The following is a 72,089-nucleotide window of genomic DNA, read 5'->3' on the forward strand; positions in this document are numbered from 1 at the left end:
GCACAAAGCGCAGTCCCAGCCGAATCTGTGCCTCTAAGGGCTGCCTGAGCGCCGAGCCTGAGCAGCTTGGACCAGGGAAGTGCACAAAGCCTAGAGCCAGCCCCAGACAGTTCCCGGCTGAGCATCGTAGAGCCGGAGTGGTTTGTGCGCCACGAGAAGGGACAGGTCAAGCGGGGCTGAAACACTGTGTGCACATGACAGTGCTATTTGTTTGCAGCACCCCCCTCCCCACAGCGCTACTGAACTAGTGAGCCTAAAAAACCAGCAAACAGAAGAAGTTAAACAGAGGGAACCACCTTGGAAGTGATTCCACACAGCCCACAACATCAGAGAAGGGCCAGATATTTTTACTATTTTTAAAATCATTCCTTTTTTGTTTTGTTTTGTTTTTTTGTTTTTTGTTTTTTTTTCTTTTTTTCAAACTTTTTTTAAATTGTTAAGTCTTCTATTTCTCCTCTAATTTTTATTTCTATAACCTACTATTACTGTTTAAAAAGAAAAAAAAAGACTTTTTTTTTTTTTAAGGCAAACACCATATATAGGCTTTGGATGGTTGTTGGTGGTTTTTTGTTTGTTTGTTTGTTTGTTTTGTTGTTGTTTTTTTAATAATTCTTGTTTTTTTTTCTTTCTTCCTTTTTCCTTCTGCTTCTTTTCTTTAATATTGTATTTCTGAAAATCCAACCTCTACTCTAGATTTTTAATCTTTGCTCTTAGGTTTTTGTTGTCAATTTTGTACATTTAAAAACCCAAACTTCACTACCCAAGTTTACCTGAGAGCGAGATTACTGGCTTGACCACTCTCTCCTCCTTTGGACTCTCCTTTTTCTCCACCAGGTGGCCTCTGTCTCTTTTCTCCCCCATCTCTTCTCTATCCAACTCTGTGAATCTCTGTGTGTTCCAGATGGTGGAGAACACCTAAGGAACTGGTTACTGGCAGGATTTGTCTCTCTCCTACTCATTCCTCTCTCTTATCCTCCTGGTCACCTCTGTCTACTTCCTCCCTCTCCTCTTCCCTGTATAACTCCGTAAATACCTCTGAGCGGTCCAGACTATAGAGCGCACATAAGGAAGTGACTACTGGCTAGCTTGCTCTCTCCTCTTTTGATCTCACCGCATCTCATTCCAGTTACCTCTAACTACCCCCTCCATCTTCTCTTCTCCTTGTAACTCAGTGAACCTCTCTGAGTGTCCCTCAATGTGGAGAAACTTTTCATCTTTAACCTAGATGTTTTATCATCGGTGCTGTATAGATGGAGAAGTCTAGAGGCTACTGTAAAAATAAAACTGAAAACCAGAAGAAGGAGGCTTAAATCCAAAGCCTGAAAACATTAGAGAACTCTTGAATTCAGGGAACATTAAGCAATAGGAGCTCATCAAATGCCTTCATACCTACACCAAAACCAAGCTCCACCCAAGGGCCAACAAGTTCCAAAACAAGACATACCATGCAAATTCTCCAGCAACACAGGAACACTCCCCTGAGCTTCAATATACAGGCAGCTCAAAATTATCCCAAAACCTTTGATGTCTCATAACCCATTACTGGTCACTCCATTGCACTCCAGAGAGAAGAAACCCAGCTCCACCCACCAGAACTCCAACACAAGCCTCCCTAACCAGGAAACCTTGACAAGCCACTGATAGAACCCCACCCACAGTGAAGAGGCTCCATAATAAAGAGAACTCCACAAATTACCAGAATATAAAAAGGCCACCCCAAACACAGCAATATAACCAAGATGAAGAGACAGAGGAATACTCAGCAGGTAAAGGAACAGGAGAGTTGCCCACCAAACCAAACAAAAGAGGAAGAAGTAGGGAATCTACCGGAGAAGGAATTCCGAATATTGATAGTGAAAATGATCCAAAATCTTGAAATCAAAATGGAATCACAGATAAATAGCCTAGAGACAAGGACTGAGAAGATGCAATAAAGGTTTAACAAGGACCTAGAAGAAATAATAAAGAGTCAAAATATAATGAATAACGCAATAAATGAGATCAGAAACACTCTGGAGGCAACAAATAGTAGAATAATGGAGGCAGAAGATAGGATTAGTGAAATAGAAGATAGAATGGTAGAAATAAATGAATCAGAGAGGAAACAAGAAAAACGAATTAAAAGAAACGAGGACAATCTCAGAGACCTCCAGGACAATATGAAACGCTCCAACATTCGAATTATAGGAGTCCCAGAATAAGAAGACAGAAAGAAAGACCATGAGAAAATCCTTGAGGAGATAATAGTTGAAAACTTCCCTAAAATGGGGAAGGAAATAATCACCCAAGTCCAAGAAACACAGAGAGTTCCAAATTGGATTAACCCAAGGCGAAACACCCCAAGACACATATTAATCAAATTAACAAAGATCAAACACAAAGAACAAATATTAAAAGCAGCAAGGGAAAAACAACAAATAACACACAAGGGGATTCCCATAAGGATAACAGCTGATCTTTCAATAGAAACTCTTCAGGCCAGGAGGGAATGGCAAGACATACTTAAAGTGATGAAAGACAATAACCTACAGCCCAGATTACTGTACCCAGCAAGGATCTCATTCAAATACGAAGGAGAAATCAAAAGCTTTACAGACAAGCAAAAGCTGAGAGAATTCAGCACCACCAAACCAGCTCTCCAACAAATTCTAAAGAATATTCTCTAGACAGGAAACACGAAAAGGGTGTATAAACCCGAACCCAAAACAATAAAGTAAATGGTAACGGGATCATACTTATAAATAATTACCTTAAACGTAAATGGGTTGAACGCCCCAACCAAAAGGCAAAGACTGGCCGAATGGATACAAAAACAAGACCCCTCTATATGCTGCTTACAAGAGACCCACCTCAAAACAAGGGACACATACAGACTGAAAGTGAAGGGCTGGAAAAAGATATACCACGCAAATAGAGACCAAAAGAAAGCAGGAGTGGCAATACTCATATCCGATAAAATAGACTTTAAAACAAAGGCTGTGACAAGAGACAAAGAAGGCCACTACATAATGATCAAAGGATCAATCCAAGAAGAAGATATAACAATTATAAATATATATGCACCCAATATAGGAGCACCACAATATGTAAGACAAATGCTAACAAGTATGAAAGGGGAAATCAACAATAACACAATAATAGTGGGAGACTTTAATACCCCACTCACACCTATGGACAGATCAACTAAACAGAAAATTAACAGAGAAAACGCAAACTTTAAATGATACATTAGATCAGTTAGACCTAATTGATATCTATAGGACATTTCACCCCAAAACAATGAATTTCACCTTTTTTTCAAGTGCTCATGGAACCTTCTCCAGGATAGATCACATCCTGGGCCATAAATCTAAGCTTGATAAATTCAAAAAAATCGAAATCATTCCAAGCATCTTTTCTGACCATAATGCATTAAGATTAGATCTCAATTACAGGAGAAAAACTATTTAAAATTCCAACATATGGAGGTTGAAAAACACACTCCTGAATAACTAACAAATCATAGAAGAAATCAAAAAAGAAATCAAAATATGCATAGAAACTAATGAAAATGAAAACACAACAACCCCAAACCTGTGGGACACTATAAAAGCAGTGCTAAGAGGAAAGTTCATAGCAATACAGGCATACCTCAAGAAACAAGAAAAAAGTCAAATAAATAACCTAACTCTACACCCAAAGCAACTAGAAAAGGAAGAATTGGAGAACCCCAGAGTTAGTAGAAGGAAAGAAATCTTTAAAATTAGGGCAGAAATAAATGCAAAAGAAACAAAAGAGACCATAGCAAAAATCAACAAAGCCAAAAGCTGGTTCTTTGAAGGGATAAATAAAATTGACAAACCATTAGCCAGACTCATCAAGAAGGAAAGAGAGAAAAATCAAATCAATAAAAGTAGAAATGAAAATGGAGAGATCACAACAGACAACACAGAAATACAAAGGATCATAAGAGACTACTATCAGCAGTTGTATGCCAATAAAATGGACAACGTGGAAGAAATGGACAAATTCTTAGAAAAGTACAATTTTCCAAAACTGAACCAGGAAGAAATAGAAAATCTTAACAGACCCATCACAAGCATGGAAATTGAAACTGCAATCAGAAATCTTCCAGCAAACAAAAGCCCAGGTCCAGACGGCTTCACAGCTGAATTCTACCAAAAATTTCAAGAAGAGCTAACACCTATCCTCCTCAAACTCTTCCAGAAAATTGCAGAGGAAGGTAAACTTCCAAACTCATTCTATGAGGCCACCATCACCCTAATACCAAAACCTGACAAAGATGTAACAAAAAAAGAAAACTACAGGCCAATATCACTGATGAACATAGATGCAAAAATCCTCAACAAAATTCTAGCAAACAGAATCCGACAACACATTAAAAAGATCATACACCATGACCAAGTGGGCTTTATCCCAAAGATGCAAGCATTCTTCAATATTCGCAAATCAATCAATGTAATTCACCACATTAACAAACTGAAAAATAAAAACCATATGATTATCTCAATAGACGCAGAGAAGGCCTTTGACAAAATTCAACATCCATTTATGATAAAAACTCTCCAGAAAGCAGGAATAGAAGGAACATACCTCAACATAATAAAAGCTATATATGACAAACCCACAGCAAACATTATCCTCAATGGTGAAAAATTGAAAGCATTTCTCCTAAAGTCAGGAACAAGACAAGGGTGCCCACTTTCACCGCTACTATTCAACATAGTTTTGGAAGTTTTGGCCACAGCAATCAGAGCAGAAAAAGAAATAAAAGGAATCCAAATTGGAAAAGAAGAAGTAAAACTCACTGTTTGCAGATGACATGATCCTCTACATGGAAAACCCTAAAGACTCCAGCAGAAAATTACTAGAGCTCATCAATGAATATGGTAAAGTTGCAAGATATAAAATCAACACACAGAAATCCCTTGCATTCCTATACACGAATAATGAGAAAGTAGAAAAAGAAATTAAGGAAACAATTCCATTCACCATTGCAACGAAAAGAATAAAATACTTAGGAATATATCTACCTAAAGAAACTAAAGACCTATATATAGAAAACTATAAAACACTGATGAAAGAAATCAAAGAGGACACTAATAGATGGAGAAATATACCTTGTTCATGGATTGGAAGAATCAATATAGTGAAAATGAGTATACTACCCAAAGCAATTTACAAATTCAATGCAATCTCTATCAAGCTACCAGCCATATTTTTCACAGAACTAGAACAAATAATTTCAAGATTTGTATGGAAATACAAAAAACCTCGAATAGCCAAAGCAATCTTGAGAAAGAAGAATGGAACTGGAGGAATCAACTTGCCTGACTTCAGGCTCTACTACAAAGCCACAGTCATCAAGACAGTATGGTACTGGCACAAAGACAGACATATAGATCAATGGAACAAAATAGAAAGCCCAGAGATAAATCCACACACATATGGACACCTTATCTTTGACAAAGGAGGCAAGAATATACAATGGAGTAAAGACAATCTCTTTAACAAGTGGTGCTGGGAAAACTGGTCAACCACTTGTAAAAGAATGAAACTAGATCACTTTCTAACACCACACACAAAAATAAACTCAAAATGGATTAAAGATCTAAATGTAAGACCAGAAACTATAAAACTCCTAGAGGAGAACATAGGCAAAACACTCTCCGACATAAATCACAGCAGGATCCTCTATGATCCACCTCCCAGAATTCTGGAAATAAAAGCAAAAATAAACAAATAGGATCTAATAAAAATTAAAAGTTTCTGCACAACAAAGGAAACTATAAGCAAGGTGAAAAGATAGCCTTCTGAATGGAAGAAAATAATAGCAAATGAAGCAACTGACAAACAACTAATCTCAAAAATATACAAGCAACTTATGCAGCTCAACTCCAGAAAAATAAACGACCCAATCAAAAAATGGGCCAAAGAACTAAATAGACATTTCTCCAAAGAAGACATATGGATGGCTAACAAACACATGAAAAGATGCTCAACATCACTCATTACTAGAGAAATGCAAATCAAAACCACAATGAGGTACCACTTCATACCAGCCAGAATGGCTGCGATCCAAAACTCTGCAAGCAATAAATGTTGGAGAGGGTGTGGAGAAAAGGAACCCTCCTACATTGTTGGTGGGAATGCAAACTAGTACAGCCACTATGGAGAACAGTGTGGAGATTCCTTTAAAAATTGCAAATAAAAAACTACCTTATGACCCAGCAATCCCACTACTGGGCATACATACCGAGGAAACCAGAATTGAAAGAGACACATGTACCCCCAATGTTCATCACAGCACTGTTTATAATAGCCAGGACATGGAAACAACCTAGATGTCCATTGGCAGATGAATGGATAAGAAAGCTGTGGTACATATATACAATGGAGTATTACTCAGCCGTTAAAAAGAATTCATTTGAATTAGTTCTGATGAGATGGATGAAACTGGAGCCGATTATACAGAGTGAAGTAAGCCAGAAAGAAAAACACCAATACAGTATACTAACACATATATATGGAATTTAGGAAGATGGCAATGACGACCCTGTATGCAAGACAGCAAAAAAGACACAGATATGTATAACGGACTTTTGGACTCAGAGGGAGAGGGAGAGGGTGGGATGATTTGGGAGAATGGCATTCTAACATGTATACTATCATGTAAGAATTGAATCGCCAGTCTATGTCTGATGCAGGATACAGCATGCTTGGGGCTGGTGCATGGGGATGACCCAGAGAGATGTTATGGGGAGGGAGGTGGGAGGGGGGTTCATGTTTGAGAGCACATGTAAGAATTAAAGATTTTAAAATTAAAAAAATAAAAAACTAATAACATATAAAAATAAAAAATAAACTAATAAAAAAAAAAGTTGGCTTAAAGCTCAACATTCAGAAAATGAAGATCCTGGCATCTGGTCCCATCATTTCATGATGAATAGATGGGAAAACAGTGGAAACAGTGGATGACCTTATTTTTCTAGGTTCCAAAATCACTGCAGATGGTGATTGCAGCCATGAAATTAAAAGACGCTTACTCCTTGGAAGGAAAGTTATGACCAACCTAGATAGCATATTCAAAAGCAGAGACATTGGTTTGTCAACAAATGTCCGTCTAGTCAAGGCTATGGTTTTTCCAGTGGTCATGTATGAATATGAGAGTTGGACTATAAAGCAAACTGAGCACCGAAGAATTGATGCTTTTGAACTGTGGTGTTGGAGAAGACTCTTGAGAGTCCCTTGGACTGCAAGGAGATCCAACCAGTCCATCCTAAAGGAGATCAGTCCTGGGTGTTCATTGGTAGGACTGATATTGAAGCTGAAACTCCAATACTTTGGCCACCTGATGCAAAGAGCTGACTAATTTGAAAAGACCCTGATGCTGGGAAAGATTGAGGGCAGAAGGAGAAGGGGATCACAGAGGATGAGATGGTTGGATGACATCACTGACTCAATGGACAAGGGTTTGGGTCAACTTAGGGAGTTGGTGATGGACAGGAAGGCCTGGCGTACTGTGGTTCATGGGTTGCAAAGAGTTGGACACAACTGAGCAACTGAACTGAACTGAACCGATGAAACTTTTTTCTTCACCATTATCTTATTACAAATGAATATATTTGTGATCACGCTAATTCACTTCAGTTGTGTTTGACTCTGTGACCCCATGGACTGTCACCCATCAAGCTGCTCTGTCCATGGATTTCTCAGGCAAGAATAATGGAGTGTGATGCCATTTCCTCCTCCAGGGGATCTTCCCGACCCAGGGATAGAACCCACATCTCTTATGTCTCCTGTATTGGCAAGTGGGTTCTTTAGCACTAGTGCCACTAGCTTTATCAAAATTCTGGTGCAAGAGTTCCCATGTGTCAAAAGGCAGGCTGGTAGAGTACAATCTTCCCAGAAGAATAAAGGACCACACAAATAAATGCAACTCCTGATATGGTATGATTTTAAATGATACTACTTTGCAAATGAATTCAGTTCACCATCTGAGTTTGCAAATATGTTTCTTTGCATATTTCTTCAATATCAAGCAGTTTCTTCTTTGTACCACAAAACAAAACAAAGAAAACAAAACAAAACAAACAGAACTAAGTTTACATCATTAGTGGAAAGATTAATACTAAAGTTTTCTTTTTAAAAAAATGTACATAAAATGTTGAATTACCATGAACACTAAACTAATGAAAGTAAGGGTGACATCTAACAAAATCATAAGTAGCTGCCATATGTTATGTTTTCAATGATGAATTCATTGGTGACTTGACTGCAAGTGATAACAAGCAAGCAGTAAAGTGATCAGAGGAGAAAGCAAGCAAAGAGCAAACATGATAAAGTGTAATTAAGTAATTGAGATTTTTCTCTATTGACTTTATATGCTATCAATAATGATCTCAGATTAACATGTGACATTCTTACTATAATGACTCATTAAGTAGAGGAAGGTATTATTGACCTTCTGTGGGGGTTTGTCTAGTGGTTTTCCCTGCTTTCTTCAATTTAAGTCTGAATTTGGTAATAAGGAATTCATGATCTGAGCCACAGTCAGCTCCTGGTCTTGGTTTTGTTGACTGTACAGAGCTTCTCCATCTTTTGCTGCAGAGAATATAATCAATCTGATTTCGGGTTTGTGACATTGTACAGAAGACAGGGATCAAGACCATCCCCATGGAAAAGAAATGCAGAAGAGCAAAATGGCTGTCTGGGGAAGCCTTACAAATAGCTGTTAAAAGAAGAGAAGCAAAACGCCAAGGAGAAGAGGAAAGATATAAGCATCTGAATGCAGAGTTCCAAAGAATAGCACGAAGAGATAAGAAAGACTTCTTCAGCGATCAATGCAAAAAAATAGAGGAAAACAACAGACTGGGAAAGACTAGAGATCTCTTCAAGAAAATTAGAGATATCAAGGGAACATTTCATGCAAAGATGGGCTCGATAGGGCACAGAAATGGTCTGGACCTAACAGAAGCAGAAGATATTAAGAAGAGATGGCAAGAATATACAGAAGAACTGTACAAAAAGGATCTTCACAACCTGGATAATCACGATGGTGTGATCACTCATTTAGAACCAGACATCTTGGAATGTGAAGTCAAGTGGGCCTTAGAAAGCATCACTACGAACAAAGCTAGTGGAGGTGATGGAATTCCAGTTGAGCTGTTTCATATCCTGAAAGATGATGCTGTGAAAATGCTGCAGTCAATATGCCAGCAAATTTGGAAAACTCAGCAGTGGCCACAGGACTGGACAAGGTCAGTTTTCATTCCAATCCCAAAGAAAGGCAATGCCAAATAATGCTCAAACTACCACACAATTGCACTCATCTCACACGCTAGTAAAGTAATGCTCAAAATTCTCCAAGCCAGGCTTTAGCAATACGTGAACTGTGAACTCCCTGATGTTCAAGCTGGTTTTTGAAAAGGCAGAGGAACCAGAGATCAAATTGCCAACATCCGCTGGATCATGGAAAAAGCAAGAGAGTTCCAGAAAAACATCTATTTCTGCTTTATTGACTATGACAAAGACTTTGACTGTGTGGATCACAATAAACTGTGGAAAATTCTGAGAGAGATGGGAATACCAGACCACCTGACCTACCTCTTGAGAAATCTGTATGCAGGTCAGGAAGCAACAGTTAGAACTGGACATGGAACAACAGACTGGTTCCAAATAGGAAAAGGAGTATGTCAAATCTGTATATTGTCACCCTGCTTATTTAACTTCTATGCAGAGTACATCATGAGAAACTCTGGGCTGGAAGAAACACAAGCTGGAATCAAGATTGCTGGGAGAAATATCAATAACCTCAGATATGCAGATGACACCACCCTTATGGCAGAAAGTGAAGAGGAACTAAAAAGCCTCTTGATGAAAGTGAAAGAGGAGAGTGAAAAAGTTGGCTTAAAGCTCAACATTCAGAAAACGAAGATCATGGCATCTGGTCCCATCATTTCATGGGAAATAGATGGGGAAACAGTGTCAGACTTTATTTTCTGCGGCTCCAAAATCACTGCAGATGGTGACTGCAGCCATGAAATTAAAAGACGCTTACTCCTTGGAAGAAAAGGTATGACCAACCTAGACACCATATTCAAAAGCAGAGACATTACTTTGCTGACTGAGGCCCATCTAGTCAAGGCTATGGTTTTTCCTGTGGTCATGTATGGATGTAAGAGTTGGACTGTGAAGAAAGCTGAGCACTGAAGAATTGATGCTTTTGAACTGTAGTGTTGGAGAAGACTCTTGAGAGTCCCTTGGACTGCAAGGAGATCCAACCAGTCCATTCTGAAGGAGATCAGCCCTGGGATTTCTTTGGAAGGAATGACACTAAAGCTGAAGCTCTGGTACTTTGGACACCTCATGCAAAGAGTTGACTCACTGGAAAAGACTTTGATGCTGGCAGGGATTGGGGCCAAGAGAAGAAGGGGACGACCGGGGATGAGATGGCTGGATGGCATCACTAACTCAATGGATGCGAGTCTGAGTTAACTCCTGGAGTTGGTGATGGACAGGGAGGCCTGGCATGCTGCGATTCATGGAGTCCCAAAGAGTCAGACATGACTGAGTGACTAAAATGAACTGAACTGAACTGTGGGGGTTTATTTGTAATGAGTTACTTTATTTTGTTTAAATTTGGGATTCATAAAGGGGTATAACACTCAAACTCACCCTCTGACTCAGTAATGAAAAATTTGTTTTTTGTAAGCATGAGACCTTATAATCTGAATATGAAGTCCCTCCATTAACAGGTCTTCAAATTGTTCTTAGAGTTTTATTAAAGTGTCTCTTCTCTTGTTTTTGCTTGTGATACATCCAAAAAAGTTAATGTTTTCTATTAAAAATTGTTAGTCCAATGAACTTGATTCTTTTTAGGGCTTTTCATTACATTGTTTTGGTTAGTAATTTTATAATTGCTTATGCTTACTTAAGTAAGCTTGATAAGTAGTCATTTTATTTACTTTTTAAAAAGTCCTATATTTGTCTAGTTTTCATTACTTCCTTTTTATTCTTTAAACCATTGAAATATGGTGTCCATTCCTAGCATTCCAATAAAATTGTCCTTGCTAAGATTGGTAATGGGCTTTTTACTTATTAGACCCTCTGGAAACTGTTAAATATTTAACTGATAGCAAGAACAAATATATATTAAAATGTCTCTTGTGCTCAGATTTCCTGGATTTTCTTTGAAACCTAACAATTATCTCTTTAGTTAACTGTTTGATATTGGCTAAATAAGTAGAAATTTTATGGCCTAAATTTAACTCTTTTGTTGGTTTAGATTTGGGGTAAGTAAAAATTGTTTGACTTGTGCAAAGTGAAGAATCAAAACAGATAAGCTCATCAGATGGTGACTGATAAAGCTGTAGCTACAAGTTTAAACCTCAGGAAAAGATTTAGCCCTGTGCCTCCTCCCAGGGCGACAGTAGCCAGCAGCAGCCTGGTCACTCCCTTCCTGCTCACTGAAACAGAGCTATGGAGCACTCCTTCTCTCTCTTTCTTGTCTACCCCTTGTCCCTCAACCCCCCCAAAAAGGGAACTACTATACCACAGGGTCCTGGAACCACATAGCGAAACACTACTTTATTTCCACTTAACTCATATCCACCCACTAGGCATTGGGTTGTGGTTAAGATCATGGGATATATTTTCTGTTTAGTGACTTCCTTTCCCTTCTAGGATAGGGAAGTAGAGGGCATAATAAATTAGACATTGTATTGAACTTAAAGGTAAGTACTCTTTTCCTTGTCATTAGATGCAAAAAATAAGACAGGATCTTATGACCTAAGTGCTATGTGCAAGACTCTGCTCCCAAACCACAATTTCTCATACCTCCTACAGTTGTGACACCACTGATCACTTCCTCATTAAAAGTCTCTCCCTCTTTAGTTTTAGAAATATTATACTTCTGTTATACATGGTGCTCTTTGTCCTTCCCCACTTTCAGTTTCACCAGTGTTTAATGAGTTCATTAAACACTGGGGTCTCTTATTTCCATGTTTGACCCACTCCTCATGCTCCAAACTCAATACTGTAAGTCTGTTTCAATATATTCAACTATTGTGCATATTTCAAGTTTCCTCAACAGGCATGTAGGATCCACTGTCTCAGGTTTGATACCCCCAGGCATCTCACACTTGCCTAATCTAACTAGACTTTACTCCTAATCTCATTCTGTGATGTCTATATGTATGCACTGTCATCTATCCAGTTTTTCAAAATGAAGCCATTCTTAAAATAATCCCCTCTTTTTTTCCTCCCCCAAATCTGCTGTCACCAAGCAACATCTATATTTTTACTTTTTCCTATCTCTGGAATGCATCTTCTCCTTTCCGATTCCACTAAACATGATCTCTCTCGTTATTTTTCAGGAAAGTATTTTTGTCACTAAAATGACCTCCTTTCTCTTCCTACTCTACAAATCACTCTGTCACAATTTAGTCCTTCTTAAAGCAAGAAGTGACTTAGTATGTATGCAAAGCAAGAGCTTAATAGTGTCTTTTTCATACTTAAAATTGTATCATACTTCAGTCTCCAAGATCAAACCCAATCTCTTCAGCACAGTGTATGACCTTTAACTTGTGGTTCCTGCCCAACTTTTCCAGACTTGATTAGTCTGGATGCTGATAGGTACTGTAACAAATTGTAATGACTTTTCTCAATCCAACTTTCTTTATCTTTCCCATAACTGACAAGGTGAAAATTTCTAATCCATGGGCAGCTTTCATTCACACAGTGTTTCAGGGCCACAAAACCTCTGATTTGTAGTTCTGTCATCTCTTAGAGTCTCAGCATAAACCAATGGAAGAGAAACAGTATGGTGAAGGCTCACCTGCTACTTAAGATTCTTAGCTTGGGAGTAATAACATTTGTTTCTTCTCAAACTCTGTTGGCTGAAATTCAGTCATATGGCCACATGTTAGTTGGCCAGTTCTCAGTAACAGTTCTATACCAAGGAAGAAGGAGCACAAACTTTGGTGAACGGTTTACTCTCTGCGTTAACACAGACCATCTTTCCATTCCGTGTCTTGCTCCCTCGTGCACTGCAGCCATACTTAACCCTCATAATCCTGAAACACACTATGTCTCTTGGCATATATTGCTGCCTTTTGCTCATGGCTATCTTCTACTCATCTTTAAAAACATAGCTGAGAAATCTTTTTGTGTAGAAAACCATTACAGAACTCTTATTTTTGGATTAACAACCTCCTTATGTATTCTACATTTTTTTGTTGCAATAGGTTCTTGGAAAATCTTGATAGATGCAGTCATGTACATCATAATTTCAAAAATGTCCATTTCTCTTCTCAGTGGGACCTGAAAAAATATGAGTATTAAAAATGAAGCCTGACTCATTTAGACCACTTCTTATTAAAATTTTTTGAAAATATTTTTTAGTAAAGTCAAATTTATGATTTTATAAGTAGCTTTTATCATACATCTGGTAATATACAGTTTGTTAAATAGGAGTATTTTGTTTATTTTTAATCATATGTAAAAAACCTGTAGAAGATGGTATAAAAATGATTTCCTTAGTAAATCATTACTTATCTTTCTGAAGAGACACAAGTGAGGCCATCTAATTGAGTTCTGCGCAAGGAAATGTAGACAGAAATATGTGTGTCAATTTCAAATTTGGCCCATAAAAACCTTTCATAGGTAACAATTTCTCCTTTCTTCTGCAGACTCAATGTCAAAGCCCAGAAAAATCTCAAAAACCATATATGAAATTTCCATGAGCCTGGGTCCTTGAGTGATGCTGTAAAACAGAGCCCCAAGTCCACCAATAGGGAACACTTCCATTTGGCTGTTGTGTCATGAAAAAACAAAACAAAATTATGTCATTGAAATTTTGAGGTTGATAATACCATCAGCATTATCCAAAATTATTCCCAGTGTTAATGACTAAAAAATTCATATATGGTGACCTCTTGGAAAATTAAAAATCTTTGTTTACATAAATAACTCAAAATAGAAAATTTTGTCTAATGGTGAGCCTTAGGTACCCATATGTCAAGACCTCCTCATGCTGTTTCCCAGGAAATCTATTATACCAACTTCACCTTGGGGCTCTGGCACTTTCTTGGAGCTACTGGTTACAGCAGCTGGCCTAAACAGGAAAACAAAGAGCAAAAAAGAGGATTTTAGAATATGTTTAAGATTTTCAGTGGTACAATGCTAAGATTACTTTATATTAATGCTGTGCCGTGCTAAGTTGCTTCAGTCATGTCCAACTCTTTGTGACCCTAAGGACTGCAGCCCACCAGGCTCCTCTGTCCATGGGGTTCTTCAGGCAAGAATACTGGAGTGGGTTGCCATGCCCTCCTCCAGAGGATCTTCCTGACCCAGGGATTGAACCCATGTCTCTTAAGTTCTTTACCACTAGCATTGGCATTGGCAGATGAGTTCTTTACCACTAGCGCCATGTGGGAAGCCCACTTTTTATTAATAAATACTCTTAAATAGCTTAAACAGAAAGCAAGAATCATGAAGAGTTACAACCATGGTGTAAAATTATTAAGACATAAACCCCATCCAGGTCGAAGGGGATAGCAATATAGAAACTTGCTCATTTTGAGTAAGAAACCAGTTGAAAAACAAAATTAAATAGTCTTGGTGAATCCACAACCGCAGGCCAGACTTCATAAAATAAAACATCTGGAACTATGTACGTCAGGGTCAGTGCTACAACTCGAAGGGGTCATCAAGTTCTTGGGATCTTCCCACAAGTCCTATATGTATGTGTATGTATGTGTGTATATGTTAAGTGTGTATTCTCTGGAGGGAATGATGCTAAAGCTGAAGCTCTAGTACTTTGGCCACCTCATGCAAAGAGTTGACTCATTGGAAAAGACTCTGATGCTAGGAGGGATTAGGGGTAGGAGAAGAAGGGGATGACAGAGGATGAGATGGCTGGATGGCATCACTGACTCGAAGGACATGAGTCTGAGTGAACTCCGGGAGTTGGTGATGGACAGGGAGGCCAGGTGTGCTGCAATTCATGGGGTCGCAAAGAGTTGGACACGACTGAGCGACTGAACTGAACTGAACTGATATATGTATTTGTGTATGTATGTACAAGCTTCCCTGGTAGCTCAGCTCAGTTCAGGAGCTTAGTCATATCCAACTCTGTGACCGCACAGACTGTAGAATGCCAGGCTTCCCTGTCCTTCACCAACTCCTGGAGCTTGCTCAAACTCATGTCCATCGAGTCAGTGATGCCATCCAACCATCTCATCTTCTGTCGTCCCCTTCTCCTCCTGCCTTCAATCTTTCCCAGCATCTGGGTCTTTTCCAATGAGTCAGTTCTTCGCATCAGGTGGTCAAAGTATTGGAGTTTCAGCACCAACATCAGTCCTTCCAATGAATATTCAGGACTGATTTCCTTTAGGATTGACTGGTTTGATCTCCCTGCAGTCCAAGGGACTCTCAAGAGTCTTCTGCAACACCACAGTTTAAAAGCATTGATTCTTCTGTTCTTGGTGTTCTTTATAGGCCAACTCTCACATCCATACATGACTACTAGAAAAACCATAGCTTACTAGACGGAGCACATATATATATATATGTATGTGTGTATATATACATGTAAATATGTGCATACACACAATTATATTTAAAATTAGGTAGGAATGCTTTTATAGAAATCTTCAAGATTTTTCCTCAGCCAAATCTGAGAAATATGCCGACATATGCGCCAATAACAGGCAAAGGAGACAGGCTAGTGTCACCATGATTGCCCGCCAATCAAAATTCATGCTTCAGACTAGGACCTTTGTTCCATGAATGCACTGCTCGCCAGTATCTGACCAAAATAGGATATCTTAACCAAATGGTTCTTAAAGTGAGGTACATAGGATAATATTATCAACATCACATTTGAATTTACCAGAAAAGCACATTCCAGGCCCCATCCCAAACTATAGATTGACTCAGAAAATTGAAGATAGTGCTTCACAAATTGAGCTTTAACAAGAATTTCAGGTGGTTCTGATGCACATTAAAGTTTGAGAACCACTACTTTACCCTATAAAAGCAAATGCTGAGTTTTGGGTAGGCAACTAACAGTTTATGCTATGCATAGACATTTTCTAATTAAAGATATTTTCTAGTTAAAGGTACTTTTCTTTAGAGATCATAGTAAAATGAAAGCAAATGTAGTTAAAACAAAAACCAAAGCTATTAAAAGTACAAGAACAACAAGAAAATGTTAATGTACAGAGGGAAACAAAATCTTAACATGTTTGAGAAAATAGGAAGAAGCAGATGTAACTATTTTATAATAGGAAGTTATAGTGTGGAAAGAGGGGTGTAAGAAGAAAGAGATCCCACTTAGCACCACAGAATCTCAGTGAGACTGTCCTAAAGACTGAAGACTTCTGATTTCAAACAAAAGGGTGAATAAAGCTGAAATTATAGATCAAAATGAGAAATGCTTGGAAGTCCATATTCAAGAGGCCGAAGCACCAACCCTCATTCTCTATTGCCGTGGAGAGAATGTGGCAGTGGTATAAACCAACCATAAGCAAGATGATGGAGACATAAACAGCAACCCACTCCATTATTCTTACCTAGAGATTCCACGCACAGAGCCTGGTGGGCTGCTGTCTATGGAGTCGCATAGAGTCGGACACAACTGAAGCGACTTAGCAGCAGCAGCAGCAAGCAAGATGAAAGAGATTTCTTCTGTTAAGAGAAAACAGAACGTCTAGAGATTCAAGAACAATAGTCATAGAAGAGGGGAGGTTGAAAAATAACATTGTAATGCAACGTACTGGATCTCTACAGTTTTCCTATTCCTTCTGCAATAGATAATTAGCAATCAGAGAGCTAAAAGGCAAGGTACATCTCACTTCTTTTTTCCATATTCAGCTTTAATTGTTTAGAAGGTCATGTGTCACTTTGGTAAATGAAAGTGTGAATTGAAAAACAACAATGAATCTTTTCTTTTAACAAATATTTTCTTAGTGTGCCTGTTTGCTAGTAGGAGCGCTGTAAACAGTAAACATTCTAAAGTGAGTGAGTGAAAAGTGAAGTCGCTCAGTCGTGTCTGACTCTTTGCGACCCCATGGACTGTAGCCTACCAGGCTCCTCCCTCCATAGGATTCTCCAGGCAAGAGTACTGGAATGGGTTGCCATTTCCTTCTCCAGGGGATCTTCCCGACCCAGGGATCAAACCCTGGTCTCCAGCATTCCAGGTAGACACTTTTACCTCTGAGCCACCAGGGAGGAGCTCTTCAAAGGAGTTAAACGTCATTTAGTGGAAAGAGAGAGACAGAGAGACAGGAGCAGAGAGCAAAACAGAAAAAGGCTTGTTTAAAGAGAGAAACAATCTCAACTCGTTGTCCAGTGTACTCTTTAGTGCCTTCTGCTTCCTGGCTGGAAAGCCACGGAACTCTAAGGGAAGGAGGTCGGTCAAGGCAAAGGTAAAGGAAACTCCGCACCCAGAGTCCGCCCGGAGGCCGCCACTCCCTGTTAATAACTTTGTAAGTTTCCAGCTGATTTCGACCTCCCAGTTACTCGCGGACCTGAACCTCAAGACCCAAGTATTTGGAGCCGCTCTAGGGGCAAGGAAAGTAGCCTACAGACTCTCCTCGCCGCACCGGGGCGTCGGTCCAGCCCCAGGTCTCGCGCAGAGACGCGGAAGCCCTGCCCAAGTGAGGAAGAGGGCGGGAAGCCCCTTTGTTACCCAGGATTTAAGAAACGAAACTAGAAACCACGGGTTTCGTCATCGACATCGCTCAGAAGCCTCGGTAACTCCAGCCAAGGTTGTGTGTAAGGAGCACACTCGATCGCCAAGCGTTGGAAGCAGAGCACAGGCCCCGCGCCCGGGTTCCCGCAGCTCCTCTCACCGCAGGTAGCGCCGGAGCAGCTGTGCCGACAGGTGGACGAGCACCCGGCGCGGGGCAGCGCGTGTTTCCAGGGTGGGCGGAGGGGCGCTGGGGCACTTGGGAGCGAGGGGCGCGAGGGCAGGCGGGTTGCGATTGCGCTGAGATTGGGGGTAGAGGGTGGGGGCTGGGGGCCTAGAAAAGCGACCGCCGAAGCTGAGCAGGGACTGAGCCCGGGGCCCGGGCGTCCCAGTCCCATCCTGGCCAGTCTCAGAATCTTTCCGAGGTCAAGGTATTTCCTGCCTGAAACCGCCTTGTAGGTTCAAATTAGTTTAGTCCATCTCTTAACGACGCGGAGCGGCGCTGGGTCGTGACCAGAACCTGGACTCAAGGGTTATCTGCCAGCATTTGAGGGAAATCAAAGGGGCGATTAATAGAGCCTGCTAGCTGCCTTTGAACAGAAGTATGAATTAGGATTGTGGATGGAGCCAAAACTATGCTAGGCACCCTGAAACACAGGAAGAATTGCCAAGACAGGTGGTTTATCACGTAGAAGGTAAAGTAGGAATCCACCTGCCTGACTTGAACGTGTCTCTACTACCTGATATCTGTGGAATCCTGGGCACTCTCCTCCTACACATTCCTTTCTTGGCTCATATCTGAAATTGGGTAACGATCAAAAGTTACAAGAGTTAGAGTATGATGTATAACTTCAGCACTGCAGAATATGCTCAGTAATGTTAGATTTATTACTTTTAATATCTGACCAAGCCCCTGCTTCTCCAGGCTCACTGTCTGGTTCCCATGTGGTTTATTTAGACAGCTCTTCCAGCAAGTCCTGGCACAGCCACTTCTCAGTTCCAGGAACAGGCAGGCAGTATTTCTGTTAGTTTAGCAGTCTGAGATGCATGGTTAATGTAGGTGCCACTTGCTTAGTGGGAAGTATCAGGCGACTCAGGATACCCTTCTTCTTCCTGGAACTTTCTTGACAATAGAACTTTCTCTTAATAGCACCCTGGCAAGTATTAGGATTGTAGGACTTTGAACGCTGAACAAGCACAAAGAAATGGGGAAAATAAATGGGGGCTTTGAATGCTGAACCAGCACAAAGAAATGGAAAGGGAAATGAGTAGGTTTCTGCATTTGGATAGAAATATCAGATAAGATGGCTGAATCACAGGTTAGCCAACCTTCACATCTGATTGGTAACTGTTCTTTCTGACTGAAGGGAGTGAAATAATACTGAACACACTGTTGAATCAATCAACAAGCACCAATTAAGTGTCTTGTCCTGACAATCCATGTGCTGGCTTTTGAGAGTTTAGAGAGACAGAAAACCTGTAAGAACTGCTCCCTGTCCACCTCTCCATTTTCTTGTCTAATGATCTCTTTCTTTGCTCTGCCACCCACAAATCTTCATAACCTTGAATGAGCCAAGCTCTCTTACTCCAGCCGTAGGATTTCTACCCCTACAGTTCCCCCTGCCTCAGTGCCTCACCCCCACCCCACCCCAACACACACACACAAACACATACACACCTTCCTAGCCTGGTTGATTTTAAACTGCCTTTGGCACTCAGATCTCACTTTTTGACAACCCACCACCACCATCTAAATTAGTGCCCCCATAACTCTTTTTATAGAGCCATTATTTTTATTCATAATACTAGTATTTGTAATAATATATTGTTAATTGTCCATCATTTTGTCCTAATGATTGTTATAGTGCCTTCAAGCAATATTCCTGGAAAATAGGCACAAACTTTATACTGAGTGAATATTTACAGATGTATGTATACACATATATAATAACACATATTCCTATCCTGGGACTTGGAGAAAAATGTTAACTGGCTTGATTTTAGGCAATTAAGAAGTGGATTTGGATAAGTAATCCAAATCTAGTTAATGCCTAGTTTATAGGCATAGTAGTTTCAGAATCTTTCAAAAATTAGGGGTATTTGCTCTTTGAATTGCAGGTTATACTTTAATATTTCTTGATACAATAAGATAGAAACATCAGAACCCCAAGAGATGGGTCAAAGGGTTTCCTGGAATATGACTTGTGGGAACATAAATGTATATGACCTGCACTATTTCTCCTTCTCCCTGGTGAAAGTGAAAGTGAAGTCGCTCAGTCGTGTCCAACCCATCCTGACCCCATGGACTGCAGCCTACCAGGCTCCTCCATCCATGGGATTTTCCAGGCAAGAGTACTGGAGTGGGGTGCCATTGCCTTCTCCCTGGTAGGAGAGGTTTATGATTAATATCCCAGAGCACCAATAGAATAGGTCTGATAGAATAAATCTGACAGAGATATGCTTATATATGTATAGTATATGATGCTTTAATTTCCTCAGATGCTCTCATTTAACAGGTTAGGAGTGTGTAGTAATCCAATTATAATTTGAAGTTCTGTATTTGTCCTGAAGCAGTTATGATTCCAGTGGTACAGTATATACTATGATTTCATTAGAGATCTTTTTCTACTACTAAAAGATAAATATGATTTTCTTGGAAGTCTTTCTGTGATTTGTTTCTTACTAGGAGCAGTGGAAGACATTATGTAAAAGTTATATTGAATTAATTAACTAATTAATTCATCCAGGACACACCACCCAGTCATTTCCAAAACTGAGTGATGTTATATCTTGTAATAGACCCATTAAGTTTAAGAAAACCAAAAGACCCTTAAAACAGCAAGGGAGACCAGACAGGGATGAACATGGGGGATGTCTTTAGTCCACAAATACGTTGTTCTACCTGGCACACATACAGATTCCACTGTTACTTCACATTTTGTACCAGAGCTTATAACATACCATTTTTCCTGCTTGAGATATTATGAAATTGTGAAAATTCTAAAACCTACAGAAAATTGAGGACACAGATTTTGTTCTGTCTTTTTACCAATGGATACTCATCCTCACACAGCTATGTTAAGACTCAAAGTTCCTTTCAGATGGATAGACTTGCCCTCCAGAAACAATGAATTTTTTTTTTTTTTACTAATTCAGTGATTTTCTCATAAAAATAAATTATTTAATTCTAAAATTAATATCTCCAGGTATTATTTGAGATTTTTCCTTGAACTAAGTTTCCTTCTGGCCTTTTAGGAAAAGGAAGAATGACTGAAACAGTACTTCCTTAAAATTGCTTAGTTGATTAAAGAGCCATACAACATTTTTAAAAAACTAATCATACTTATAACGTGATCCTATGAGAAACAGTGGTAAAGTAAAACTTGAGCTGTTTAGACTAGTGTGTTAATTAAGGGATACTACCCATTTCTACTCCAGAATTTATTAGGTTTTAAATTTTTATATATGTTAAGGAACTCTTAGTACATTTGAAGATAATGAGTATAAATTTTAATATACACTCTTTGATCACAGAAATGAGTGTTGACAAAAGTAATCATGGCTTATTGTATATAAGAATTTAGTCTTCTTTTTTAGTTCATGTGATAGAACATAAAACACTAATATGGCCTTTGAAAACTTTTGGCATACGTTTGTTACTTGTGTTTTTTAGTTTATGGTTCACTGTTCTAGAATAACTGCAGAAAAACATAAGATGTTAATATTTTGTTCTTTTGGCCTGAGGAGGTCCATAGCACTTGGTTTCTGACCAGTTAATGCTAACAGGGGTTATTATTGTTCTAAAAAAAATCCAAAAAGTCAACACTGCAGCAAGAAACATATTTTTTTAATTTTTCCAAGGCTAAGAAAACCCATTACTGAACTTCTTGAGTATATATAATAAGAGGTGACTATAATTGGAATATATTTAAGAGCTTTGCTGTATTATAAAAATTTATGCTTATGACAGGCAATGACAAATCAATAATTTGGAAGAGAGGAAGGATGTGGTTTCTTCTCGGGAACACCAGATTTTAGTTAAGGATATGGAAGGATCAGTTGGCTTTTACTTATCATTTATGGTAACACAGTAGTTGGAGTTATTAAAGGGCCAGCAAAGACTGGAGATGGCCTGGAAAGGGCTGAGCTAATTCATATTAGTTTGCAGGTCCCAGATAAAACAGTCAAGTAGCAAGTTTTTGCCTAATGTGTTAATTATAATTAACATGCACACTGGGGTTGGGATTTAAGGTGGAGAAATGGAAACAGTAGTGGCTAGGTAATAGTGGGAAAGACTAGGATGGGATCAAGTCACTAGAAGACAAAAACAGCTTCTACAACCTCTGGGTGTATGTTTTTAGGCTAAAAATCATTTATTGATATACAAACAGGGGGCCAGGCCTTCTCAAATTTGCTGTTCAAGCTGGGCAGAAAATATCCTCAGGCTCTGGGATTCCAGAGATATCTGCAATAGTGTGACCTGATAGCTAACCTTTCTCCCTTTCATGGTGGACCACAGCTGGAGCCCAGAACTGTAGCTCGGTCCTGGATTGCATGCTCCCTGTAGGTTGTGTAGATTGCAAGGCTCAAGTTTTTAACTGGAGGGCCTTGGGCTCACAGTGTTTCTTTTCTGTCTTCCTTCCTCTTTGGACCCTCTCCTCCCAAGATTTTTAGAAATCGTTCACCATCCTGGACTGACCCACAATTTCTAAAATCCTACTCAGAAACACAGCAGTGGGAAACAGAGTCAAGACCGAAGGGTTCGAATGACCAGATTCTCAATGGTTAGATGAATAGAGGAGTATCTTGTGTGTATATAGTTTCCGGGTATCCTTTTACATATATTTGACCTATGTATTTATATCAGGTCTTCTTTTTCAGAACTGTTTAAATCATGGACAAACAAAGTAAGTAATCTAAGTGTTTATTTTCCTCCTATAATATTAAATCTCGTGTTAATGTATTATTTGTCAAAACGTTTTACTCAGTTTCTGAAAGAATAGAATTTGGTTTGTGTTGTTTATGTTCCAGAACCCTCAGTCGGGGGCAGTGTTTTGACTATAGAGAAGATATACACAAATATCCACTACCACTAACTTTCCCTTTAAAAGTAAAAAAGCCTTAGATAAACCTATGAAATCTTAGGCTTAAAAAAAGTGAAATCTTAGGCCTACTGGAAAATATATAATTTAATATTACACTTCATCTGAATCAGGCTTCCCTTTTCTTTGTACATTTTATATACCAAAAAAAAAAAGACTATTCAAGTCATATTTTTCAATAAACAATGGACTTAATATGCCAGGGCATTGTAATAAAATGCTCTGATACATCCCCAATATATATCTCATAAAATACACATTTGAATAGGTTTAAATAAATATGTCTTTATTTTCTGGCTTTTTTTTCCTCAAGAAAATTCTAAGTAAGATGAGTATTGGCCAGACATGTAATAAAAGACTTTGTCTTTTAAAAAGTTGAAGTTTCTGAAGAGGAAAAAAAAAATCAAATGGGAAAAAAAATCCTGTCTTCGGAAGGCTCTCTATTCTCTTATCTTTACGTAGATAACCAAAGAGATGTTTATCTCTACCACAATGCCGGCCTTGCTACATATATATCAGATCCTCTTTAGGGCCAGAAACCTTGACTTTCTTTCACAAAGTTTCATGATTTTTCTTAATATATGCTATATTAATTTAATTAACAATACTAAAAACTTTCAAAATGTAAATTCATATAATATTAAGCTATTTTCTTTGCTGTAAGCTTTAAGATGCTTCAAATCACTGAAATAATTGATTGGGTCATGGTCATAATTACCTTTTAACTCTTCAGCTTCATATATACAAATGTATGAATTTGTGTGTATATGTGTACATAAGTAGAATGTATATGTGTGTGTGTGTGTATATATATATATATATATACACTGATATAGAGAAAAAACAATAAAATAACTTGTTGACAATATGAAAGTCCTATGATTTTTTAAGTTATTCTAAGTCTGCCAGGAGAAATATCAGTAACCTCAGATATGCAGATGACACCACCCTTATGGCAGAAAGTGAAGAGGAACTAAAAAGCCTCTTGATGAAAGTGAAAGAGGAGAGTGAAAAGGTTGGCTTAAAGCTCAACATTCAGAAAACGAAGATCATGGCATCTGGTCCCATCACTTCATGGGAAATAGATGGGGAAACAGTAGAAACAGTCAGACTTTATTTTTTTGGGCTCCAAAATCACTGCAGATGGTGACTGCAGCCATGAAATTAAAAGACGCTTACTCCTTGGAAAAATAGTTATGACCAGCCTAGATAGCATATTCAAAAGCCAGAGACATTACTTTGCCGACTAAGGTCCGTCTAGTCAAGGCTATGGTTTTTCCCGTGGTCATGTATGGATGTGAGAGTTGGACTGTGAAGAAGGCTGAGCACCGAAGAATTGATGCTTTTGAACTGTGGTGTTGGAGAAGATTCTTGAGAGTCCCTTGGACTGCAAGGAGATCCAACCAGTCCATTCTGAAGGAGATCAGCCCTGGGATTTCTTTGGAAGGAATGATGCTAAAGCTGAAACTCTAGTACTTTGGCCACCTCATGTGAAGAGTTGACTCATTGGAAAAGACTCTGATGCTGGGAGGGATTGGGGGCAGGAGGAGAAGGGGACGACAGAGGATGAAATGGTTGGATGGCATCACTGACTCGATGGACGTGAGTCTGAGTGAACTCTGGGAGATGGTGATGGACAGGGGGGCCTGGCGTGCTGAGATTCATGGGGTCGCAAAGAGTCAGACACGACTGAGTGACTGAACTGAACTGAAGTTGCATTGCACAAATACATCCATAATTCATTTGCTCTTTAATCTACTTGAGCACTTACCCATTCACTTATTGTTTTTCTTTTTAAAACTTACCCCTGGAATTCCTGAAACTGGGATTGTTGCTCTGATACTGAAACCCCAGAGATTATAGCCTCCTAATTTCTTGACTCTGTGAGCTCCTTGATTTGTGTGTGTATTTACTATTGTTCAAAGAGCGATACCTGGTAAGAAGTGCCAAAATGTGACATACCATTTAAGGATGGGTCTCTAAGTCGAACTTGTAGTGTGTGTCCTTGAGATCTGTTGAGTCTTACTCTGTGAGGGGGCTATGGGCAGAGCCTGAGGAGCTAGAGAACTGGAGCTGGCCCACTCACCTGAAGCCAAGACAGAAAAAGAAGAGATGGTTAGGACAGAATGACTTGTGATATTGCAGTGATGTGTGATAATTTGGGGTATGCTGTGGTCCGTATGAGGAAAAGCCCTAACTCAAGTAGAGGATTTTCTGTTACCTGAATTTGCACAGTATCCATTGACTCCATTCAGCTGAAGTTATTATGAAGCTAATAATGGGAAAAAAAGAGGGTAGGAGTGGGGCATGACCAAGTCTTCCTGTGAAATCATATGACTTGAGTGGTCTTTCAAGGTACATAATAGAGAAACATACAGGAAATGTTTCAGATTGAAAGTCTGGTCAACTTTTTCTTCTACATTCATTCTTCAGTTCAGTTCAGTCGCTCAGTCGTGTCCGACTCTTTGTGGCCCCATGAATCGCAGCACGCCAGGCCTCCCTGTCCATCACCAACTCCCGGAGTTCACTCAGACTCACGTCCATCGAGTCAGTGATGCTATCCAGCCATCTCATCCTCTGTCGTCCCCTTCTCCTCCTGCCCCCAATCCCTCCCAGCATCAGAGTCTTTTCCAATGAGTCAACTCTTCACATGAGGTGGCCAAAGTACTGGAGTTTCAGCTTTAGCATCATTCCTTCCAATGTCCCCATTATTCAAAAATAAACTATTTTGAATTTACAGTTAATAAGCCATAGGAAAGAAAGGAGAACATTGCATAAATGGAGTGTCTGAAAGTGAAAGTGAAGTCGTTCAGTCGTGCCCAACTCTTTGCGACCCCGTGGACTGTAGCCTACCAGGCTCCTCTCTCCATGGGATTCTTCAGGCAAGAGTACTGGTGTGGGTTGCCATTTCCTTCTCCAGGGGATCTTTCCAACCCAGGGATCGAACCCGAGTCTCCCACAGTGCAGGCAGACACTTTAACCAAGTATCTACTAGACCATAAATTCCATAAAGGCAGAGCCAGTGTAGCCATTGAACCTAACTGAGGTGTGACACAGGACATGCTAATAAATACTTATTTTCTGGCCAAGGTGGTTGCTAAAGAATGACTAGACAAATGCAGATAGGAAGAAATAGGAAACTGACAAATTTGTGCATACATTGAGATTATTGAAAGCACACTGATTAGCATATAGCAAAATGTAATATGTTTGTTGTAATTAACTCAGTTATGATTTTTGTCAGTCAAAACCAGTCAAATACTAGGAATTTCCTATGGTATAAACTTAATGGGGTAGTTCCAGAGTAAGTATTAAAAGGACATTTAAATACTGAAGTATATGTATAATTTTAAATATTTAAAACATAATTCTTAAAGCAACAATTATAGATAGCTTTAAAATCACCTATAATCCTTCCATTACCAAACCCACATCCAACTAGTTTCATTTGTCTGTTTCTCCACAGTCTATATGTGGTTTTAAAACAATCTATTTTTTCCTCATAACAAAATAAAATATGGAAGAGAACACTCATCAAACTTTTTTGAGAAATAGAAATTCAGTACCAGTAACTTAGCTGCATATTTTATTCAAAGAGAATTTGAACCAGGATTCTACTGCAAATTACCTTTAATAACAGGCACCATTTTTGTTAAGTGAAGAATCCACACTGTTTCAATACAGCACGAGCGCATGTAAATGAAATTACCTAAGAACTATGCATTTTTCTGATATGTATATATATGTTTAAGAAGATATATGTTTACCTTTTGTTGAATTACAGATATGCAAATAAATGCTCCACACCTAGGAACAAATTTAACAGGTGAGTATACCCTTGAATATCCATCAGCAGCATTCCCAAGTAAACATTGGCTTAAAGAATAAAAAAAAAATAAAATTATCAGTTATGGACATTCCCCAAAGGATGTGTGTGTGTATGTCTGTATGTGTGTGCCTATCTCTGTGTGTATTTTAGTAGTGTCTTTTATTAAAGGGGCAAAAATGAAATTGACAGTATAGTTCTTGATTTTTTCTTTGATTATATGTTATCATAAAGATCATTAAAATATTTTTTCTATACAGGATATAGTGTTAATAAAAACAGTAGTGACTTGAGAGCAAATGAAATATAACGTTGCACATAAATTAAAAACCAAAATATGCATATTAAGTAACATTTTATTCATTCTCCATTTGTTTAGGAGATTTGTCTCTGGGTATTTTTGAGTTATTTATTTTCTGGAGTTAATTGTGTTCGGTGATTGTCATGCAAAAGAGATGACTGCTAAAACATGGAAGAAGCTTCACTCAACGGAAACATAGCTACCCAGGATAATTCTCACTTTCATTTTGAAACACAAAAATGTGAAAGCTTTACTTTTATATACATACTCAACTGTGCCTTGCCTTTCTCAGAAAAGTAACTGAGTCATATCACTACATACACCAAGGAATATATTATTTCTTTTGAACCACTGCCTAGAAGACTTCAGAGATTTTCATTTAGACAAACGCAGTCATCAGCATTTCCAGAACTTTACCAGATGGCAGAGTTCATTTGCAAGTAGGCAGGCTACATGTTGAGAGACCAGGACTTAGGATCAAAAGGGATCCAGTTTGGCCACAAGGGTTTATGCATTTTGTATTCTACTCTGAGCAAACATATCTCCTTGGAGCTGAGTGACTTGTTTAGCTGTCTAGCCAGGAACCTCTCAGTGGAGCCTGGATCTCCTCCAGATGTTTGTGTTTAAAAAAATGTGAAGTAGAAAGACTGTCAAGGTTCTAAGATGATAGTTCTCAGAGGTGCATAGGCTTAAGTATTACTTGTTAACTACAACAGTAGTACCAGGGCACCATCCCAGGAAGACTGAAGCAGAAGCTCTGGTTGTGGCACCCTGGGATTAGTAATTTTTTAATTTCCCAGGTGATTCTAATGTGCAGCCAGGGATGAGAACTGTTACTTGAAAATTTTATATGGTTGGTGTTTAGAGAATTATTAGCACTTGGGGGATATTTTAATCCACCCATGGCTAAATAACAGTAGATAGTACATAACTAGGTTATAACCAGACTGGCGAGCTTGTGAGAAAAATAGCTCAACTTTATTTCTCAAGTCTAAGGCTCATGTAGTACAGGTCTTTTATGATAATGATGCTAACAACAGTGATGGATTAAAATTGAGAGCTTATCATGCTAACTATGGATTAACTCATTTAATTGTCAGACAATATTAACAGGGTAAATACTATTGATTATCCCAATTATGCAAGTGCAAAAACAGGTATAGAGAGACTGGATCAGGCTTCAAGTTTTGGCTTCTATATTTAATCATTGTGTAATGGTTTTAAGCAAGTTGCTATACCTCCAAGCCTCAGTTCTTATGTATAAAATGGGCATAATATTTTTTAATTCAGGTGGTCTGAAGATTAAATGAGACTATGTGTAAAACACCCAGCACAATGCTTTACAATTAATAAATGACACATATTTGCCATTATATTAGTAATATATTAAATCAATTGTGCTTTAAGTAAATGAAATATTATTTCAGGTAATTCCATATGCCTATTTAATCCATTGATTTGGAAAATAACTATTCTCTCAAAGAATCCTGTGAAGATTTAATAATGCTAATAATGTAACCAGTTAATTCACATCTCTCCCTCACTGGCTTCCTATGGTTTAATCTTTTCACTATAGTTAGTGCTGTTTAAAAATAGATATGTTGATGTTACAGACAGTACCTAATGGGTGAGGCTTCCCTAGTGGCTGGCTCAATTGTAAAGATACCACCTGACAATGCAGATGATATGGGTTCAATCTCTGGGTTGAGAAGATCCCCTAAAGAAGGAAATGGCAATCCACTAAGTGTTCCTGCCTGGGAAACCCCACAGACAAAGGAGTTTGGTTGGCTACAGTCCATCGGGTTGCAAAAAAGTTGGACATGACTTAGCAACTGAAAACAACCAACAACTATTAAAATATTGTAGGACATAGAATTTTCTTTGAAGTTATATTCCATTCCTATGGAACAGTTCCTCTGTGGACTATTCATTTAAATTATAAAGTTACAAAGCTTCATATTTGTAATCACAAATTCATGTGGAATAGAGTAAATACTTATTGAATTTATTCCACTACTGTGCTTAATAAATACTTGAGACAATTTTGCCTGCTAGAAGTTTTTACCTTCCTTGATTCTCAAGTTATATTTTCCAGAAAGTTGCTAAATTGTGAAATTTAAATTTGGAATGGAAGTATCATAATTAAACTTTTTTTTTTTTTTTTCCTATGTGGAGGGTTTTAGGAATGGAATACACCATGGGTTAAAACTTCAGGCAAACTGTTAACCCAAGGGAGTATCTGGACAGTAGTGGAAGGAATGACATGCCTTTACCTCTTTATGAGGGTTTCTCAACAAAGGCACCATAATATTTTCGGAGGGATAATTCTTTTTTTTTTTTCAGGGTGCTGTTCTGGTGCTTTTAGGCTATTTAGCAACATCCCTGGCTTCTACCCACCTGAGGCTAATTCTACCCTCCAATTGTAACAGCCAGAAGGGTCTCCAGATGTTGTCGAGTATACAACAAAGGGACAAAACTACTGTCAGAACTATACGTATAGGAAATATCACTTGTTAGAATTCTATAATCATTTTTTTCACAAGGTGGTTTGGCCATAGAAATGCTGACTCAGAGCCTCTATTTGGGGCTTTCTACTCAATGCCATCCCTCTTTTTCAAGAAGCCATTTCAGAAGTTTTATGTACCTGACTCTAGATTGTTGTTGACTTTATTTTACTTCCTTAGTTTTCAGGCATATTTTCATCTGAGTTTTGACTGATAAGGATAAGTCTGTGTGGCAACTCTGTACACAGAGCCTAAAGCCCTCAAAATAGGAGTGGACATGAAAGTACAGATACCTCATTGAAAAATCACTGAAAGATAAGAATATCTTAGAATCCTAAGAATCTTAAATATCTTAAGATTTAAAAATATCTTAGAAATCCTGTTTCTTCTGAGTAGAAATTGTAGTTTGTAGACAACTGGGGTGATCCTAAAAGACTTGGTTTGCATTTTTCTGTGCAGTTATGAATTATTTCACATGTTCATATTTCAGGACCTCCAGGACATATTGGCTATTCTGACCCCCAGGCTGGCTATCAAGTGCCACCGCCTGACTATGCAAGTCCTGGCCCAGTCGGCCTTCCTGTCCAATACCAGCCAGTGACTGGTCACCCAGGAGAGCCCACACAGGTACCATGGATGCCAGCACCACTACCTCCATTAAACTGCCCACCAGGACTGGAATATTTAACTCAGGTAATTCAATACCTAAAACACTCATTAAAAACAAAACAGTGCTCCCAGTTTACTTAATGAGATTAACAATTAACTAATTCACAAAAGTGTGAAACAGTAAACAACTTTACTAACAAATTACTCTAATTCTTCTAGGTCAGGTTTACTTTTACAGCAAAATGCAAATGTCTTAGGAAATTGTGTGTTCTATGATCTTGAATATAATCTGCAGTAACAACCAATAGCAAACCTTTAGTAAGCACTATTTTCCATGCTTTATTCCTAAGTGTAATACATGTAGTAACTCATTTAATTCTTTTAAAAAAATGCTGTGATATGTAAGTATTATAATTATCGCCATTTTACAGAAGAAGAAACTTAGGTACAGAGAAGTTATATAATTTACTCAACATCAAAATGCACAGGAAGTAGGAACAGATTTTTACTTCGGGGACCTTGGCTCTGAAAACTGTGCCCTTTAATCCCAACACTGAATAACTTCCCAGGAGTTGGAAAGAAACAGCAGACTCAATTTAGTGTTCGTTTTCCACAAGTGGTACTAAGAAAGGAGTTAATAATCTGTGTATAATATGACCTACCTTTTATAATAATTAGAAAATTACATTTTTATGTTGCTTTTGTTCTTTAGAAGACCGAATTTTATTAATGCTACCAATAAGGAAAAAACATTCCTGGGTTTTAATGTACAGCATAATGGCTTACTTCAGCAATGTGAGGTTTAGTATTTGTTTGGCATTAGAAATCTGGTAAGTTAGTTTTCAGCAAATGAGCTGTCTCTCTTTCACTCTGTGCTAATTTAATTTCCCATAATGCACTTGGGCTGCATATAATATAAGAATTTGGTAGTTCCTAAATTCTCTAAGAAATACCCTAAGTATATTATTTTTTAAGAAAAATTAAGCCCTTACAATATATTTGGGGAAGTCATCACCTACTATAAATGATATTAAGCACACTTGAGAAATGTTTTTATTTGTAATAAAAAGCTCTTTAAATGGATGAAAAGGTCTTAATATTTCTTAGGCCCTTTCTGGAAGGAACATTTTTTTCTAATTTTATACGGATTCCAGTGTAAGTCAATTTTGCTTGACTTGAATTTGCCAAAAATAAACACGTTTCAGTAGTTGTTAAGAATATACTAACTTTAATTTTATACCTAGAAGTGATACAAACAGTTATTAACTATTAATAAATGTTGATAACTGATTATATACATTCTTTTAAAACATACAAACACTGATGTTAATTTGTTTGGCTTAATAACATGGTTACAGCTCTTTTTTTTTTTACTATAATAGATAGATCAGCTATTGATTCATCAGCAAATGGAACTTCTGGAAGGTATGTATTCATTGTATTTATCGTATTTCTAGGAAGAGAGGACATTTATGCAGATAAAAGCGTATCATGAAACACAGATATAATACCTTCAGGGATGTTGAAATTAAACCTGGCTTTAAAAATGTCTCTGTGATAATGATAATCCTGATAAGGATTATCAGCAGCTCAGTTTTTGAAATTAATAGTCAAGTGCTAAAATACCATTAAGCTGGACATCTGTCCTCATGATACAGACCATGACTTGGGAGGAAACCAATCAAAACTTACTTTTGTTCAGTCTTCTCTCTAGAAATCACTTCAGTGATTCTATCACTAACCCACCCTAACCTCTATCTCTTCAACTTTTTTTTCCCCAGTTTGTGATGAGCTTGAGATTGTCAAAGAGTCACAAGCAGTAGTTCAGTTACCTTACTACATTTCCAAAGTAAATGAACTCTGAATTTGGGTGGATGGGGATGTTTTGGAAAACCTCATTATTGTCCATGGTTTTTCTTGGGAGTTCAGATGAACCCTATAAAACCTTTGTTCCACGGGCTATGAATTATCACCTTGGGCACAGGGCCACTGCACTGAAGGAGGCTGACCAGTCAGCCAAAACACCTGACTTCCTAGAATATCACTGCTGTTCCTATCAGTGGGGCCTGACTCCTACAGTTGTTTCCTTTGGTCCAGGGCTCCTCAGGTGCAAAGTAAACTTAAGAAAGCCAGTAGATGTTTTAGGACTGCTGCCAGGGAAAGAGAACCTGGGTAAATTCATGAACCAATGTATTTTCCTTATAGACAATTCAGTGAAAACTCTAATAGATTTTAGAATATATCTATTAAATCTTTCTTCACATCTCTGCAAAGTTCTTTACCACTGATAGGAATAATAAAGTGAATTGTACTACTATAGTAATATGGTTAATATTTGGTTAGAATATATAATTGCTTATTCTACTTAAATTACTTGTGATGTTCACTGTTAGAAATTTAATGTCCTCTTTTTTGGGGTGGGAGGGGGGCACAGTCCTGCTGCCCAGCTTGTGTGATCTCAGTTCCCTGACCAGGGATTGAACCCACCCACTCGGCAGTTAGAGCATGAAGTCCTAACAACTAGAGCACCAGGGAATTCTCTGTGGGGAGTTTTATTTATTTATTTATTTTTTTATTGTCTGGTCACGCCTCTCAGCATGGGGGATCTAAGTTACCCAACCAGGGATCAAACCCACACCCTTTGAATTGGAAGTGTAGTCTTAACCACTGGACCACCAGGGAGTCTCATCATGTTCTCATTTTTATTAGTTTGTTTATACTATATTTTCTCTGGAAAGGAGTATGGTAATTTGAATTTTCAGTTTTTTTAATGATTCATTTTAGAGTTTATTTTTGATATTATAAAAACCAAAAAATCAGACACTGTACATTATATAGCACTCCATTTATAGTTTTCAGATTTATAAGTTTTGCATATATTAAAAAAATATATGTATTAGTCATGAAATACAAAGTAAATTTCAAATTTAATAATTATAAATTCTTCAGTTTTTAAAAAGGATATCTAATTTTCTTATTTTTGTCTTAAATTGCAAGTTTATATTTTAACATTATAAATAGTATAGAGAAAAGATTACTCAGTTTATTTTTTAGCACCTGAGACGTGTCCCAGTTCAAAACTTAAGAGATAATAAAGACAAAACCATAGAATTCTTTTATTTGTTTTCATTTTTTAAGTAACTAGAAAGAAACAGATTGTGTAAGCTCACTTATCTCACTTTACAGATAAACAAGCTGAAGAATTTTGAGATTAGTTTACTTAAGAAGCACTTAGGTAATAGATCCCATTTCATGATTACTTTAACTTTTTTTACATAAAATATTTGACAGGTGGATATTGAGGTAAAGGGTGGCTCTTTTAAAGGCAGAGTCAGGGTCTGCCTAAGTCATAGCAAAGACACCTAAGGGAGGTCATGGTGATGAAACTTGTGAAGAACATTTTTATCTAAATCCATCCACACCAATATTAAAGACTGATTTTTGTCCCTCTGTTTTTTCATTGCTCAATATTTTGATGACTTCTAATACCCTATGACTCGTGTTAATGAGGGCTGTGGACAAGTATGTGCGTGTGTGCTCAGTTGCTCAGTTGTGTGCCACTCTTTGCAACCCCAGGGATGGGAAGAGTGGGATTCCTCTGTCTATGGGATTTTCCCAGCAAGCATACTGCAGTAGGGTGCCATTTCCTGCTCTAGGTGATCTTCCTGACCCAGGGATTGAACCCCCATCTCTTGCCTCTCCTGCATTGGTAGGCACTTTACCTCTGTGCCGCCTGTGTGGCACAGAGACACAAGAAGCCCTTGTGTCTCATATAGAAATTCCAAATTTCTCTGTACTCTAATACCCTCTCCTCCATCCCCTTCACTTTTTTTCTATATTTAGATCATTTCTAAACACCTTTCCTTTTCTTCCTCCTGTGTTAAATGAAGTACCATCTAAAAATGGTACAGCTAGACACTATAGCATCTTAGGATAGACTGATTATTCTTTTAATGCTGTAGACATAATGAGTCCCTCTTTTTATATTTTTAGTCCTAATAGGTTTTGAAACTAATAACAGATATGAAATTAAGAACAGCCTTGGACAGAGGATTTACTTTGCAGCAGAGGATACTGATTGTTGCACTCGAAATTGCTGTGGGCCTGCTAGGCCTTTTACCATGAAGATTCTTGATAATATGGGTCGAGAAGTCATAACTCTGGAAAGACCACTACGGTGTGCCAGCTGCTGTTTTCCCTGCTGCCTGCAAGAGGTGGGTGAGCGATTAACACGGTAATTTTTACAAATACTTTGCAAAGTAGTTCTGTAGGAATTTTTACCTTATCAGTGAATTTATATAATAAAATGAGATTTAAAGGTGAAGTGGTTCACCAGCTATTAGTTTATCCTTGAGAGTAAATTATAGGAAGGCAGGCAGGTGGAAAGGAGTGATCAGTTTGGCCGACATTCCTGAGCAGTGTGTCCTCTGGGGTGAGATCAGAGATCTCAGAGACCAGACTTCTTGGTCTTCAGGGAGAGCTGAGAATGTAGGGTGCCTGGTTCAAGGCCCTTACCTGAAATGACCATGAGCGCTTGACCAAAGCCAGATGAGGGCCCCATAGGGAATATCCTCAAATGCCATCCCAGTAGCAAGTGGACAGAAGAGTGAGAAAAAGAATACATATGTTCATCTCATAATTTTAGCCAACCTACAGGGAGCTAAGGAGGGCTTCCCAGGTAACACTAGCCGTAAAGAACCCTCCTGCCAATGGAGGTAGATGTAAGTGACATAGGTTCGGTCCCTGAATTCGGAAGATACCCTGAAGGGAGAGCATAGCAACCCACACCAGTATTCTTGCCTGGAGAATCCCGTGGAGAGAGGAACCTGGTGGGCTGCAGTCCACAGAGTCACAAAGAGTCTGACACAACTGAAACGACTTAGCACAGGTGGCTTAGTGGTAAAGAATCTGCCTACCAGTGGAAGAGACCCAAGAGATGCAGGTTCAGTCCCTAGGTTGGGAAGATGCCCTGGAGTAGGAAATGGCAACCCACTCCAGTCTTCTTGCCTGAAAAATCCCATGGGCAGAGGAACCTGGTAGACTACAGTCTAGGGACACACAGAGTCAGACGTGACTGGGCACGAATGCACACACAGGGAGCTACCCTAGAAGAGGCTCCCTCTGAGAAATTTCAATTCCTATGTTTTTCAGTTCTCCATTTGAAAGAGTAGTATATTTGAGTTCCTGTAATTCCTATTACAGGATATTGCAAGTTGTGAGTACCTTCAGGCCCATAAAGATCAGGTGTCTCTTCCATAGCACTTGACAGCCCTCTGACAGAGAACGTGGGTCTCGGGCAGGACACCAGGGCGCAGAGTGTTTATAGGAAGCTGACCTTTGCCTGTATCTCCACTGGACTGAGACCGGTGCTGCTTGGGTTCCCCAGTCGTTCTCACAGGTAGCTGTGAGAGCAAGGCAGACAGAACTACAAGCACATGGAAATTTGGTGTCTAATACTGCACTGATTTTGAAAGGATAACTGAAGTTGTTCACATTGAATTATTTTGTTTTCCATGTCAATTAGTTTAGATATAATAATACTCAAGAATAGCTGAGGTAAAACAGAGTTTGATAGAATATGATTTACTATTTATAGAGCACGTTAGCATATAATTGGCCTTAATAAACAGATCTAGGAAGTCCTCAGTTACAGATGAACATGCCGAGATGCTCTCAAGGTTGTGGAGCTGAGGTTCAGCTTCAAGATTCCAGGCCCCATCTTCTTTCCATCCTAGCACTACTGACCTTATTTGAAGATTGCTCCGGTGATCTGGGCTCTGTCCATACATCTAAACCCCTATTTTTAAAGGAGTTTAAAAAATAGCTTTTAATAATTTAGACATTTTTCATAAGTATGAAAATTTAAAAATAAACGAGACTGACAGAGCAGTACCTCAGAGTAGATACTGGGCATGCAGCCTCCCTGAGTTGGTGTCTCATCTCTTCCACTTTGCCGCTGGGGAATCTGATACAAGTTAATTTACTTCTCTGTTCCTCCCCTTACTTACTCTATAAATAGGGATAATAGTAACAACCTGGTAAGGACATAGAATGAGTTAACTGATGCTTAGAACAGTGTCTGACAAACAATTTATATATTCTTTTGCTTTTGTAGATAGAAATCCAGGCTCCTCCTGGTGTCCCAGTAGGTTACGTTACTCAGACCTGGCACCCTTGCCTGCCAAAGCTTACAATTCAAAATGAGAGGCGAGAGGATGTACTAAGAATTTCTGGTCCGTGTATCGTCTGTAGCTGTTGTACAGATATTGATTTTGAGGTAAGACTTGATACTGTTTATAGGTTTTGCTTTCCTAGTTAATAAAATAAGCTGGGAGGATGTTACAAATATATTAAATGAATATTTATGTCCTGATATTCCAAGAGGGACTCAGTGTGCTCATACATTTATCTTTGGTCAGAGAGATGTTTATTGCTTTGATTAAGTGTTAGTGCTGATTATGCTAAGTGTAAAAAGAGAAGCAGAGATTTGTAGTCAAATAAATATAAACAAAGCATCTAACATTTAAACATGGTGGTTTCTGTATATTATCCCTTTTGAGTGGAACATTAACCTTGTCATTAATGTCTGTAGACCAAAGCATATGGTCTTTCCTTAGTCTGAAACACAGGCTATCAGTTCTCTAGGCCCTCTTCAGAATCTCTGGCATCTTTGATTTCCACAGAAGGGACAAATTCTAAAACTGAGCAGGGCTGGCCCCCTTATGATGAACCTATAGATTTCTTTTTAGAATAGTTTATCAGTTATTTGTATTAAATTTGTAAGTTAATCAATGTAATAGTAATATAATACAAGTTTATTATTTCTAGAAATTGAAATCATTTTATTATATAGGTTTTTGTTTTTAAGATTTTCTTTTTAGTACTTAGTTAAAAATCATCTAATCCTATTGACTTTCCAGTTGTACATCCATATATACTTTTCTGTTCCTTTCCATTAAAAATTTACATATTCTTACATAAATTTTTAGTGAATTTTTAAATTTCTTTCTGTAGGAATCAAAAAAAAAGGAAATCTTAATATCTTGTAAGTCTAGTAGTAGGATTGTGGCTGATAAATTATTTTTTGTATATTTAATTTAAAATTTTTCTTTTAATTAAAACTAATCAAATTAAAAATAAAATGTAAGGTGTTTAGATGACATCTATTAGCAGATGAAACATGTAAGTGTGCAACAGGGAATTTGTATTAGTCTGTTTTGCCATTGTAGCATAACAAAGAGCCCCTAAAACTCATTGGCTTAAGAAAACAGGAATTTATTCTCATGCTTATGGATCTCAAGGTTAGCTGTGTCTGGAGGATATATACCTAGGCTTAGACAGATGGCCCTGATTTAGGCTGTAAGTTGGCCTCAGGTCTGCTCCAGGTATGTTCACTCTGGAGTTGCATCAACAGCAGCTGCCTGGATCATGCATTTTTAGTGGCTGATCACTGGAGAGCAGGATGAAGGCCAAGATCTCTGCTGGTGTCACATCCGCTAACCCTCCATTGGTTAAACAAGGAACATGGCCAAGTCTTAATTTCAGTGTACAGGGAAGTATACTGGATTTCAGAGGGAGAACACTGAAATGACTATTTGATGAACAGTAATCCAGGCTATCACAGCATTCATGCTGCTAAGTCACTTCAGTCCTGTCCGACTCTGTGTGACCCCATAGACGGCAGCCCATCAGACTCCCCCATCCCTGGGATTCTCCAGGCAAGAACACTGGAGTGGGTTGCCATTTCCTTCTCCAATTCATGAAAGTGAAAAGTGAAAGTGTAGTCGCTCAGTCGTGTCCAACCCTTAGCATGGACTGCAGCCTATCAGGCTCCTCCATCCATGGGATTTTCCAGGCAAGAGTACTGGAGTGGGGTGCCATTGCCTTCTCCAACATTATTCATAGTAGAAGTTTATTTCAGGTTTTTAAAGAACTTAACTATCTGCATTCAAATAAAATGAGTCAACTGTTTTTAATCTCCCCACATTTACGTAGCTGGTTTCAACCTAAGATAGGGCTTCAACTGTTGTTACCAGCATGTGTGGTACCTTGTGTACATTTGAAAAGGACACATCTCTTCCTGTTCTGATACAGCCCTGCCTGTAAATACCCTGGTGAGTGTGGGCTACATTCAGCCCCCAAGTGCCCACTTTGTGAGGTTCATTCCACTAGCTACAAGCTGTTGCGTTCCTTATCATGGGCCTGAGCTTTACTCAGATAGAAACATAAAATTAGAAAAACTTTACTTTGGAGTCCTTCTGTTTCATACATCCTTCCTCTTTTATTGTTCAGTCCCATTCTGTTGTCCAGTCTTACCCCAAGCCTTGACCTGGGGCATCCCATCAAATTACTTATTGGTTAGTTTACTTCTCTCAAAACTGCCAGTCCTCTTTTCCAGCCTCTTGGCATTTTATGTTTTCCTGAGTCCTTCCATCCCCTTTAAACACTCAACCTATGTCAACTTTCTGTACTAATCTTAAGCTAAAGTCAGATTAGAGTTTCATTTACTACCCGCTCCCCCGACCAGATGGTTTCTAGAAATTTCATTCAAAGAATCATTTCACAGTTGTATCTTTTCCTGCTTGAATTTTATTTTGGATAGACTCAACTAATTTATTACTGTATATCTTAATGGAGAATAGAAAATGTTAACTATTTCAGCTAAACTACTTTCATATTAGTTCTCTGTAGCAAATAAAGTTTTTAAAATGAATCTATAAGTAAACATAGGAATCTACCTGCATCTACTGAGTGATATAATGTTCACAGTTATGATGGCATATGTATAATTTTAATATTGGTTTCATTTTACTTCTAGTTGGAAAGTAGATTTATTAGTTTGCTAAAAGTTTTTGTCCTTTTTCTTTTTTCAATTTAGGTTAAATCTCTTGATGAGAAGCATGTGGTTGGCAGGATTTCCAAGCACTGGACTGGCCTTATTAAAGAGTTATTTACAGATGCTGATAACTTTGGCATCCAGTTCCCGTTAGACCTTGATGTGAAAATGAAAGCTGTGATGCTTGGCGCATGTTTCCTCATTGTAAGTTTACTCCTGCTAATCTAGGGTACAGATGGTTTCTCTAGTTTTATTCTGGAATAATTTTTTAAATTTTATATATTTAAACGACCTTAAATTTGTAGGTTTTATTGAAAGTGGTCCTATTTAATCTTAGCTCTGAAATTCCGTTTTCTTCTGCTACTCTTGGTTCACAGGTGACTAGCTTCTCTCTGGAGGGTCTGTGTAGTTTCACACTGTACCAGAAGGATGTTATATGTTAAGGAGAAGTTCTGGTTTTAGTGGTTAAAAAAAAAAAGCCACCACCACCACCAATAACAAAAAAAAAAAAAATTGGTACTTTGGAGAAGAGTTTGAATCTTCTAGTGTGTTTAAATGAAATAAGTCTCAGTGAAACAAGGATATTTTTTTCCTTATTCATTATTAAACCATCTAATACAGAAATACAAACTGCAGTAAGTGTACATTTGATCAAGTCTTGGATGGAACTATCAATTGAGAGGAAATATATGGAATACAGCATTGATTCTGAACTTGTCTTCACATTAAATTAGCTAGGAAGTTTTTAGTAGTAAGCCATACCCCAGTTTAACTAAATCAGAAGCACACCATTAAAAGTTCGTGTAGCTCCCTAGATGATTCCTTATGTGGCCAATGTCAAGGTCTCTGGGGACAGAGCAGTGGTCTTTCACCTTAGCTGCACAGTAAAAACACCTGGGTAGCTTTTGCACTCCCTATGTCAAGACTGTACCCAGATCCAGTAAACTAAATCTGGAGATGGAACGAAGCCATCAAGTGTTCAAGCTGTCGTATGATTGCAATGCAAATGAGGTTTGGAGCCACTAGATTATCTTAAACACTGACATGCAGAGGCAATCAGAAAAAAAAAAAAAGAAAACTAAAAAGTGAGAGAACATACAGGAAAAGATTCAGTTACTTCAACAAATAAATATCAGGAAGATAAAAATGAAAAGAGAAACACCAGCTTAATATCATTTGTAGACTCTGTTTGGATACTGGTTTAAACAAACCAATATAAAAAGACATTTACAAGACCTTCATGCATTTGTGAACACAGGCTATTTGATGATATTAATGAATTATTAAGGTTTTTAAAATGATGTTATTATGGTTATACAAAAACAAAACAGTCCATATTTTTTAAGGGTGTATACTGAAGTATTTCAGTATGAAATGATATGGTTATTTATCACAGATTTGCTTTTAAATAAGGGAGATGAAGCCAGGGGAACATAAGGGATAGATTAATTGGTGAACTAAGCTGGGTGAGTAGTCACTGGGACTTTATTATGCTGTTCTATCTAATTTGGCATAGACGATATTTTCTATATAACATTTTAAAGATAACCACAATTCTGTTTAAAAATTGTGCTTTCAACAAATGTTTATTTCACCTGAGAAGAAAACTGTAATCTTAATCTTAGGGAACTGTTTAACCAACGGTTTACACACCATAACCAAAGATATGATGTGTATAGGGCAGAGAGAATAGTTTGGGATGTCTGGTTAGATGAGATATGGGACTGAAGGGTGTTGGTGGGGTTATGAAGTGAAAGTCCCTCAGTCATGTCCAACTCTTTGTAACCCCATGGACTATACAGTCCATGGAATTCTCCAGCCCAGAATACTGGAGTGGGGTTATTAAGAAGTGAATATTGGGTAGATTGGGCAACTTCTTATAGACCTTGGAAAGATACTAAAAATTGTTTAGTTAACTGGTTAGTTTTAAGCTACGTATAAATAAAAATAATTATAAATCCAAATGTTAGAACAATAAATCCTGATGACCAACTGTATTAGTGCAACTACAAGTGAATGGTTATAAAGATTCAGTTATTTCTTTATAAAGGGATAAAGGAAAATGACAGATGTGAGAGAGCTAAAATCCATACAATTTAGAAGTCATAAAGATGAAGATTTGGTTAGAAACTGATGGAGTAAGACAAACTGAGGAATAGAGAGACAGGCTTGGAAGAGAAGTCATAAAATTGGGCCCCAAAATTCTAAGATGTTATTCTAAGTCTAAGATGGCTGCCATTCTCCTGAAACAATCTAAAGATTGTACATGGAGCTCCATGTACAGTCACAACACAAGTTATGTTACTAGAGAAGGAGTTCAAAAAGTTGAAGAAGAAAGATTGAAAGAGGAACATTCTAAGAAGCATGAAAAAAAGTGAAACTTACAGAAATCACCTGAGAATTACTTAAGTTCATGCAGGTATCAATAAGTTAACAGAATTGTAGGATTTAATTACCATTAAACTGGAAAGTTGAAGCTATCAATTTTTCCTAGATCTATGTATTACAGTTGATTTTTCTTGTTTAGCAAGTATGTTATTGTGTTTCATCAGATCCCTTAGTATTTATGCATCTGAGACCTGATCTTTGCTTGGTGCTGAAAACTCATTTCTGTATTTTGTTTTTCTCTAGGACTTCATGTTCTTTGAAATGACTACTAAATAGAGAGCAGGAGTGTGGTAGTACATTTATGAAAGTCTCAGAAAATCTGAAGTCCGTATATTGATTGGGACTATGTAAAAGAAAAACAGGGTGGATTTTTTCTTTATGTAAATGATTTATTACAGCATGTGTAAATTATATTAGGATACCTGAAGCTTCAGGCATATGATTTTACTTTTCAAATTAAAGAGTTTGTTTTCTATATCACTTACTTATAAATGTTTTTATACATTTTCTTTTTCACTGTGCATTTTGGAGAAAGGATATAGAAATTTTTACATTTAAACATAACTTCCTATGATGAATTACTTGAAACTAGAGTTTCTGCTTTGTTTTCAATCTGTACAGCAAAATTAATTAAAGTCTTTTTAAAGTACTACTAATATAAACATACATTATTTTATTAAATCTAGCTATTTCCTATGTAACAACTGTTATTTTACAAAAATGGTATATTCAAAAAAGTTCAAAATGAACATAATTTTCAGTGTTTATTTTTATAATTATGCTTAAATAATACTCAATATTCATATTGTCAATTGTATTTTTTGTTCAGAAAATCACACTATATTTAACTTCTATAATCTGCAACTATTAATATTTTTATATTGACAAGACTATAAATTACCAAATTTTAATGATTTTTCATGATTAAAAGAATGATTGTGTACCAAAGAAGGACACACTTAAAGATTCACTCACTCTAAAACTGGGATACTATATTTTGAAGTAATTATATATGGAATAATTAGCTTCTGTTCTATATTCTTTCATTCTGTCTGAGTATAAATGTTTATAATGGTCTATATTAGATTATTTTTGCCAATAATTAAATAACTAAAATAAAACATTGCTGATATAGTTCTTTGAATGTTCGATTTTTGTTTTTAAATAAACTGTGAACAGTCAATTCACATGATATTCTGAACTTTACACATTTACCTCACTTTCCCTTTCAAATCTTTAAAGAGCTAAAGCGTATGATAATCTTTGGTAAAATATGTATATGCCTGTGCTGGAAACTGAGTTTTCTTCCTGTCAGAAAGTTAGTGCAATTTTTATACACTATTTTGTAGAGAAAACTGAATCAAGTGAGAGATATCCAACCCACCATTTACCTCATGGAAAGGAAAAGTGTGTTTAGGAAATAAAGAGCTTAGGGGAGATTTTCTTTTATCCACAGCAGAACTCCAGCACCACTAGCTCCTAAGGATGCCAGAGGAGCTGGAGTAGTCATAGCTAGACCACCTTTCACTAGCCTAAATAATTCACCAGTTGTCACATCCAATGATGAGGTATAACCAGGCACTAACATTCAGTTTATAGTTGGTACAGACAGCATGCCAGATATAGTGAGGTATTTGCACAGCTGGATTCTAGTGGCATTAGTTATGCCAGTTAGAGAAGGGAGGCTTTCCAAACTAGCTGTGATGCCAGAGTCAACCCAAAATGAGGCTAAAAGGACTAACATTATCCCTGTCTTGTTTTCACTTTCCCCTTCCTCCTCCCAATCTCCCCTATTCCTCCTCCTCCTTGGGACAGAACTCAAGTTCTCTGGGTAAGCAAAGTAAAACTATAACTTATCTGAACAGTTCCTTCCTTCTTCAACTACACAAAGAAGATCTGAGCAGAAACCCACACGTTATCTGTAGAACCCATTTAATTTTAAATACTAGAGGAATAAGGTGAGGTGAGGTAAGGTAAGGTGAAGTCGCTCAGTCATGTCCGACTCTTTGCAACCCCGTAGACTGTAGCCTACCAGGCTCCTCCATCCATGGAATTCTCTAGGCAAGAATACTGGAGTGGGTTGCCATTTCCTTCTCCAGGGATCTTCCCGACCCAGGGATCGAACCCAGGTCTCCCACATTGGAGGCAGATGCTTTAACCTCTGAGCCACCAGAATATGCTCTCATTAAATATTTAGAAAGAGAAGACTCATCATACGTGGAAAGCTGCAAATTTATAAAAAACACTAGGACTTGCAACAAATGTCTTCATTGGTAATCTCAATGAGATTTGAAGGAATGTTACATATTTATTTCTGGAACAGGCAGGAGAGAAAAAGGAACACTCTGATGAGGAAAAGTTTTAATAAAGTTGAAAAGTATGATAACCACACTTTAAAGTATGATGGAGACACTGGAACAATAGATTGCATTTGGTAGAAAGATAACATGATACAATAAAAGATATTTTAAAGAATAATCCCAGAAGTCAGATTAACACAAAGTACAGAGAGAAAAGGTAATTCCTGAGGAACGCATAAATCCACATCAAGTCACACACAACATAAATTCCAGAAGCAGAAATTAAATGGAGCGAGGAGAATGTTTCCAATTAAAAAACAGACTGCTGTCTCTAAGGAAATGGATTTATCATATACAAGAAAATTAATGAAAATGACCTATTTGTTTGTAACTTTTGAAGAATAATTTCATCATATACAAAATTCCAGGTTATTGGTTTTTTCTCTCACTAAATATTTCATTCCACTCTGTTCTTGCTTGCATGGTTTCCAAACAGAAGTCAGATATTATTCTGATCTTTGTTTTTCTATAGGTATGGTGTTTTTTTCCTGGCTCCTTTCACAATCTTTTTTAATCTTTTATTTTATGTAGTTTAAAAATAATATGCTAGGGTAGGATTGTTTTTTTTTTTTTTTCTCCTCATTTTTTTCCTGCCTCATGTTTGCTAAGCTCTCTGAACCTGTGGGTAGATGTCTGACAATATGAGAAAATTCTGTTATTGTTTCAAACATTTCTTCTGTTTGTTCATCTCTTTGTTTTTCTTCTGGTATTCATATTACATTTCAGTTCAGTCGTTCAGTCATGTCCGACTCTTTGTGACCCCGTGAATTGCAGCATGCCAGGCCTCCCTGTCTATCACCAACTCCCAGAGTTCACTCAAACTCAATGTCCATAGTGTCGGTGATGCCATCCAGCCATCTCATCCTCTGTCGTTCCCGTCTCCTCCTGCCCTCAATCCCTCCCAGCATGAGTCTTTTCCAGTGAGTCAACTCTTCGCATGAGGTAGCCAAAGTACTGGAGTTTCAGCTTTAGCATCATTCCTTTTATGTTACACTTTTGTGTTTTTCCCACAGTCCCTGAATTCTGTGTGTTGTTTTTTTTTTCAGTCTTTGATCTACCTGCTTTTCAGTTTTGAAGCTTCCTATTGAGACATCCTCAGATTTTATCTTGAGCTGTATCTAGCCTACTAATAAGCTCATCAAAGACATTCTTCATTTCTGTCACAATGTTTTTGATCTACAGAATTTCCTTTTGGTTCTTTCTTAAGGTTTCCATCACTTTGTTACCTTCCCCTTCTATGTTTGCACACTGTCTACTTTATCCATTAGAGACCTTAGCATTTTAATCGTGGTTGTTTTAAATTCCTAGTGGTAATTCCAACACCTCCTTCCATATCTATTTTTGATGCTTGTCTCTTCAAATGTGTTTTTTGACTTTTGGTATGCATTGTAATTTATCCTGATAGCTGGGCATGCTATATGAGATAAAAAGAATATTGTAAATAGGGTTTTTTGTACTCTGATGGTGACGTGTGGGAGAATGGAAAGTGTTCTGTACTCTGATGATTACATCTCAGTCTTTTACTGATCTTTCCGCTGTGGACTGGAAACTTCACACGTGTGTTTTTGTCAGTATTTTTTTTCTCCCTTCTTTGATGGATCTCCTATCAGTGAGCTGGAGTTGGGTATTTCCCTTCTATCACGTGAAAGGCTAGAGCTGAATGGAAATCAGTATTTCCTTGCCACCAGGTCATTTAGGCCATGGTTAACTACTTTTTCCTGAGGGCAGACCTTGTTAAGAACAGAACGCTCTGGTGTCTTTCAAAATGAACCTTTTCCCCTCCCCCTGTAGGAAGCACAAGGGCATTTAATTGTTTTAATTTACTGTGAGAATCTGATTGAGCTCCTGAGGGAACCTGTCACAAAACTGTGTCCCATCCTCCCCGCACCCACCAATGACAGGGTTCTTGTGGAGTTTTTAAATCCCTGACTTGTCCACACTGAGTGTCTGTGCACCAATACATTCTCCTTCTATGGCACTGGTTCCTGTAGGTCTTAGCTCCAATAAGCCCTGACTCCCTGTGTTCACCTGTCTCTTCAGTCTTGGGGCAGCAGTTGGCCTTGTGACCTCACTTCTGTTACTAGATCCTAGAGTTAACTTTTCAGTCAGTTCAGCTTTTTATTTTCTAGGATAGAAGGGCGACTTCCAAGCACCTTCATGCAAAACCAGAAGTCTTGAAAGTGAAAATCTCTCAGTTGCGTCAGACTCTTTGCGACAACATGAACTGTAGCCTGCCAAGCTCCTCTGTCCATAGAATTCTCCAGGCCAGAATACTGGAGTGGGTAACCATTCCCTTCTACAGGGTATCTTCCCAAGCCAGGGATCCCAGGTCTCCTGCATTGCAGGCGGATTCTTTATTGTCTGTGACACGAGGAAAGCCCAAGAATACCAGAGTGGGTAGCCTATCCCTTCTCCAGTGGATCTTCCTGACCCAGGAATCGAACCAGTGTCTCATATATTGCAGGCAGATTTACCAGCTGAGCTACTAGGGAAGGTGGAAGTGGCCCTTTAATTTTTTAACGTCAAAATTGTTGCTACAATCAAATTCTTCTCTAGCTTGCATTTAGGCTGTTATTTTTCCTTTTCATGCCATAAAATAAAATGGTAGTTTTATTATGAATGTGAGCACATTTTACCCTATATTTATCTATCTTCTGTTTGTGATTCATCTTCTTTACTGGAGTGTGTGCTCCTTCTGGGTAAGCTCTGCGTCAAAATCATTTTCTTATCTATCCCCAATAATGACAGAAATGCCGTCCATTGCATATAGTTAATGTCAATAAATACTTCTTTTCATGTTGTGGAACAAATGAAAATTTTAAACAGATACATGTAACATCTCAGATGACTAAAAATCCTCAAAATTTCAAAACTGAGAATATATTAACATTTCATGTAAAAGGAAAACAGGAGTTTACTTCATGATAGACCCAAGAAACCTCCAAAATAGCTAGAGTTTTTAAAGATGAACTGACAGAAATACAATATCCATAATGAGAGTGGTAGCTCTGGCACTGTATGTGTCAATGATACTCATCCTGGGGGTTATAAGTACCACAATAACAGAATCCAAGCTCTTAGAACACTGGCAAAACAGGACCTCTGAGAAATAGGATTAAAGGAAGAGTGTGAAAACCATGCTCTATGAAGAATGACTATATAGCCTCAAGAGAAGACGTGGGTGCTGAACTATGGAAGTGGAATATCTTTATTCTTATATATGTGCTAAGCCACTTCAGTGTTAAGTCATTTCAGTGTTAAGTCGCTTCAATCGTGTCTGATTCTTTGTGACCCTATGGACTGTAGCCCGCCAGGCTCCTCTGTCCATAGGTTCTCCAGGCAAGAATACTGGAGTGGGTTGCCATGCCCTCCTCCAGGGGATCTTCCCAACCAAGGGATCAAACCCACATCTCCCATGGCTCCTTGCACTGCAGGCAGATTCTTTACCACTGAGCCACATGGTAAGCATAAATTTAGTCTTAATTGTTCCATAATACCACAGATTTCTTAGCTATAAAACTGATGCCATAATTGTATAATTCTCATAGAGTTGTTATAAGAGTTAAGTCACTACATGTTAAGCTCTTAAAATATGTTCTGGCACACTGTAAACACTATAAAAATGCTAGATAATATTATCATTATTATTCCTCCAAGAGGTTAAACAAGGACCAATGATGACACATAGACAGGTTTTTCTTTGTATAAGAAAGAGCTTCAGCATAAACAGAATTTTACAACCTCTCAAAATACTGAGATAGTTCATCTCTCAGCCTAAAGGCTTCTAGGTCAGAAACAGAGACAGTTTCAGTCGTGGAAAGAAGTCAAACTGCACAACCTCCCATACTCTATATAGGAACTACTGATGAGCTGAATACAGCTGTAATCATAAATGACAAGTGTCTTGGAAAGTCAGGAGTGAGGAGTCTGCAAGATGGTCAAGAGCATTCCAAGCTGCTCTCCTGGCACTAAGCTGCAATTACTTACACTTTCAGTCAGCAATGTCTTCATGTTGGTGAGTATATTTTCATGATGAAATGTATGGCCATATGTACAGAACACTAAAATTTGGAATCCTTAGACATAAAGAAAAATAAAAGTATGAGTTTAGGAGAAAAAGTCAGGCATTGGCAAAGCGTCCACTTCACGACTCCAAAATGCTGCTGCTGTTGCTGCTGCTAAGTCGCTTCAGTCATGTCCGATTCTGTGCAACCCCAGAAACGGCATCCCACCAGGCTCCCTCATCCCTGGGATTCTCTAGGCAAGAACACTGGAGTGGGTTGCCATTTCCTTCTCCAATGCATGAAAGTAAAAAGTGAAAGTGAAGTCGCTCAGTCGTATCCAACTTCTAGCAACCCCATGGACTGCAGCCTACCAGGCTCCTCCATCCATGGGATTTTCCAGGCAAGAGTACTGGAGTGGGTTGCCATTGCCTTCTCCGGACTCTAAAATACATATTTTTTAAAAATAGAGGGTAGTCAGTTTAGTCACTCAGTCATGTCTGACTGTGGCCCCATGGACTTCAGCACACCAGGCTTCCCTGTCCCTTTACCAATTCCCAGAGCTTACTCAAACTCATGTCCATTGAGTCGTTGATGCCATCCAACCTTCTCATCCTCTGTCATCCCCTTCTTCTCCCACCTTCAATCTTTCCCAGCACCAGGAGAAAGATTTGGTCAAGATATTGCCCCCAGTAATCTTGACCCAGACTTGCCAGTGAGTGTCCTGGAGTCTCTGGCAGAGGCATGGGTCTGCGGAGGCACTGGTCAGAGGTGGCCTGGTGCAGGGTCAGGGGAACTGAGTGCAGCAATGCCTGCATGGTACCTTTTGAAAGAGGTCACCACTATCTTCATTACCTCCACCATAGTTTGGCCTCAGGTCAAACAAGAGGGAGGGAACACATCCCCACCCATCAACAGAAAATTGGATTAAAGATTTACTGAGCATGGCCTCGCCTATCAGAACAAGACCCAAATTCCCCCTCAGACAGTCTCTCCCATCAGGAAGCTTCCATAAGCCTCTTATCCTTATCCATCAGAGGACAGACAAAATGAAAATCACAGTCACGTAAAACTAATCAAACTGATCATATGGACCACAGTTCAGTTCAGTTCAGTTCAGTCACTCAGTCAGCCTTGTCTAATTCAATGAAACCATGAGCTATAAGTGTAGGGCCACCCAAGACAGTCGGGTCATACTGGAAAGCTCTGCAAAATGGTCCACTGGAGAAGGGAATGGCAAACCAATTCACTATTCTTGCCTTGAGAACCTCATGAACAGTATGAAAAGGCAAAAACAGAGGGTAAGCAAAGGTATTAATTGGAGAATATACCTTTGAAGGCATAATGTCCCCAATGAGCGTGGCATGCATTGATCATTGATAGGAGATAGCCAATTAGAGCACCTGCCAGTGTTTTGTTTCTACCGAGGAAAATCCACAAAGTCATGTAGAGCACTGTTTATGTACTATTGTGCATCATTCGTATATGAGAAGGCAATGGCACCCCACTCCAGTACTCTTGCCTGGAAAATCCCATGGACGGAGGAGCCTGGTGGGCTGCAGTCCATGGGGTCACTAAGAGTCGGGCATGACTGAGCGACTTCACTTTCACTTTTGACTTTCATGCATTGGAGAAGGAAATGGCAACCCACTCCAGTGTTCTTGCCTGGAAAATCTGAGGGACGGGGGAGCCTGGTAGGCTCCCGTCTCTAGGGTAGCACAGAGTCAGACACGACTGAAGCGACTTAGCACCTGCATGTGTGCCTATGTATCATAGTTACTAAGAACTATGAAAGAACATGTTCTTTTTCCATATTACTCATTCTATAGTTACAAAGGATGACCTGAGAGACACTAGGATTTGATTCAGTACTAAGAGGTTCAGCCCTAATTTTTCATAAGGAAATAGTTTATATCATAGGCTCAATACTTACACACTAAAGTCATTAATTCCACTTACGTAGCTCAGTCAGTAAAGAATCTGCCTGCAACGCAGGAGACCCAGGTTTGATTCCTGAGTGGGAAAGATTCTCTGGAGAAGGAAATGGCAACACACTCCAGTATTCTTGCCTGGAGAATCCCATGGATATGAGTTTGAGAAAACTCAGGGAGATAGTAAAGGACAGGGAAGCCTGGTAGGCTACAGTCTATAGGGTCTCAAAGAGTTGGGCACAACTGATATGACTTTGGATGCATGCACAGTCATTATAGACATTCTACTTGTATGTCCCAGTCACTAGATTCTGCGCTACTTTCAGAGAAGAAGAGAGAGTCCCTTTCAATTTTTATTCCCTAAGGCAATGGCACCCCACTCCAGTACTCTTGCCTGGAAAATCCCATGGATGGAGGAGCCTGGTAGGCTGCAGTCCATGGGGTCACGAAGAGTCGGACACGACTGAGCGACTTCACTTTGACTTTTCACTTTCATGCATTGGAGAAGGAAATGGCAACCTACTCCAGTATTCTTGCCTAGAGAATCTCAGGGATGGGGGAGCCTGGTGGGCTGCTGTCTATGGGATCGCACAGAGTCAGACATGACTGAAGTGACTTAGCAGCAGCAGCAGTGCAAAGCACAGTTCCTGATGGGATAAAAGAAGTCTGATAAATAGCTACCGAACGAAAGTCAATCTTACTCAGAAATACGCACCAAATTTTCATTATATTCACTCCCTACAATATAAATGGAACAGTTCCCACAGACAGACTTATTATTGGATTAGGTAATAGTGGAGAAATATATATATATATATATATTAGTTAAGTCACTAAGTCATGTCTGACTCTGCAACCCCATAAACTGTAGCACACCAGGCTTCCCTGTCCTTCACTATCTCCCTGAGTTTGCTCAAACTCATGTCCATCGAGTCAGTGATGCCATAATTCATGTCCAACGAGTCAGTGATGCCATCCAACCATCTCACCCCCTTATGTCCCTTTCTCTTCCTGCCTTCAATCTTTCCCAGTATCAGGGTCTTTTCCAACGAGTCAGTTTTTTGCATCAGGTGGCCAAAGTACTGGAGTTTCAGCTTCAGCACCAGTTTTTCCAATGAATATTCAAAGTTGGTTTTGTTTAGGATTGACTGGTTTGATATCCTTGCTGTCCAAGGGACTCTCAAGAGTCTTCTCCAGCACCACAGTTCAAAAGCATCAATTCTTTGGTCCTCAGTCTTTTTTATGGTCCAATTCTCACCTGCATATATATGTACATACTCACATAATATAATATATGACTATTGGAAAAACCACAGCTTTGATTATAAAGACCTTAGTCAGCAAAGTGATGTCTCTGTTTTTTAATACACTGTCTAGGTGTGTTATAGTTTTTCTTACAAGGAGCAAGCATCTTTTATTTTTTTCCCGTGGTTTTTTTTTTAATTTTTATTTTTATTTTACTTTACAATACTGTATTGGTTTTACCATACATTGACATGAATCCACCACAGGTGTACTTGTGTTCCCAAACATAAACCCCCCTCCCACCTCCCTCCCCATAACATCTCTCTGGGTCATCCCCGTGCACCAGCCCCAAGCATCCTGTATCCTGCATTGGACATAGACTGGCGTTTCATTTCTTACATGATATTATACATGTTTCAATGCCATTCTCCCAAATCATCCCACCCTCTCCCTCTCCCTCAGAGTCCAAAAGTCCACTCTACACATCTGTGTCTCTTTGCTGTCTCGCATACAGGGTCATCATTACCATCTTCTAAATTCCATATATATGTGTTAGTATACTGCATTGGTGTTTTTCTTTCTGGCTTACTTCACTCTGTATAATCGGCTCCAGTTTCATCCATCTCATTAGAACTGATTCAGATGTATTCTTGTTAATGGCTGAGTAATACTCCATTGTGTATATGTACCACAGCTTTCTTATCCATTCATCTGCTGATGGACATCTAGGTTGTTTCCATGTCCTGGCTATTATAAACAGTGCTGTGATGAACATTAGGGTACATGTGTCTCTTTCCATTCTGGTTTCCTCGGTGTGTATGCCCAGCAGTGGGATTGCTGGGTCATAAGGCAGTTCTATTTGCAATTTTTTAAGAAATCTCCACACTGTTCTCCATAGTGGCTGTACTAGTTTGCATTCCCACCAACAGTGTAGGAGGGTTCCCTTTTCTCCACACCCTCTCCAGCATTTATTGCCTGCAGACTTTTGGATCGCAGCCATTCTGACTGGTGTGAAGTGGTACCTCATTGTGGTTTTGATTTGCATTTCTCTAATAATGAGTGATGTTGAGCATCTTTTTATGTGTTTGTTAGCCATTCGTATGTCTTCTTTGGAGAAATGTCTATTTAGTTCTTTGGCCCATTTTTTGATTGGGTCATTTATTTTTCTGGAATTGAGCTGCATGAGTTTCTTGTATATTTTTGAGATTAGTTGTTTGTCAGTTGCTTCATTTGCTGTTATTTTCTCCCATTCTGAAGGCTATCTTTTCACCTTGCTTATAGTTTCCTTTGTTGTGCAGAAGCGTTTCATTTTAATTAGATCCCATTTGTTTATTTTTGCTTTTATTTCCAGAATTCGGGGAGGTGGATCATAGAGGATCCTGCTGTGATTTATGTCTGAGAGTGTTTTGCCTATGTTCTCCTCTAGGAGTTTTATAGTTTCTGGGTCTTTTAATTTCATGGCTACAGTCACCATTCACAGTGATTTTGAAGCCCAATAAAATGAAATCTGACACGGTTTCCATGTTTTCCCCATCTATTTCTCATGAAGTGATGCAACTGAATACCACAGTCTTCATTTTTTGAATGTTGAGTTTTAAGCCAGCTTTTTCATTCTCCTCTGTCACATTTGTCAAGAGGCTCTTTAGTTCTTCTTTGCTTTAGGCCATTAAAGTGGTATCATCTGCATATATGAGGTTGTTGATATTTCTCTCAGTAATCTTGATTCCAGCTTGTGAGTCATCTAGTTCAGCACTTCACATAATGTCCTCTGCATAGCAGTTAAATAAGAAGGTGACAATATACAGCCTTGACATACTCCTTTCCCAATTTGGAACCAGTTGTTATCATGTCTGGTTTTAACTGTTGCTTCTTGGCCTGCATAAACGTTCTCAGGAGGCAGGTAAGGTGGTCTGCTATTCCCATCTCTTTAAGTATTTTACACAGTTTGCTGTGGCCACATAGACAAAGTCTTCAGTGTAGTCAACGAAGCAGACGTAGATGTTTTTCTGGAATTCTCTTGCCTTTTCTATGATCCAACAGATGTTGGCAATTTGATCTCTGGTTCCTCTGCCTTTTCTAAATCCAGCTTGTGCCTCTGGAAGTTCTTGGTTAAGTGCTGTTGAAGCCTAGCTTGAAGGATTTTGAGCATTACTTTGCTAGTATATGAAATGAGTGCAATTGTCTAGTAGTTTGAATATTCTTTGATATTGCCTTTCTTTGAAATTGCAATGAAAACTGACCTTCTCCATATAGATGGAATAGATATCAGTTCAGTCAGTTCAGTTCAGTCAGGATAAGTGCTCCCTCAATTCACAGATTCTAGATTTGCTTACAGTATACATCGTAATGCATTTTCTTAGCAAAACTCTATTAGTCTTTGCCCTACTTCCTTCCTATTTCAAGGCCAAATTTGCCTGTTACCCCAGGTGTTTCTTGACTTCCTACTTTTGCATTCCAGTCCCCTATAATGAAAAGGACATCTTTTTTGGGTGTTGGTTCTAAAAGGTCTTGTAGGTCTTCATAGAACCGTTCAACTTCAGCTTCTTCAGTGTTACTGGTTGGGGCATACACTTGGATTACTGTGATATTGAATGGCTTGCCTTAGAAATGAACAGAGATCATTCTGTCATTTTTGAGATTGCGTCCAAGTACTGAATTTCAGACTCTTTTGTTGACCATGATGGCTACTCCATTTCTTCTAAAGGATTCCTGCCTGCAGTAGAAGATATAACGGTCATCTGAGTTAAATTCACCCATTCCAGTCCATTTTAGTTCACTGATTCCTAGAATGTGGACGTTCACTCTTGCCATCTCTTGTTTGACCACTTCCAATTTGCCTTGATTCATGGACCTGACATTCCAGATTCCTATGCAATATTGCTCTTTATAGCATTGGACCTTGCTTTTATCACCAGTCACATCCACAACTGGGTATTGTTTTTGCTTTGGCTCCATCCCTTCATTCTTTCTGGAGTTATTTTTAAACTGATCTCCAGTAGCATATTGGGCACTTAATGACCTGGGGAGTTCCTCTTTCAGTATCCTATCATTTTGGCTTTTCATACTGTTCATGGGGTTCAAGCTCAACATTCAGAAAACGAAGATCATGGCATCTGGTCCCATAACTTCATGAGAAATAGATGGGGAAACAGTGGAAACAGTGTCAGACTTTATTTTTGGGGGCTCCAAAATCACTGCAGATGGTGACTGCAGCCATGAAATCAAAAGACGCTTACTCCTTGGAAGAAAAGTTATGACCAACCTAGATAGCATATTTAAAAGCAGAGACATTACTTTGCCAACAAACGTCCATCTAGTTAAGGCTATGGTTTTTCCAGTGGTCATGTATGGAAGTAAGAGTTGGACTGTGAAGAAGACTGAGAACCAAAGAATTGATGCTTTTGAACTGTGGTGTTGGAGAAGACTCTTGAGACTCCTTTGGGCTGCAAGGAAATCCAATCAGTCTATTCTGAAGGAGATCAGCCCTGGGTGTTCTTTGGAAGGACTGATGCTAAAGCTGAAACTCCAGTACTTTGGCCACATCATGCGAAGAGTTGACTCATTGAAAAAGACTCTGATGCTGGGAAGGATTGGGGGCAGGAGGAGAAGAGGACGACAGAGGATGAGATGGCTGGATGGCATCACTGACTCGATGGACGTGAGTCTGGGTGAACTCCGAGAGTTGATGATGGACAGGGAGGCCTGGCATGCTGCAATTCATGGGGTCACAAAGAGTCGGACATGACTGAGCGATGAACTGAACTGATACATCCTAGACAAGCCAGCTTACAGTATAAATCTTAGACAAGCCAGCTCCATCACCATTATTTCCTTAGCCAGGAGATCTGTAATTAGTATATTTACATGAACTTTTGACCATGTCAGATTTTTTCTCGAGGGCCAAAATGGCAAAATGAGACACTAAATTACAGAACTGTTACTTATATTTTTCCATCCCAGACTTATTAGGGACTCACAGATAAATATTAGCACCTTTGATCTTGGAGAATTATTTAAAAAAAAAAATTATCAGCCAAACTCTCAGAATAGTTGTTTGGGGATTTTTTTAATTATTGAATTTTATTAAAACATTTTATTTTTTATTATCTTATATTCTATATTTTAATTAAATAATCCTCAAATAATTATTCAAGCAGCCCTGCATTTATTTTCTAAAGCCTTGAAAAAGCTTTTTATATGCTGAAGACCAGTTGAAGTGGTTTTGTTCTTACTTACAAGTCTGATTTTTCTAATATGTGAACCAAAGCACCTCACAAATTATTCATTTTTCAGTTTCTAATTTTTCAAAAAGTTGATTTTAATTGCATTAGACTCTTCTCTAGATTAAGAATCCAACAAATTTTTGTTCCAGTAGTGTGAGACAAATGATGATATTTCTAATTTCATTGTATTTAGTTAAGATAGGTCCTCTGAATTCTTATCAAACTGAGTTAGTAAGGGAAATAGTCATAACAATAATAGTCATGGTAACTGTAGCCATAGCAGAAAAAGTAATTTATTGCCATTTCCAAATCTATAAATGTGATTATCTCTTACATTCCAGTTAGTGGTATCAAACACTGGAGTCTGAGATGAGCCTTTTAAAGTGGGTGAGATGGGATAGCTGAAGAATGTCTCCTAAATTTATGTTACAGTTAGTGGGAAAACTTTTTAAAAAATAAAATGGACCATCACTTCTATGAAGACTTGTAGACAACTTGTGAGAGAGCACTCAAAATATTATTTTGCAAAGAGTGATTCAACTTATTATATTAGGAGACAATGCTTCTATTTTGAGTGATCACTCCATATTCCAATTCACTGAGCCGAATTTTATGGTTATCCTAAACCTCAGTTCTACTCTAATGAGTGGATTCTAAGTTTTCACAAATTCTAATTCAAAATAGTACTGTCCATAACACACTACACGGACTGCTTTTGGTGTCATTTGGGGTTACAGAAGACTTGTGTCTATTTCTTATCTATGATGCCAAATTTAAGCCCTGAAGAAAGCAGCAGCATGTTTCTAAATCTCAAAGCTTAAACTAAAGATTTTTTGTAGGCATGGCAGATGGTAAAGTTTAACTTGAATGACCCTGAGAACCTGAGAACCCTGAGAACCTCCCAAAGCAAGAGTGAAAAGTGAAAGTGAAGTCGCTCAGTCGTGTCCAACTCTTTGCGACCCCATGGACTGTAGTCTATCTGGCTCCTCTGTCCATGGGATTTTCCAGGCAAGAGTGCTGGAGTGGATTGCCATTTCCTTCTCCAGGGGATCTTCTTGACCCAGGAATTGAACCCGGGTCTCCCGCATTGCAGGCAGACGCTTTACCATCTGAGCCACCAGGGAAGCCTTGTAAGAATAAGCCTTGTAAAACTTCCAGTACAAGATTGATAGGGAAATCAGGACTGGCCCATGTGATAAAACCAGTATAAATGCCAGGGGAATAACTGGTGCTACCTCCATCAGGAGTAGTGAATAGAGTAATAGAGCTGAGAACCAAGGATCTGACACAATTCACTACTTTCAACATCAGATTATATTCAGGAATGACAATCTGCCGCAGCCAGCACAAGCAAGAGTCGCACCTGCACAGGGAGAGAACGGAGCGTCCCCGCTAAGAAGATAAGAGAGAGACAAAAGATGGGGTTGAGAGGATCAGCCCAAAATGGCTGATGCCTTGCTTTATTGTGCTGCAGTATATATAGGGTAAAGTACGTGACTTATGACATTCACAAGGTTGTTTTTAATCTCAAGATACAATCACCAGACCCTTACCATTGTATACAGAACACAATCAGATAATCTATCTTCTATGAAGTATGCATGATAAGATAATCTATCTTCTAGGACAGGTTGCAGGAACTGGACATCTTGGAGCCTTAAGGGCTATAAAAATTCTTGAGGGTGGCGGGACAGGGAGCTTAGGAACATGCCTAAGGCTCTGCATACCTGCCGAGCAGCTCCCAAGACTTAACCCTTCACGGGTCGTCCCTCGCAACTCCCCTCTCTTTATTTTTTAAAAGCTCCATAAGATGTCGGTGTTGCAACATGTTTTTATGTATTAAAATTCTCATATGTAAAAATTCTTTAACAATGCTGCGAATAAGGCAAGGAGCTAAACAAATTACAATAAGCACAACAGTCAGAACCACGCCCACAGCAATTATGCTTCGCCACAGTGAATGAAGGCTAGGAAAGTTAGAAAATAAATTTTGTAAAAAATTATCGACAGTATCAGCTATATTCAAAGTAGCTTTTGGAGAATTTTCGATGTTAAGAATTTCATTATGCAATTGTAATAGATCTAGAGAAACATTAGTATTAAACCAAATTCCTTGTAGATGTTTTTTCACCTTATCCCATGGAAAATCAGATGTATTGTAAGGCTTTTTTGTAACACAAATCCATTTATAATTAGCATGGCATTGAATTTTCATGTGAAAATTAATGCTCTGAACTTGTTCTCCTAGAACTCTAACTACATCATATAAAGCTGATAATCTATCTTCCATTTTTTTATCTATATCTTCTTGAGTTCCCATTACTTTAGTAACATTATATGACAAGGAATCTACAGTATGAGCAGCTTGAATGGATTGTGCTAAAGATACAGAAGCAGTAACAGCAGTTGCTATAAGGGTGATTAAAGATACTATACCCAGAATAATCAGGCTCACACTTCTTTTATTGCGGCTAAGAGCCGTGTTAATGCGCTGTAACAATTCTAAAGCAGTCTCATCATACCATTCTTCAGTTATTTCAACAGGTAACATTACAAAAGCAGGTTGTTTTACTATTATAACTTGTTCTCCTTTGGCAACACCTCTAATGCAATTAGTAAGTATGCAGTTAGAACAATTTAAATGATAAATATTCAATGACAGCGTTATTTCCACATGGCCTTGTGTCAACATGAATGGGTAAGGGACACAAGCTCGGGGATATAAAAACCCCGTAACTCCTACATTACCATATTTACTCCCACTAATATTGGGTTGTAAATATAGGCTATTACCATGACCAAAAGCAGCCAAAAGTTTCCACAGTTCTGTTTGATATATAGGAGCAGTGTTTACAGAGAGAATGGGTGGATGCTGTCCTCGATATTCGGGGAAATCAGGTGTTCCCCCAGGTGCCCAGTCCCATAAAAGGGTGGCATTGGCATTGTTGATGTTGTACACCGATGCGACCCGTGCTCGACATAAAGTCCAAGGAGTGTCTATTCCTATGCCGATGCTTAAATGTTTGTCACAAAACGGAATGTCGAGAGGTCCGGTTCCATCACGGTACGATCTTTTTCCGGTTTTTTCATCAATGCCAGAAATAGTCACTCGAGGATAGGATATATCAGCTGACACCTGTATACAGTGAGGATGCTGTAATTGATAAGAAAAGCACATAGGATATTGCGTAGTAAGACCATAAAAGGAGATATTGGCTTGCTGAGGAGAAATGTGAATATCTGATTTTCCTCCTAAAAGACTTGTATCATTGACATATACAGGTACTATTTCTTTATCCCATCCTAAGGATTGAATCATAGGCGGATCGGGAATGTATGCCCAAAAAGCTGCAGCCGCCCCGTTTTGTATCCGCTGTAACAATAATAATAACATGATCAATATGTTAGTAGGTGTCACTGGAGGTTGTACATGAGCCTCATTCCAAGCATATCGCATCAACGCCTCAATCTGCCTCTGGGTAGGCAGCTCACTCGTGGGCTCGCTCAGTGTCATGCGATGCATTTGATATGTCAGGGAGTTCCTCCGCCGCGCGTACCAGCCTTTCCGGAATCCAGCGCGGCACCCAACGTGGGGCTCGAGTTCGACAGTTTTCCTCGCCACTACTCTTATTAATTGAAAAGAGTGAGTATATGAGTATACAAGTGAATTAAATTGAGGAGGAGTAGTAAGGTATATAGTTGAGAGTATAAATATGGGACAGACGCATAGTCGTTAATTGTTTGTACACGTTATCTGTAATGTTAAAACATCGGGGAATTACTGTTTCTAAACCTAAATTAATCAATTTTCTTTCATTCATCGAGGAAGTTTGCCCTTGGTTCCCCAGAGAAGGTACAGTAAATTTAGAGACATGGAAGAAGGTAGGGGAACAAATTCGGACTCATTATACTTTACATGGCCCTGAAAAAATCCCTGTCGAAACTTTATCCTTTTGGACACTAATTCGTGATTGCCTGGACTTTGATAATGATGAATTAAAACGTTTAGGAAATTTATTAAAACAGGAAGAAGATCCTCTCCATGTTCCTGATTCGGAACCCAGGTATGCTGTTCCCGAGGGAGTTGAAGGCGATCCTCCATTTTCTAACTTATTGCGTCCTTCGGATAATGATGATTTACGTTCATCCACAGATGAGGCAGAATTAGACGAAGAAGCTGCTAAATACCATCAAGAAGATTGGGGTTTTTTGGCACAAGAAAAGGGGGCGTCAACATCTAAAGATGATTTGGTTGAATGTTTAAAAAACCTCACTATTGCTTTACAGAACTCAGGAATCAAGCTTCCTAGTAACAATGCTAAATCTCCTGCTCCGCCTCTTCCCCCTGCCTATGCTCCTTCCGTTGTGGCTGGTCTCGATCCCCCTCCAGGGCCTCCTCCACCATCTGAGATCATGTCTCCGCTGCAGAAGGCATTGAGACAGGCACAGCGACTTGGTGAGGTTGTCTCTGATTTTTCTTTTGCTTTCCCTGTCTTTGAACATAACAACCAGCGTTTTTATGAATCACTGCCTTTTAAACAACTGAAAGAGTTAAAGATTGCTTGTTCGCAATACGGTCCTACCGCTCCATTCACTATTGCTATGATAGAAAGTTTGGGTACTCAAAATCTACCCCCAAATGACTGGAAACAAACAGCTAGGGCCTGTCTTTCGGGGGGAGATTATTTATTATGGAAATCTGAATTTTTTGAACAATGTGCTCGTATAGCTGATGTTAACCGACAGCAAGGTATACAGACCTCCTATGAAATGTTGATTGGTGAAGGCCCTTACCAGGCTACCGATACTCAACTTAACTTCTTACCTGGTGCGTATGCACAAATATCAAATGCGGCTCGGCAGGCATGGAAAAAACTCCTAGCTCCAGTACTAAGACAGAAGATCTTTCAAAAGTCCGACAGGGACCTGATGAGCCTTATCAGGACTTCGTGGCACGACTTTTAGATACTATAGGTAAGATAATGTCAGATGAAAAGGCTGGGATGGTATTAGCAAAACAATTGGCTTTTGAAAACGCTAACTCTGCCTGTCAAGCTGCTTTAAGACCTTATCGAAAAAAGGGAGATCTGTCTGATTATATTCGCATTTGTGCTGACATTGGACCCTCCTATATGCAAGGCATTGCTATGGCAGCAGCATTACAAGGAAAAGGCATTAAAGAGGTACTTTTTCAGCAGCAAGCCCGGAACAAGAAAGGACTTCAAAAGTCAGGTAATTCGGGTTGCTTTGTTTGTGGTCAACCTGGCCATCGGGCTGCAGTGTGCCCCCAAAAGCAACAAACCTCTGTTAACACTCCTAATTTATGCCCACGATGTAAAAAAGGGAAGCATTGGGCCCCAGATTGTCGTTCTAAAACGGATGTTCAAGGTAATCCTTTGCCCCCGGTTTCGGGAAACTGGGTGAGGGGCCAGCCCCTGGCCCCGAAACAATGTTATGGGGCAACACTGCAGGTTCCAAAAGAACCATTGCAGACCTCTGTCGAGCCACAAGAGGCAGCGCGGGATTGGACCTCTGTGCCACCTCCTACACAGTATTAACTCCCGAGATGGAGGTTCAAACCCTTGCCACAGGAGTGTTTGGGCCTTTACCTCCAGGGACAGCTGGACTGCTTTTGGGGCGCAGCAGCGCATCTTTAAAGGGAATACTTATTCATCCTGGTGTGATTGACTCTGATTATACAGGAGAGACAAAAATATTAGCCTCCGCTCCTAACAAAATTATTGTAATCAATGCAGGACAACGTATAGCTCAACTCCTTTTAGTTCCATTAGTTATACAGGGAAGAACAATCAATAGAGACCGTCAAGATAAAGGTTTCGGGTCCTCTGACGCCTATTGGGTGCAAAATGTTACCGAGGCACGACCAGAACTTGAGCTACGCATTAATGGTAAGCTTTTCCGCGGAGTGCTTGATACAGGGGCCGATATTAGCGTTATTTCTGAAAAATACTGGCCTACTACATGGCCTAAACAAACAGCTATTTCCACACTTCAGGGTATTGGCCAAACTACCAATCCAGAACAAAGTTCGTCCCTTCTTACTTGGAGGGATAAAGATGGCCATACAGGCCAATTTAAACCTTATATTCTGCCCCATCTTCCAGTTAATCTATGGGGGCGTGATATATTAAACAAAATGGGTGTTTATTTATATAGTCCCTCACCCACCGTAACAGATTTGATGTTAGATCAGGGCTTACTTCCAAACCAAGGTTTAGGTAAACAACATCAAGGCATCGTTTTACCCCTTGATTTAAAATCTAATCAAGATCGAAAAGGCTTGGGGTGTTTTTCCTAGGGACCTCTGATTCTCCTGTGACACATGCCGATCCTATTGATTGGAAATCTGAGGAACCGGTATGGGTCGATCAGTGGCCCCTAACACAAGAGAAACTTTTTGCCGCACAACAGCTGGTACAGGAACAGCTGAGACTTGGGCATATTGAACCCTCTACCTCTGCGTGGAATTCTCCAATTTTTGTTATTAAAAAGAAGTCTGGGAAATGGAGATTGCTGCAAGACCTTCGTAAGGTAAATGAAACAATGATGCATATGGGAGCCCTACAACCTGGGTTGCCCACTCCTTCCGCTATACCTGATAAATCCTATATCATTATTATAGATTTAAAAGATTGTTTTTACACTATCCCTCTTGCACCTCAAGATTGTAAAAGATTTGCCTTTAGTTTGCCCTCTGTTAATTTTAAAGAACCTATGCAACGCTATCAATGGAGAGTCCTCCCACAAGGAATGACTAATAGCCCCACGTTGGGCGCCACCTGCCGCGGCCAGCACAAGCAAGAGTCGCACCTGCACAGGGAGAGAACGGAGCGTCCCCGCTAAGAAGATAAGAGAGAGACAAAAGATGGGGTTGAGAGGATCAGCCCAAAATGGCTGATGCCTTGCTTTATTGTGCTGCAGTATATATAGGGTAAAGTACGTGACTTATGACATTCACAAGGTTGTTTTTAATCTCAAGATACAATCACCAGACCCTTACCATTGTATACAGAACACAATCAGATAATCTATCTTCTATGAAGTATGCATGATAAGATAATCTATCTTCTAGGACAGGTTGCAGGAACTGGACATCTTGGAGCCTTAAGGGCTATAAAAATTCTTGAGGGTGGCGGGACAGGGAGCTTAGGAACATGCCTAAGGCTCTGCATACCTGCCGAGCAGCTCCCAAGACTTAACCCTTCACGGGTCGTCCCCCGCAACAATCAAAAGAATAACTAGTATGTCATGGGCCCAGAGGGATCAGAATAAATGTTAGGGTAGTTAGAACTCTCAAGAGTGAGATCTACTTTCTTCACACTGGTAACAGCTATCTACCAAAATTCAGATTTTGGATAAGATTGTAAAGTATGTCTTCTGATGGGTGATCTCCCTTCCCTTCTGGAACTGGGGAAGTAGAGGTGTTGCAGAAAGGGAGAATCCTTCCAGGGCCCAAAAGTGTGCTCTTGTCTAACACTCAGAAATTGATTGTAGGAGGAGACACATGTGCTGACAAAGCAAGAGATTTTATTGGGAAGGGGTGCCTGGGTGGAGAGCAGTAGAGTAAGGGAACCTAGAACTGTTCTGCCAGCCTTGGCTTTTATGGTGATGGGATTAGTTTCTGGGTTGTCTTTAGCCAATCATTCTGACTCAGAGTCCTTCCTGGTGGTGCAGCCTTGTCAAGACGGATGCCAGCAGGGGTTCTGGGAAGTGGTTGGACATGCGGTGTCACTTTTTGACCTTTCTTGGACTCTCCCAGTTGGCGGTGGCTTATTAGCTCTGTGTTCCTTACCAGGACATCCTGTCATAAAACAACTGATGCAAATGGTTACTATGGTACCTGGCCAGAGTGAGTAGTTTCAGTCAGTGTGCTTCCCCTGACAGAGGTGTTAGGAAAATAAAATAGAAGTAGTTTGTTCAGGCTTCAGAGGCAAAAGAGCACAGCAGGCCTCTGACCTTGCTTCTGACCTTCCTGGACTGTCCTGACTATTGCAGTGAGTGTCAGCCACATCTGATGTAAGTTTGGAGAAGAGAAACAGGATAGATAGATAGGGAGGGGATTTGGGAATTTGTTAAGTCCCTGGAGCAGGTCTGGCCAATCACTCCCTGGACTTAGCAACATTCCAAGATTTGCAGAACAAAGCAAACAGCATTGTAAAAAGTTAACATAGGAGTTTTGCTCCCAGACTAATAATGATACCTGTTTGTGACTTGGGGATTATAAACAGAGGGGGCCAGAAACAGCAGTCCAAAGTCTCACCCACACAGTAGATGCACTGCCTGGGACCTTTTCCCAATTGGAACTCCAGACTGTCACAGGATACTTCCCAGCACTGTTTAAGTCTGAATGTCGGAAAATTCAATTTGGTGATATATATACTGGTAGGCACAGGAGAAGGCAATGGCAACCCACTCCAGTACTCCTGCCTGGAAAATCTCATGGACGGAGGAACCTGGGTGGCTGCAGTCCATGGGGTCCCACAGAGTCGGACACGACTGAAGCGATTTAGCAGCAGCAGCAGCAGCATACTAGTAGGCTGCAGTCCATGGGGTCGCTAAGAGTCAGACTCGACTGAGCGACTTCACTTTCACTTTTCACTTTCATGCATTGGAGAAGGAAATGGCAACCCACTCCAATGTTCTTGCCTGGGGAATCCCAGCGATGGGGGAGCCTGGTAGGAGGCTGTCTATGGGGTCGCACAGAGTCGGACATGACTGAAGTGACTTAGCAGCAGCAGCAGCAGTACTATTGCTCTCCTCTGTTGTTTCTATTTCATTTTCCTTTTAATGTTAGTATATATTGAAAGTAGACTAGATAGTTCTGTAATATTTGTATTGTTTATTTGTATATAAAGAGTGGCTTATTTTGTTAACAAATCCTTTGAACCTGAGAAAAAAGAGAAAACATTTGGTGAAACAGGAGGGCACAATGAATTAGGCATTATATCTAACCAGAAGGTATGTATGAGCACTGTATCTTGTCACTGAGTACAAACAAAAGGACACAGTCTTGTGACCTGAGTAGGACCTGGCCACCATAGCCACAACTTCTTTTACTTCCTGCATCTTACACCTCATTTGATCACCTCTCATTCAAAGTCACTCCGACCTTAGTTTCAGAACCATCACACATCTGTTTTACAAATCTTCTCTTGTCCTTCTTTTCAATCCTCTTTAGGCAAAAGATGAAGAATCAATACTCGTTGCTTAACAGTTGTCTCTTCTTTGATGTCCCACTAGCATCTCAAATAGCATCTCTGCTTATTAAAAAGCAGAAATGTTACTTTGCCAACAAAGGTCTGTCTAGTCAAAGCTATGGTTTTTCCAGTAGTCATGTATGAATGTGAGAGTTGGACTATAAAGAAAATCGAGTGCCGAAGAATTCATGCTTTTGAACTGTGGTGTTGGAGAAGACTCTTGAGAGTCCCTTGGACTGCAAAGAGATCAAACCAGTCCATCCTAAAGGAAATGAGTTTGGAATAATCATTGGAAGGATTGATGCTGAAGCTGAAACTCCAATACTTTGGCCACCTGATGTGAAGAACTGACTCATCTGAAAAGATCCTGATGCTGGGAAAGATTGAAGGTGGGAGGAGAAGGGGATGACAGAGGATGAGATGGTTGCATGGCATCACTGACTCAATAGGCATGAGTTTGAATAAGCACCAGGAGTTGGTGATGGACAGGGAAACCTGGTGTGCTGTAGACCATGAGATCACAAAGAGTCAGACACGACTGAGTGACTGAACTGAACTGGGCATCTCAAATTCATTAATCTAACTGGAATTTACCCCAAATCACATCCTGTGATCCCTCCTTATATTTGTGAGCTGCCACCCATACAACTGCTTCCCTGGTGGCTCAGAAGGTAAAGAATCCACCTACAATGTAGGAGACCTGGGTTCAAACCCTGGGTTGGGAAGATCCCTTGTGACACTGTTATCTGGAGAAGGAAATGGCAACCCACTCCAGTATTCTTTCCTGGAGAATACCATGGACAGAGGAGCCTGGCGGGTCCATGGGGTCGCAACAGTTGGACATGACTAAGCGACTAAACCAACACCACTCATACAGCTGCTCAGTTGAAAACCTTCTTCCCTTTCTCTCTCCCAAACCTTTTTATTCACCAAACATCACTTTGCCTCTATTCCTGATTCTCCCCCTCTACTTCCTCCCTGTTCATCTCTGAAACCCCTCCCCTTCTGGTTTTACTAAACAATATCTATATTTTTAGGATTACATGATTTCATGTCTGGAATTGTCACTACCTGATCTCTCAGCTTCTATTTGACAAATCATCCTTCATCCTGTCACTAATTTAGTTTTTCTAAAGCAAGAGTTGTTCTCACACTAAAAGTGCATCATTCTTCAACCCATCCTCCAAAATAAAACCCCTCTCCAGTACAGTGTATGACCTTTTATAAATGCTACCTGCCTGACTTTTCAAAGACTGATTGTGTTGAACAGTGGTGGCTACAGTAAGAAAATTTCAAAGGCTTCTCCTAATAGCATTGTATGTCTCTACTACAAACTCTCAAGGTGAGGTTTCTGATCTGTGGGTAGCTTTTATTGACATGGCTTCAGGACCACAATAACCTTTGGTTTTGTTTTCTCTTTCTCTACATCTTATCACCTTTTTCATTAAGCCAACAGTGGGGAGATAGCATGGTGAAGGCTCATCTACTTCTTTAATATTATTTATTTATTTATTTTTGGCTGTGCTGGGTCTTTGTGGTTATGTTCAGGCTTTCTCTAGTTGTGGGCTTCCCATTGTGAGGGACTCTCTTGTTACAGAGCACACACTCTAGGGCCCAAGGGCTTCAGTAGTTGAGGCTCATGGGCAGGCTCAGTGATTGTGGCACACAAGTTTAGCTGTCCTGCAGCAAGTGAAATCTTCCTGGACCAGGATCAATCCCATGTCCCCTGCATTGGCAGGCAGATTCTTAATAACTAGACCGCCAGGGAAGTCCTTCATCTACTTCATAAGAACCCCGGCCTGGAGGTTATATATTTGATGCATCTCACATCAGTTGCCAGAAATGCAATAACCTGTCTCATCTAGACACAAGACACTATAGTTGTAGGCTAGACATCAAATTCTCAACAACAATTCTATACCATGGAAGAAGGAACACAAATGATGCTAGTTACCATGCAATTTATATTTGACCAACAGAATGTGAAGAGCGATGATGTGTGTGTCAATTCCAGGACTGGCCCATAAAACCCTTCCATATGCAACTCTCTTCTCCTTTCTCCTCTCTGCAGACTCATTGTTAAAGCCCAGAAAACTTTGGAAATCACATACTAAACATGCTAGTGCTTCCATTAACCTGGGTCCCAAATAATGCTGGCAAGCAGAGCCCCAGTGCACCAGAAGGTAATATTTCCATTTGGTTTTTATGTCATGAAATAACAACAAGAATAAAAAGCCTGTGCTATGCTATAAAAGCTTTATGTGTGCTAATGCTACCAGTATTACTCCTAGACTTATAGCCCAACCTTGATGATTAAAGAATTAGTGTTAATAATCTAAGTGAAAGTTAAGATACCCTACTAAGCCAATTTCATCAAAACAGAAAACTGGGCCCTACTTCAGGTAAACCTGAGGCACCCAGCTGTCAGGACTTTTCCTGTTGCTTCTCTTGAAGCCCTATTATGCCAGTTCTACCTCAGGACCAAGGGACCCCTGGAGCTACTAACTATAGCAGCTGGCCAAGAAAAAAAAAAGAAAAACAAAGACATAAGAGCAAAACAGAATTTTAGAAGGAATATGTTTAAGATCGTCAGTGATACAATGATTTGACTAAAAAGAACCTAAATAACTTAAACAAAGAGCCAAATCACAAGAATTACAACCATAGTACAATATTTTAAAAAGACTCAAACCCCATCATTCACACAGGAGAACAAAGAAATCTACTTTGACTATGAAATCAGGTGAAGAACCAAAATAAATTTCCTCTAAGGGTTCCTAATCACATGCCTGCCTGCATGTAACAAGTCACGGGGAACCATATGTCAGGGGTGTCATCAAGTTCTTGGGCTCTTTCCACAATTCAGTCCTACCATCCACAAGACTTTTCACAATGTCTTAAGATGCTGTCACAATTTCTTTAAAGTCCTCAAGAAGATTTTCCCTTAGCCAAGTCTGGGCAATATGCCCATAGGTACACCAAATACAGTATAAAAGGAGGCTGTTGTCTACAGTGGTTGTATACTAATAAAAATTCATCGTTAGGGTTGGGATCCTTGTTTCATAAACATATTGCTCTTCAATGCCTGACCAAAACAACATTGCTTTACCCACCGCTTCTAAAGTGAGTTTCATAGTACAGCATCATCATACTGCATAAAAATGCTGTGAAATGAGTGCTCCTGTCACCCAAATTTCATATGTTGAAGTCCCCCCACCAATGCGATAGTATTTGAAGATGGAGCCTTTGGGAGATACCTAGGTTTAGGTGAGGTCATGAGGTGGGCGGTGCTTGATGGGCTTAGAAAACTTATAAGAGGAAGAGAGAAAAGAGCTAGTTCTCTCTGTCCTGTGAGCAAACGGTGAGAAGCCTGCTGTCTGCAAGCAGGAAGCGGTCCTTTACCAGGAACCAAATCTGCTGACACTCTGATCATGGACTTCCCAGCTTCTAAAACTGTAGGGAAAAAAAAGAAGTCTGTTGTTAAAGCCACCCAGTCTATGGAATTCTGTTACAGCAGATAAGCTGAATAAAACTGATGTTAAGATCAAAGATAAATTTCAGAACCCATCAAGAAGAAAAAGCTAAGAGAAGATCCCCACTAAAATGTGTTCACAAAATGTTACCACCTTGTAAAATCTAAGAGCATGATGCATGAAGCCCCAAGCATGAAGAGGGAAGAGTACAGAGGAAACTTGACCCTCTTGACGTGTTTCCAGGTAAGAGAATATATCTATATCTATAGATAAGTGTGTGAGTGTATATATATATGAATATATTTATGAATTAAACATTAATTTCACACAAACTATATAAAAAGGAAAAGAATACTAAAAGGAAAGAAAAATACTTCATAATGGTGAATGTTCATCAGGAATATACAACATTCAGGTTTTTCCTAATCACATAACTTCAGAATGAATGGGAAAAAAAATCAAAGCATAAAAAACAAAGAAATTCATAATTATAGTTGATATTTTAAAATCCCTTTGAATTAATGATAGAACAAAATAAAATGCCCATATAAGTAACAAATTAAGTCAATTATAAAACAGAGCACTGTATACCCACAACTGAAGACTAACACTATTTTTCAAATAATTTAGCCCTATGGGTGTGTACCAAAGGGCTAAAATACAAGTCTCAAAACATTTCAAAAATTGAAACTATTCCTAGCATGTTCTTATATTACAATTACAAATAATAATAAAAAACTAAAACTAGAATTCCCACCCCTTGGAAATTAGGAAATAAATGGGTGTCAAGGAGGAAGCCATAATAAATATCCTGGGGTAGAATCGTTTTTTTAAAATCAAGGCACAGAACCCAGAAGTAAAAAAAAAAAAAAAAAAAAATTTAAATTATTAGAAACAAAAACTTACTAAACATGAAAGCAAGTTTAAATAAGTTATAAACCAGAGACCTACTGGGCAAAATAACTGTATCTTATTTAATAGGTGATGGATTCAACTTTATGATATTAAAAAAGAACACCAATAAATCAGCAAGGAAAAAATACTAACACCCCAGAAAAACAGGTATTAATGTCAGATAAATCACATAATAAAATGGCCAATGACCAGTAATCATGTTAAAAATTACTCAGCTCTATTAACAATTACAAACAAAAACAAGAAAAATATTAAAAACTGCCAATCAGAGAAGCAAACAATTGAAATTACAGAACTGGAGCAATGTAAATAAACAAGCACTCTCATACTTGACTGGTAGAAGAACAGGATGTTTTTCTGTAACTTGTATAGAAAGATATATACAAAGACGATAACAACAAAATTTGTAATTGTGAAAAACTGAAAATCAAGGACACCTAGATTATTAGATCAATGATTCAACGCTGTATTAAAGGCCTGGAGATTTCCAAGATGCATCATCAAGGAACAGGCTGTATAAAAATAATTCTGTTTATTTAAAATAATAATCAAAAGCACCATGTAGATATGTATACATATGTATACATATATTTGCATGTATTGCATTTACTTAGTGCTTACTCTATGGCAGGCACCATTTTAAACCTTTACATATTTGTCTTTCTTAATCTTCATAGAAATCCTATGGATATCATTACTAGATGATCAAGTAACTTTCACAAAGTCACAGAGACTATAAGTGAATAAGAAGGGCTTCAAACCAAAGCGCCTTGATCTCCTCCCTTCATTTTCAATCTTCTCAGTTTCTCTCTCTATGCACCTTCCCTCCAATACTCTTCTCTCTTCCCACCTGCCTCTCTTAGTTAAATCTTCAAATGTCTGTTAAACTACAGTTAACAGTGGAATAAGAAGAGAACCAGAGAGTGGAGAAGGTAAAATTTCAGCCTATTGCTTGGAAGATCGTTGTTACTTTTGTACATAACATTTGATAAAGAAAAAAAAAAATCAGTGAACACACTGCAGTTCAATTTAACCAGTATGCATTTATGAATGGTTTGTGTGCCAGAAAATCCAACAGTCCACACACCTAGTAGCTTTGACTCTTCAATCATTTTAAAACATCATTTGGTAGAGAAAGAGGCAGAGAGCATGCGCTATAGAGAAAAATGAGACTGACCCATCCTCGTTTATACTTTTTACCGCTGCCAGGATCCTGGCTTAAAAACAACAGGCACCTAAGAGATGGAGGTCAAGGCCAGAGCCAAGGACGTTCCCTTGAGCGGGTTACTCCCCTGTTAACGACTTCCAAGTTCCAGCTGGTGGCCGCGTCCTAGCTCCTCGCGAACCTGAACCTCAGAACCAACGTTTTTGGAACCTCTCCAGAGGCAAGAAAGGGAGTGGCAACCTCTTTGCTCCTTTGCCCTGCTCACCAGGGCAGCGGTCTCATCTCCAAGTCTCCTACCCTCCAGCATCAACGTGGGGCTGCAGGGCAGGAGAACCACCTCAAGTACCCAGGACCCCGACCTCACTCAGCTCAGTGTATCTGTATTGCCCAGGACTGCTGCACAGGCAAGGTGGCGCACTCGCAGGAGTCTGTGGCTTGTGGGGGATCCGGGAAGGCAAGAGGCGGAGCTTGGTTTCACACGGTCGGGACCCAGGGTCCCCGTGGCCTTGGGGAACGACCGCAGAAGCAGAGTGGGGACTTGGCGAGCAGCCTAGCTGACCTAGTCCTATTCCTAGATCTTCCTATGCCAAATGGTCTCCTGCCTGAAACCAAGTTTTAGGCTGAATTTCGCCTAATCCATCTCTTTATAGCGCAGAGGAGCACTGGATCATGGGCAGAACCTCGGCTCAGGGGTATCGCTCAGTTGTGTCTGACTCTTAGTGACCCCATGGACTGCAGCCTACCAGGCTCCTCTGTCCATGGGATTTTCCAGGCAAGAGTACTGGAGTGGGTTGCCATTGCCTTCTCCAGGGATCTTCCCAACCCAGGGATCGAACCGTTCTCCTGCATTGTAAGCAGACTCTTTACCGTCTGAGCCACCAGGGAAGCCCAGCATTTGGGCATATTAGAAGGGATGGTTAATCCAGCATGCTAGCCATTGTTGAACAGTAAGTATGAATGAGGGCTGTGGCTAGGGCCAAAACCATGCTAGGCACTCTAGAACACCAGAAAATTGCGAAGACAAGTGATTTATCACATAGAGGCTAAAACCAGTAGCTCAGGCGTCCACCTGCCTGACTTGAACCTGCCTCTCCTCCTTAGCATCTGCGGACTCCCAGGCAGTTCTTCGCTGTACATCCCTTGCTCTAGCATCTCTGAATTTGCATAATGGTCAAGTCACAGGAGTCAGAGTATGCTGTGTTTTAGTGTAACTTTGTTAGGGTCTGGCACTGCAGAATGGGTTCAATAACAGTTAGATTTGTAACTTTCAATATCTGATGAAGTCCCTGCTTCTCCAGGCTCGCTGTCTGGTTCCCATCTGGTTTACTTAGACAGCTATTCCAGCAAGTCCTGGCATGGCCACTTCCCAGTTTCAGGAACAAGAAGGCAGTATTTCTCCTAGTTTAGCGATTTGAGATACATGTGACACTAAGCAGGTGTCACTTGCTAAGTGGGAAGTGTCAGGAGATTCAGGGTCCCCTTGTTCTTCCTGGAACTTTCTTGACAATAGAACTTTCTTTTAATACCATCCTGGAAAGCATGACAGTTATAGGGCTTTGACTACTGAACAAACACAAGGAAATGAAAAATAAACAGGAAATGAGTGGACTTTTCCAACTGGATAGGAGTGGCACATAAAACAGCTGAGTCACAGATTATCAGCCTTCACATTGGTAAAGAAGCTCTTCTTTCTGAAAGAGTGAAATAATACTGTATACACTGTTGACTGAATAGGCACCAATTAAATGTCTTGTTCTTAGAGAACTTACAGGCAGGAAACCTATAGGAACTTCCCTGTCCATTTCTCCATCCTCTTGTCTAGTGATTTCTTTGCTCTGTGACCCACAGATCTTCATTCCCTTGAATGAGCCAAGCTCCCTGTCTCTTACCTCAGGACTGCCACCTATATGGTTCCCGCTGCCTCTAATGCCCCACCTCATCTCATACCATCCCCACCCCCGCTCCCTGCCAATACCTCCTTGCTAAGTCACTTCAGTCACGTCCGACTCTGTGTGACCCCATAGATGGCCGCCCACCAGGCTCCCCCATCCCTGGGATTCTCCAGGCAAGAACACTGGAGTCGGTTGCCATTTCCTTCTCCAATGCATGAAAGTGAAAAGTGAAAGTGAAGTCGCTGAGTCGTATCCAACTCTTAGTGACCCCATGGACTTCAGCCTACCAGGCTCCTCCATCCATGGGATTTTCCAGGCAAGAGTACTGGAGTGGGGTGCCATACCTCCTTGGCCTGGTTGAATTTAGACTTCCTTCAGCTTTCAGATCAGACTTTCTTGAAAACC

The 72,089-nt window shown here is 39.3% G+C and overlaps 2 protein-coding genes and 1 long non-coding RNA gene across 14 annotated transcripts; 1 reads left to right on the forward strand and 2 right to left on the reverse strand.

The window, feature by feature from the left end:
• Positions 1–11,576: 11,576 nt before the first annotated feature.
• Positions 11,577–17,241, reverse strand: LOC138435815 (uncharacterized). Its single transcript, XR_011255243.1, has 4 exons — positions 17,091–17,241; positions 16,578–16,692; positions 14,070–14,116; positions 11,577–13,323 (listed from the first exon to the last, which is right to left on the reverse strand). It is a non-coding gene; the product is annotated as an uncharacterized lncRNA (long non-coding RNA).
• A 4-nt stretch (positions 17,242–17,245) lies between these two features.
• On the forward strand, positions 17,246–42,395 carry PLSCR1 (phospholipid scramblase 1). Of its 12 annotated transcripts, none has more exons than XM_069580798.1 (9): positions 17,246–17,863; positions 22,577–22,602; positions 26,582–26,623; positions 29,919–30,121; positions 31,420–31,462; positions 34,031–34,251; positions 36,153–36,314; positions 38,916–39,077; positions 41,505–42,395. In XM_069580798.1, the coding sequence occupies exons 2-9, from the start codon at positions 22,590–22,592 to the stop codon at positions 41,535–41,537; spliced, it is 879 nt and encodes a 292-aa protein (XP_069436899.1). In that variant the 5' UTR covers positions 17,246–17,863; positions 22,577–22,589; the 3' UTR covers positions 41,538–42,395. The 12 variants fall into 12 exon arrangements, with proteins under 12 accessions (XP_069436899.1, XP_069436890.1, XP_069436909.1 ...); XM_069580789.1 differs by having other exon boundaries at positions 17,249–17,890; XM_069580808.1 differs by having other exon boundaries at positions 17,278–17,930.
• Positions 42,396–56,777: 14,382 nt separating this feature from the next.
• On the reverse strand, positions 56,778–58,535 carry LOC138444017 (endogenous retrovirus group K member 9 Env polyprotein-like). The gene has a single exon (XM_069597387.1). The coding sequence runs from the start codon at positions 58,533–58,535 to the stop codon at positions 56,778–56,780; it is 1,758 nt and encodes a 585-aa protein (XP_069453488.1).
• Positions 58,536–72,089: the final 13,554 nt, after the last annotated feature.

This window comes from Ovis canadensis, chromosome 1, assembly GCF_042477335.2.
Source record: "Ovis canadensis isolate MfBH-ARS-UI-01 breed Bighorn chromosome 1, ARS-UI_OviCan_v2, whole genome shotgun sequence".
In the NCBI taxonomy this organism is placed as follows: domain Eukaryota; kingdom Metazoa; phylum Chordata; class Mammalia; order Artiodactyla; family Bovidae; genus Ovis; species Ovis canadensis.

Coding starts and splice junctions, on each gene's coding strand:
- PLSCR1 (XM_069580798.1), top strand. Junction 30,122..31,419: donor GACTGGAATATTTAACTCAG/GTAATTCAATAC, acceptor TTACTATAATAG/ATAGATCAGCTATTGATTCA. Junction 36,315..38,915: donor GTACAGATATTGATTTTGAG/GTAAGACTTGAT, acceptor TTTTCAATTTAG/GTTAAATCTCTTGATGAGAA.
- LOC138444017 (XM_069597387.1), bottom strand. CDS start 58,535: ATGACACTGAGCGAGCCCACGAGTGAGCTGCCTACCCAGAGGCAGATT.